Raw genomic sequence first — 72,089 nt, 5'->3', positions numbered from 1 at the left:
GTCCACCAGGAACTGCCAACACACTCTGGCCATATGAGGCCTAGCATTGTCCTTCACCAGGAGGAAACCAGGGCCCACTGCACCAGTTTAAGGTCTGACAATGGCTCTCAGGATTTCATCCAGGTATTTAACAATAGTCAGGGTACCATTACCTAGCATGTGGAGGTCTATGTGACCCTCCAAGGATATGCCTACTGAGACCATCACTGACACACCACCAAACCAGTCATGCTGGATGATGTTGCAGGCTGCATAACGTTCACCATGATGTCTCCAGACTCCTTCATGTCTCAGTGTGAACCTGCTGTTATCTGTGAAGAGAACGGGGCACCAATGGTGGAGCTGGCAATTATGGAATTCTCTGACGAATGTTACTCGAACTGCATGGTGACAGCCTGTGAGCATAGGTCCCACTAGAGGATGCCAGGTCCTCATACCTCCCTTTGGTTAGAAGCAGGCACTCCAGTAGTCAGCTGGAGGTTATTTTGTAGGGCTCTAGCAGTGCCCCTCCTTGCACAAAAGGGTAGATACTGGTCCTGCTGCTGGGTTGATGCCCTTCTATGGCCCTGTCCAGCTCTCCTTGTATAATGGCCCATCTCCTGGTATCTCCTCCATGCTCTTGTGACTATGCTGGGAGACACAGCAAACCTTTTTGGGACGGCATGTATGAATGTGCCATCCTGGAGGAGCTGGACTAGCTGCGCAACCTGAATCAGATACAGGTACTGCCTCATACTACCAGTGATGACAAGGACACTAGAAAAAATCAAAGCTAGAGAAGAATCCGTCAGGAAGGATAAGGAGAGAGCAGTTGTCTGTGGCCACTACCTGCAAAACCATTCTGTTTATGGGGATTGTCTTCTTGTCACATCTCCAGTGCACCAGTTGTCACTTTTATTTGCACCAAAGCAGGTGAAGTTGATTCACAATCTCTTATGCATCCTAACTGGACAGATTGATATCCCTGAAGTTTAACTGCCTTGGTGTTAGACTGTGATGATTAAGTATTCCCTTAATTTTATTGAGCGTTATAACTTGCAGTTGAATTAACTTGAATTAAATTGAAATAGTGAATTCAACATAAATAAAAGACTTAAGTTGATTTGAAACAACAATAGTTGCAATTGCACTGATGTATTGCTTTTTCTCACAAAATTATCTTCCATGCAATTAGCCAATAGATGGCATATATGTTAGTACATCGACAATAAACCACCTTAAAAAAGGATAAGTATCAGTCCGGTTGCTATGTCTGTGTCAGTCCAACAGCTGGGGTATCACAAACATTTGTAGTAATAAAATGCATTGCATGTGTCCCACACCAAATGGCATATAACACAGACATATGCATTGCACTTGTCATTCCAACAGATGGCACATCACAAACATTTGTAGTAATATAATGCATTCCATGCATCATTCCAACAGATGGCACATCACAAATATTTACAATGCTTTAACAAATCCCATACCAAATAACACAGAACAGAGATCTAGGCATTGCACTTGTCATTCCAACAGATGGTACATCACAAACATTTGCATTAATGCAGTTTATTACTACGTTGTTGGAATGACAAATGTAATGCATTTTATTACTGCATGCATTAAAAATATGTTCGAATAGATGGTGCACTGCAAGCACCAACACTGAGGTTTAAGTTGATTACTTAGATTTTATAATAGCTTAGACAGGTAGCACAGCTTCCAAGCCTATAAACCTCCAAACCCTGTATCTTATGTATAAAAAAAAAAATAAAAGAAAACTTTACAATATTTTCAATTACCAAAAAATAATGGGGCAGGTTATAATCAATATATTCTGTCCTACCACTGGGAAGGTACACAGTCCAATTTTAGGGCTGCTGCACTTTGAAACTTTAATAACAATAATACATGTGTCAACGGCACCCGGGCACAGACAGGCAGACATCTTGTTTTGCACAAACCACCACACGTTTATTTACACTATTTACAAATTATGGTCACAAAGACCCAGAACAATGGTCACAAAGACCCAATCCACACCGTGCACAGTACCCCAATCAGTCAATAATCCTGGCCACAATGCCTTTCTTCGGGCCGCCTCCACTCTCCACTGCTTCGTCCTCCTTCCACCCGACTCCAGCTCAGTCTGAAGGGAGACGGCCCCTTTTATAGCTGACCCGGACGAGCACCTGGTGTTCCCGGCAGTCCTTCGTTGGCCACGCCCCCAGCGTGGCGGAAGTGCCGGCTGTCCTCCCGCTGCTCTCGGGGCGTTATAAATCTCCCAAGGCATTGGGGCCTCCTGGCGGTGACCACGGGCTCCCTACAGGGAAGGCTTCCATGCCCTTGACCCGTGGTCCCCAAAGCAACCGGGGCGAACCCCGCGTGATCCAGGCAGGGCTCTGACCCTCTTCCGGTCCCTCCTGGCGTCCGGCGGGTCATGGCCCCTGGCATCCCTGACAGTGCCCCACAGCCAGCGAAGACCACTCGTGGGAAAGAGCGACCCATCCCGAGGGCAGCAGAGTCCCGAAACGGGTCCTACCTGAGGATAGCCGAGGGTCCGGCCCGCACTCCTAGCAGGGACAGGGGCGGAGACACAATCTGAGCACCAACCCATGGTGCATCCCTGTGCCTTGCACAGGTTGTGCTTCCCCCTTTACCGGCACCCGGGGCCTCTCGATCGGCACCCCCTCCGAGACCTCCAGCGCCCCTTTGTTCCGAGCCACTTTCGTTCCCCGTGAGGCTCCTCCAGCTGTGGCGCAGCTGCGCGCCCGGCAGAGAGATCATTCCGCTGACGGCCCGACATCAGAGGGCTGTTCCGCCCGCGAAGGGGCACGAGCTGGGATGCTTTGGCAGCGGTTCTGCCCCTGTGTTCTCTTTGTAGGGGCCGGACCCAGGCGGGCTGAAGGAACCCCTTCGTGGCGGAACAGCTGGGGGGAAGATTTATAACGCCGCCCGAGCGAGCCGCCGGGAGGACAGCCGGCACTTCACGCCAGCTGGGGCATAAGCGGACTGCCGGGAACACCAGGTGCTCGTCCGGGTCAGCTATAAAAGGGGCCGTCTCCCTTCAGACTGAGCTGGAGTCGGGTGGAAGGAGGGCGAAGCAGTGGAGAGTGGGCGGCCCGAAGAAGGCATTGTGGCCAGGATTATTGACTGATTGGGGTACTGTGCACGGTGTGGATTGGGTCTTTGTGACCATTGTTCTGGGTCTTTGTGACCATAATTTGTAAATAGTGTAAATAAACGTGTGGTGGTTTGTGCAAAACAAGATGTCTGCCTGTCTGTGCCCGGGTGCCGTTGACATCTGGCGTAGCCGGCAGGATGCTCCGCCTGTTGCAAGGGAGACCTGCAACAAATAAATTTGTTGTGGGCGGCGGGCGCAGCAGGGGACACCACCCACGTTCAGCGGGTGCTGCGTGCACACAGCCCCGCGGAGAGAGAAAACCCACGGACCGCCAGGTCCGTTTGATAACCATACTTCCCTGACACGGGGCGGTATGCCTAGCTGGAGAGCAGCGGTCTCCAGGGATCGTGCCGTTGCTGCAGGCCGAGACGGCATGGCGTCGGAAGAAGCCTCGCCGAGGAGGTATCCTCGGTTGGACGGGTCCGGGAAGGTGAGTCCCCTGCCTAGTGGCAGCCGGCCCGGGAGGGCGGGCGTGTTTTCTTTCTCAGGCAGGGACTTCCGGATTCACGCGTCGGTGGCGGGCGCATGCGGTCTGCAGGGCGCTGGCAGCACGCGGCAGCCGAAGGCTGCGGAGAAGGAGACGCTGCGTCTCGAAGAGTGCTGGCAACAACAGAGCTGCCGGCAGGCATATCGACGCCGAGAAAAGGGAGGCAAGATGGCCGCGGACCGGATGTCTCTACCCCTGACAGGCACGCGGTTGGGCGGGGTGTCTTGGGTGCCCGCCAATGACGAAGCGGGACCAAGGAACGTTAAATCACGGGCGGGGGAGACCGATTGGGCCAGAGGAGAGGGCCCACAGGAAGTGGCCGGCGTGGGAGGCTGGCGTACAGGTAGGCTCCGCGTCGGTTGACTTTCTGTCCTTGCCGGCTGCTCTGACGGAGCTGGGGGCGTGCCTTCAGCCTGCAGAGCAGAGTGTGTTACAGTTGCTACGTGCCCTCCGGGCTGCAGTGCGGGATCTGGAGAAGAAGGCGCGACCTTACGGAAGTTTCGACTGACAGCGGGACGGCGGGGAAACAAGTCCCCAAGGCATTGGGGCGCCTCCTGGCGGTGACCACGGGCTCCTACAGGGAAAGGCTTCCATGCCCTTGACCCGTGGTCCCCAAAGCAACCCGGAAGGCGAACCCCACGTGATCCAGGCAGGGCTCTGACCCTCTTCCGGTCCCTCCTGGCGTCCCGGCCGGGTCATGGCCCCTGGCATCCCTGACACATGTTATATAAATAGCACCTTTCCAATGCTCATAGTATTTCCTAGGCAGCAACTGGACAAAAGTATTAAATTCACAGAATTTGACTCTTTAAGAAAAAAAGTACCACTTAAGAGACAATACATAAAGGAATAAAAAAGTTACTTCCTACTAAGAAACACATTTGTATAGCATCAAAATTAATAATCGGTTCTAGTACTCAACAGATGTTTATGTCATGTTTGCCTTGCAAACTTAATTAAAGGGTATTTTAATTTAGGGAAGTCCTAGTTACTTTTCCTGTTAGGTTTGACTTTATTTGTGAAACTTTAATTTTGTTTTGGACAAGCTTAGCTCTTGGCATTTTGCTGTCCTAAGAGGGATTTCTTCACACTGTAAGAAATGGAATCTAAGCAAATGAAAAGCAGTTATATCTTGTTTTCCTTATTGTAAGATGTATTGACTCATCAAGAACATTTAAGATTATTTGGCATATTTTAAGAAATCTTATTAAGTACATTTTGTTACCACAATGGCAGATTTTTTTTTTTTGCCAAATAAAAATAAGACAATTCTTATTGCACAGTATTTTTTTTTTACAATGTAGCACACCCAAACTCCCCCTCTCTGGCTGCCATCCCCTGATCTCAGACACATCCACACTTTTGTCCATTATTGCTGAACCTCTCACATTTGATTATTATGTTTTACAATACAATAAATTTGAAAAGATTCTTTAAGTCACAGATATTCTTATTCTTTCTAAAATTTAATTACATAAACACTAATTAAAAATGGAATAATCTGTTTTATTTATCTTTTACATAATAAGCTCACCACCTATAGGAGGGGCCAAGGAGGTCGGGTGCAGTGTGAGTTGGGTGGTGGCCGAAGGCGGGGACCTTGGCGGTCTGATCCTCGGCTATAGAAACTGGCTCTTGGGATGTGGAATGTCACCTCTCTGAAGGGAAGGAGCCTGAGCTAGTGCTTGAGGTGAGAGGTTCGGCTAGATATAGTCGGACTCACCTCGACGCACAGCTTGGACTCTGGAACCAATCTCCTTGAGAGGGGCTGGACTCTCTACTACTCTGGAGTTGCCCCCGGTGAGAGGCGCCGAGCAGGTGTGGGCATACTTATTGCCCCCCGACTTGGAGACTGTGCGTTGGGGTTTACCCCGGTGGACGAGAGGATGGCTTCCCTCCGCCTTCGGGTGGTGGGAAGGGTCCTGACTGTTGTTTGTGCGTATGCCAACAGCAGTTTGGAGTATCCACCCTTTTGGAGTCTCTGGAGGGTTGCTAGAGGGCATACCTTCTGGGGATTCCCTCGTTTTGCTGGGAGACTTCAATGCTCCGTGGGCAATGACAGTGAGACCTGGAAGGGCGTGATTGGGAGGAATGGCCCCGATCTGAACCCGAGCGGTGTTTTGTTATTGGACTTCTGTGCTCGCCACGGATTGTCCATAACGAACACCATGTTCAAGCATAAGGGTGTTCATATGTGCACTTGGCACCAGGACACCCTAGGCCTCAGTTCGATGATCGACTTTGTGGTGTGTCGCCGGACTTGCGCCATATGTCTTGGACACTTTCGGGTGAAGAGAGGGGCGGAGCTGTCAACTGATCACCACCTGGTGGTGAGTTGGCTTCGATGGTGGGGAAGATGCGGTCAGACCTGGTAGGCCCAAACGCGTGTTGTGAGGGTCTGCTGGGAGCGGCTGGCAGAGTCCCCTGTCAGAAGTAGCTTCAACTCCCACCTCGGCAGAACTTCAACCACGTCCCGAGGGAGGTGGGGACATTGAGTCGAATGGGCCATGTTCCGTGCCTCTATTGTTGAGGCGGCTGACCGGAGCTGTGGCCGCAAGGTGGTGGTGCCTGTCGCGGCGGCAATCCCCAACCCGTTGGTGGACACCGCGTGAGGGATGCCGTCAAGCTGAAGAAGGAGTCCTATAGGACTTTTTTGTCCTGTGGGTCTCTGGAGGCAGCTGATAGGTACCGCAGTCCAAGCGGAATGCGGCTTCGGTTGTTGCTGAGGCAAAACTCGGGCATGGGAGGAGTTTGGAGAGGCCATGGAGAACGACTTTGGACGGCTTCGAGGAGATTCTGGTCCACCGTCCGGCGTCTCAGGAGGGGAAGCAGTGCAGTGTCAACACCGTATATGGTGGGGATGGTGCGCTGCTGACCTCACTTCGACGTTGTGGGTGGTGGGGGAGTACTTCGAAGACCTCCTCAATCCCACTAACATGCCTTCCAATGAGGAAGCAGAGCCTGGGGACTCTGAGGTGGGCTCTCCCATCTCTGGGACTGAAGTCACCGAGGTGGTCAAAAACTCCTTGGTGGCAGGGCCCGGGGTGGATGAGATACGCCGGAGTTCCTTAAGGCTCTGGATGTTGTAGGACTGTCTTGGTTGACACGTCTCTGCAACATCGCATGGACATCGGGACAGTGCCTCTGGATTGGCAGACCGGGGTGGTGGTCCCCTCTTTAAAAGGGGACGGAGGGTGTGTTCCAACTATAGAGGGATCACACTCCTCAGCCTCCCTGGAAAAGTCTATTCGGGGTTCTGGAGAGGAGGGTCCGTCGGATAGTCGAACCTCGGATTCAGGAGGAACAGTGTGGTTTTCGTCCTGGTCGCGGAACAGTGGACCAGCTCTTCACCCTTAGCAGAGTCCTGGAGGGTGCATGGGAGTTTGCCCACCAGTCTACATGTGTTTTGTGGACTTGGAAAAGGCATTCGACCGTGTCCCTCGGGAATCCTGTGGGGTGCTCGGGAGTATGGGGTACCGGACCCCTGATAAGAGCTGTTGGTCCTGTACAACCGTGTCAGAGCTTGGTCCGCATTGCCGGCAGTAAGTCGAGCCCGTTTCCAGTGAGAGTTGGACTCCGCCAGGGCTGCCCTTTGTCACCGATTCTGTTCATAACTTTTATGGACAGAATTTCTAGGCGCAGCCAGGGTGTTGAAGGGGTCGGTTTGGTGGACTCAGGATTGGGTCACTGCTTTTGCAGATGATGTTGTCCTGTTTGCTTCATCAGGCCGTGATCTTCAGCTCTCTGGATCGGTTCGCAGCTGAGTGTGAAGCGGCTGGGATGAGAATCAGCACCTCCAAATCCGAGACATGGTCCTCAGCCGGAAAAGGGTGGAGTGCCCTCTCAGGGTTGGGGAGAGATCCTGCCCCAAGTGGAGGAGTTCAAGTATCTCGGGTCTTGTTCACGAGTGAGGGAAGAATGGAGCGTGAGATGACAGGCGGATCGGTGCGGCATCCGCAGTGATGCGGGCTCTGCATCGGTCTGTCGTGGTGAAAAAGGAGCTGAGCCGTAAGGCAAAGCTCTCAATTTACCAGTCGATCTACGCTCCTACCCTCACCTATGGTCATGAGCTATGGGTAGTGACCGAAAGAACGAGATCGCGAATACAAGCGGCTGAAATGAGTTTCCTTCGCAGGGTGTCTGGGCTTTCCCTTAAGGATAGGGTGAGGAAGCTCAGTCATCCGGGAGGGGCTCAGAGTAGAGCCGCTGCTCCTCCGCATCGAGAGGAGTCAGATGAGGTGGCTCGGGCATCTGATCAGGATGCCTCCTGGACGCCTCCCTGGTGAGGTGTTCCGGGCACGTCCAACCGGGAGGAGGCCCCGGGGAAGACCCAGGACACGCTGGAGGGACTATGTCTCCGGCTGGCCTGGGAACGCCTTTGGGATTCTCCCGAAGGGTTGAAGAAGTGGCCGGGGAGAGGGAAGTCTGGGCTTCTCTGCTTAAGCTGCTTCCCCGCGACCCGACCTTGGATAAGCGGAAGAGGATGGATGAATGGATGCATAATAAGCTGTAATTATGTTCAAAACAATTCTACAAATTCTGTTTTCAAATATATTTAAATGTAGTGTAGCCAAATCAATAATGGTGTTGGCAGTGCTTTCAATGTAAACTTTTACATAGGCCATTAAAGATATTGCATTTGCAAACAAAATGATGAATGTTTATCCATCCATCCATCCTCCAACCTGCTATATCCTAACTACAGGGTTATGGGGGTCTGCTGGAGCCAATCCCAGCCAACACAGGGCACAAGACAGGAAACAAACCCCGGATAGTGCGCCTGCCCACCACAGGAATATGTTTATATTGACTAAATAAAAGTAAACTGAATTCTTTATATTTATATTGCACACAAAGTAGAAATCAAAATATTGCCCTGTAACAAAATAGAAAGAAACAAACAATAAATAATTGCACTTATTGAATATATAGCAATCACTGCCTATAAATGCATATATTTAACAAAAGCAGCCTAGCGGTTAAAGCACAATGAGACTTGGCACAAATGTTTGCCTGGTCAGCTATGCCTGATTTTTTGTGTGTAAATGGGATTGCTTGGGCTCTTCCAAATGCCAAAGATACACGTTAACTTACCTGACAGACTTAAATTGGCCTGATGTGAGTGAGGGTCTCCATTTGGGTGTCCAGTGATGGAAAGGCACCACATGTTTAGGTCCAGTTGCATTCAGTGCTTCCAGGGTGGTCTTCATTCAGCGGTTGCTTGGTATTAGAACAAGTGGGCTTTAAAATGGGTGAATATTTCAAGCCACAAGTCTAGAAATTCTCACATGCATTACATTGCATAATGTTTATTTGTTTAATATATTTTCTCTTTTGAAAACACCAGAGTAATACGCACTACACTATGGTTGGGTTGTTACAAGTCAACTCACGCATACTTATTTTTCCCCTGCCTCAGACTCTGCAGTTGCCCCCATTGTTCAAGTTTTGGGAAGGCCAGCCAGACAAAACATTATTAGCATGCAACTGAAATATGTGTGTGTGTGTGTGTTCTGTGTTCACTCTGTGATGGACCTGCATCCTGACCTGGGGTTGTTCTTGCCTTGTGATGATAGGCTCCAGCTTCCCAGCAGACCTGGTCAGGATAAGTGAGTTCGGAGAATGGATGGATGAATGAAACACGCATAAATTACTGTTTTATTTATCTTTTACATAATAAGCTGTAATCATGTTCAAAACAATTCTACAAATTCTGTTTTCAAATATATTTAAATGTAGTGTAGCCAAATGTTCCCAATCAATGCACAGATAGCTATACAAGACACCATATTAAAACTGACACAAGATAGATAGATAGATAGATAATATAAAAGACACCAATAGATAGAGTGGCCACCAGGGTGTGCACCAGCTCCCCAAACACCTGACACAAGGCACAAGTCCAACACATCACACTTTTTATTTAGGTGTGGAAAAGGCCTTCCTTTCGTTCCCACCACCTCAGCACAGATACAATAAGCACAACACAATAAAACAGCACTTTCTTTCCTTTTCTTCTCCTTCCACCTCTGGCAAGCTTCATCTCTCTCCCTCCCAACTCTGGGTCCCTGATGTGAGGCAGGCAGCTCCTTTTACCTGATCCCCTGCAAGTGCTTCTGGTGATGATGCTGCAGTTCTGAAGCACTTCCACGTGAGGTTAGAGCTCCAGTGTTAATGTTTGCAGTCCACATGAAATGCATGAGTCTCTGTTTGCTGTCATTTGAAATGCAGTGTTAATGCTGGTGATGGATCATCAATTAGAATCCTAGAGGCAATGCATTTTATTACTAAAATGCTTGTGAGGCACCATCTTTTGGAATAAAGTAGCAACTGGACGGACACTCGGACACATATCCTTTGATTAAGGTGGATTAGTATAGCTGTGCATCTTTGGGACTTGAGTTGTATGGTAGTCAATGATAGTCTTGTGCTCAATGCAACTGGGATAGGCTTTGGCTCCTGTGACCTTGAATTACATTAAGTGTGTTTAAGAATGTGATGTCATGTCCTTTATAATGTGTTTTTATAAAATAAATAAACTGCTCAAAAAAATTAAAGGAACACTTTGAAAACACATCAGATCTCAATGGAAAAAAGAAATCCTCCTGGATATCTATACTGATATAGACTGGGTAATGTGTTAGGAACGAAAGGATGCCACATCGTTTGATGGAAATAAAAATGATCAACCTACAGAGCCCTGAATTCAAAGACACCCCAAAAATCAGAGTGAAAAAATTATGTGGCAGGCTAGTCCATTTTGCCATTCATTCGTCCATTATTCTATGGCGAATGCCAATCGAGCTGCATGCTGCTGGGCAGTGAGCTCAGGGCCCATTAGAGGACATGGGGCCCTTGGGTCACCCTCATGAAGTCTTTCTGGTTGTTTGGTCCGAGACATTCACACCAGTGGCCTGCTGGAGGTCATTTTGTAGGGCTCTGGCAGTGCTCATCCTGTTCCTCCTTGCCCAAAGGAGCAGATACTGGTCCTGCTGATGGGTTATGGACCTTCTATGGCCCTCTCCAGCTCTCCTATAGTAACTGCTTGTCTCCTAGAATCTCCTCCATGCCCTTGAGACTGTGCAGGGAGACACAGCAAACCTTCTGGAAATGACACGTATTGATGTGCCATCCTGGAGAAGTTGGACTACCTGTGCAACCTCTGTAGGGTCCAGGTATCGCCTCATGCTACCAGTAGTGACACTGACTGTAGCCAAATGCAAAACTAGTGAAGAAACAGTCAGAAAAGATGAGGAGGGAAAAATGTCAGTGGCCTCCACCTGTTAAACCATTCCTGTTTTGGGGGTCATCTCATTGTTGCCCCTCTAGTGCATCTGTTGTTAATTTCATTAACACCACAGCAGCTGAAACTGATTAACAACCCCCTCTGCTACTTAACTGACCAGATTATTATCCCATAAGTTTCATTGACTTTATGCTATACTGTGATTAAAAAGTGTTCCTTTAATTCTTTTGAACAGTATATATTCTTGAGTTACAAGTGCCTTCATTACTCTATCCAATATCACCAGCCTCCGATCGCTTCCAATGCCACATTAATATTCCTCCATTCTGTTTGACACGCCATCCTCTCATTAGATGTCCTAAAACTAGACAATGCTTCCCGATTCTCACTTCGAAGACTGAACATCCTATCCCGCATCTGACCTGTTCCCAGTCTAATTTAGTTTAATCACACCTTGGGACTGTTCATGCTCTGTAACCTTCTGTTCTCCTAATGGTTATCTGTAGCAGTATTGCTAATTCTGTAGTTTCTAATAGCTTGGTTATGCATATGTTACAGTTCTTTTTGGTAAGGTGCCTAATAACAGAATCTGCTCATTGGCTTCTGCAACACCAGTTCAATGGAGTCAAGGTTTAGTGATCCTTATGTCATCATTGATATGGTCCAGCCATTGTATTTTTGAACTTCTCTTCCACCAGACGTCTGTGGCACATACCCATATCAGCATAGCTGATGTCTGTAAAGTAATGAGCACCAAAACTAGAAATACACTGACATCACTTAGGATTATGGTATTTATCACTTAGCACACCTAAGCAAACATTCCCACTGTTAGTCGTTGCTCTGAAGGTGTTGTGGACCCTATGTACCTCGACACCAGGGAAGTTGTCAACTTGTCTCTCGTTGTCCCTCTTCATATGTACTTGTAATGATCATTGGTGGCACTCTGTTACACTCTAGCAGACTTGAGACCATTTCTTCTCGCTGCTTTCTCCAGTATGTGGTTGCTAAGTTTTGCTGAGTGCTGCCACTTCTACTTCTCAGCCATATGCATCCCAGTTCCCTCCTGTTGTGCGGCTTCTCTTAGTTCTGCTGTTGAATACCTCTTCTTCTCCTTATGCAGTCTATCCTCACTCACCTCCTAAATTCTCTCCACTTTTATCTAGGTAGCCTTGTTCCTCACAAGTAACATGTCCATATTGGCAGCGACATATAATCTGAGGTAGCAGAAGTGGGACACCTTGATCAAATCCAGTTTGCTGATCATGATTTTGCCATTGGTCTGTTTTCCCTCACTCAAGATGCTTTGTCTTCCTGATGTTCATTCTGATACTGCAGTCATCAAGTCAAGTCTTTCTATTTTGTGTCTTGAAGTTTCTTTCAAGTTGCAGCCATGAAAAAGCCTGCTAATTAAAGATTATTAACAATGCATTCTGACAATCAAAACCTCTGCAGAAATCAGGTGCATTACTGAATCATTTCTCATATTGCAAAATAAGTCAATCAAACATACATTAAATAAAGTTATGCATTCCCATTAAACGTCATCCATTGTTTCATTTTACATAAAAGGCAACTTTATCGTGACAGAGTATTTGTAGGCTGAACAATCATTGCTGCAGGGAAGAAGACAGTTCAAGGTGATTGACTTGACTAAGCATACAAAACCCTTCTGTGCTACTTACTAGTGACCAAAAAGTTAGATTACATAAGCTTAAAATGAGTTATTGCAGCAGACCTGAATGATTTATATCTTGGTATCTTGTTTTAACTGTACAGGAGTGGCTGAGGATTGACTCTGGATGATGGTGGAAGTCCTTACTGGCATCAAGATGGAGACCCCTTACTCAATGCTATAGGAGAGACACAGAGACACCACACAGGATGAGTAGTTTGAGCCCTCAGACAAGTGGGTGTATTTATTTTACTGTACATACAACAGACAAATCGCTTCACCTTAGAGCGTCTAAGCAAAATTAACCACTCTTACAAGCAATGGGGACTACTTTCAAAATATCATAAACACACCCAAGCATTGGAACAAGTTACAACTTACGACTCCTTGGCCCCTTCTCATGTGCAGCCATTATAATCGCAGGTCTCACTCTGTCACGCACCTCCAGACTTATAGCCAACTCTTTGTGGTATTTACCGCTCAGGACTCCATGGCCATTGTGATGCAAAAGGTCACTTCCCAACTTTATCCAGCTATGAGACTTCTCCTAAATCCTAACAAATACTTCCACTCCGACTATTCCTCTGAGTAGTCCACCTAACACCAGGAAATCAAGGTACTCCTACTTAAGCGTTACAAGATGGGGTATCAACAAAAGATGACATAAATGGCAGATGGTGGGTGTCGACATAAGTTGACCTCAAAGAGTTAGAAAGCTAAACCGTCAAAAAGTGACCTAGATAAGAATGCATTAGCCTACTTGTTTTTATCCACTAGATGGCAGCAAAGACCACAAGATAAATCCTTACAGTGTGGCAATCGGTTTTGTCAAAAGAAGGGCTTTGAGCAAGATGCTAGGTGTATTGTTGATATCTTGGTTTCTGCACTGTCACATGAGGATTTTTAAACTGTCAGAAGAAAGTGACAAGTGACAATGAGAATGCTGCTGAAAAAGTGTCAGCCATGTAACCCATATTTCATACAGTATGACTTAGCATTGTGATCGGTTGCCTTGGCTGTATCATATGTTTCAAAATGATCATGCTAAATATATTCAGATTAATTAAAATGGGTTTTGCCATTGTTCATGAAGTTATTCTGAACTGATTCAAATGACAGCCATGGTGAAAAAAAAAATCCTCAAGAGTCGAATCACCTGCAGGGATGGATGTCCAATGACTGGGCGGTGCTCTCTAGCAAGCCATGGATAAGACAGGAAACTTCTAAAGAGTTTGCTGTCAGTCAAGTGGCTGGCTCCAGCCAATCAGTACACACCTTCATCTATTGACTGTTACAATACAACAATGGCAGCAGTGCTTGTACAATTGCCTGAACAGAGCAAGGGCATCTAAGGATGAATTTTGCCTGACAGCATAAGTCTTACATAGACATTTATATGCTTGCTTAGAATTGAATGATAAGCGTGTGGGAAATCACTTAATATTTCTGCTGTATTGATGACTTTTGAGCTTGGAATCTGTAATGGCTATTTGCATTCTTAACTCTAGAATGATCCACTTTGTTATGCATCCTGTTATTTTGAAAACTTTGTAGCGGTCCGGTGCCACTACGATTCACACCGTCAAGATGATGGCGATTTATTTATTTTTTATAGAGGATCCCGGGAGGCCCCCAGCCTTGGCCCGCCTGCACACACTCACAAAACAGAGGCAATATAAAGCACACTGGGAACTAAGGACAATTAGGAATATAATGAAATTAAATAATATGAATGAAACCAATAATACCACCCCTGTACCCCTACGGTGATATTACATATAAACATATAAACACAAACACCACACAGCAAAGTCCATGGAATACCAAACCGGATGTAATGAGAGATGACTAGAGTAAGTCCAGAGATCTGTATGTTGAAAGGGAATGAAAAAACAGTTCTATCGGTAGACACTGGAAGGGTGAAGACGGATGGATGGTTCAGGAGTGCTCCTATTACTTGCGGGAAAGCCGTGAATCCACAAACAGTCCTCAGTGCACAGGTAGACAGATGATCCAGATCCCAACAACGAGTAAAATCCAGGATTATGATTAAATCAATGATTAAATATGACTTAATTAACAGAAGGCAGACCGACAGGTAAATGACACACAAAATACAACAAAAAAACACTTTTTTTTCCCTTGGCAACCTGCCCTCCTTTTAAACTCTTCTGACCACCTTTGACCCCATAGCCCCTGCAGGGACTGCTGGGAGATGCAGTTCTAACTAATAGTGGCACTGCTACAACTTTATTTCTTTACATTCATCTTTTTTTTGTTTTTTTTTAATTGTATTTGATGGACTAAGCTGCTTTGAAGTATCTGGCTTTAATTTATATAAACTGGTTTGACATTGCTAAGGTGGTCACTTGTGCTGTATGTAACTAACTGCTTTCCTACATTGCCTGATAAATTAATGCCATAACACCAGAGGTGCAACAAAGATGGCTTCAAACAGCCAGTGTCCTTGCGGACAGTCACTTCCACTGGGGCCAGTGATGTAAGTTCAGGTTCTTCTCTTTTGTTGACACAAAAAACAACCATGTTAACCAGTCAATGTTAATTTACTAATTTTTTGACGGCGAGTGCTGGTCTTGTAACAGGCTTGTGTCAAGTGAGACATTTTACCCTAACTGGTAGCTACTTTGTTTCTGGCTCACCAACTCTAGTACAGAATTTCTCCTTTCTGATAAACTTGCATTACTGCAAACCAACAAATCTTACTGAACCAAACTTAAAAATGATCTAATCAAGAATAAACAAAGGTGCTGATCAGGACAGTTGTATGCCAACTGAAAAATCCAAGTTAATTTACCAATTTTCTGACATAAATATTCAGACCTATGGACAACAGTAAGGACGTGGGCCAGTTCCCACAACAGGAATCTCAGCACCCAGCTATTAGAAATTGCCTAATTCCAAACACTGCTCAGTTGATCAGGGCTCCACTTTTAACTATATGGGATCGTTCCATTTAATATCCCTTCTGCTGGCTTAAAAATTAGTGGAGAATAAATGAAAAGTCATCTCACACATTTCAAACTAAAATGGGAGTGGACATCAGCTTGAAAAAGAAACTCTAATTAGGATTTAAAAGTAAATAGAAATGACAAATGTATCACTTTATTGCAATAAATTTATTTTTACACAGCAGATCATTTGCATCAACCAGCCACACTGGAATGAAGTGCCCTCTTAATTCACAAATCTTATTATACATTAATCAAATACAGTTAAGTATAAATGTGCATTAATAAAAAGTACATAAATAACAAGGACTAATTTAAGTAGCATAAATAGACAAGAAGAGTACAACTCTTCAACCATTTACAAGGCTAGTCTTCAAAACTTTGCACACAAACCCTGTGGACCTGAACAGAGATCTGCAATAACAAAAACAAAAAAAACAATAAAATGTACTTATTATAGACAATATCTGACCATCTAGAAAAAGATGTGAAGCAATGGTTTAATTGGAAACAGGCCCCATAGGAAGCATTATAAATTCGACTTGCCGGGAGAAAAACGCCACCATTACCTTATTGGATGATCCACCAACACTCACAGATCATTTTAACTGTAATTTTGAAATTTGTAAATAGGTCACTTGCTCAAGAAATGTAATAAAAGCTGCAGGACTGTGAGGCCTATAAGCGAGTCTCTAATCATAGGCATGAACTGTACATTGGATGGATTTAAAAAAAAAAAAGGTGTCTCCTCAAAACGTTTAGTGACATCAGGGATAGAAAGATGAGTGACCAATAAAAAAAGGTTAACCTCCTCAGTATAGATGTGGGCTTAATTGGGTAGTGTTGTCCAGTGTACTTGGCAATTCATTCCTTTTCTCTACACTTTACAAGTGTGACGACTAAAGAATCATTCAAATTATTATGCTGTCTTTTTTGAGGGTAAAGTGTGTGAAATATAAATATACAGGCTGTACAGAAATATATAAATATACAGGCCGTACAATACCAAAACTGAATGGAAGCTAAGGGAATATGGCTTGTTTTCAGTTCATCTATTCATGTTCTAATCTTTGTGCATCTAATATACATTTGCAGGGTGCTTAAACCTATCCCAGCTTCAATGAACATAAGGCAGATACCAACCAATGCTCCCATTCCATTTGACTAAAATAACAATGTGTACAAACACTTACCCTGCAGTAATTTAATTCATATCTCTAGCTTATGGAGGAAAAGTAAAGAAATGTTTGTAACATAGTAATTTCACACAAAAAGTACCTGACCTCAACATCAAACCAAGCTTAAACCGCAATGAAGTCGCAATATTGCAATGTTAGTCCTTATTTTAGAACAGTAAAGAATATTGATTCCCTAAGCAATACAGAGTGCTCCCGTAAACATGAGCCTGGAAAACTCTGGAGGTGTTTCTGATTTCTGTATAAGTTACTTGTCAGAATATAAACAAAAATAGTAATATAACAAAATATACATATTTTTAAGATGGTTTTAAAAACTTACAGAGTAAGCACAAATGAACATTCATTAATTTGTGCTTATTATTTATACTAATGTTAGTCTTATTTATAGCATTTTACAGCAAGATATCTGAAAAGTATGCCAGAAGAACAGAGCTGAACTAATGAACACTGAAATAAGCTACATGTATAAAGGAAAGTGAAGTGCAAACTATCATTTTGAAATGGGTATTGAGACCCAAGATAGAGAATTGGGCATTCAACATATGAAGGAAGGATAGCAGTAATGCATAATTACACAACAAATTTGACAAATGAGAGGAGAACATTCAGTTTATCAAGCTTGTTTGTTTAGCTAAGAGCTAAACTGTGGCAATGTAAATGGAACTGAGGATAGCTTCTATCAATAGGGATGTCTGTTCTGGTAAACTCATCTTTTGCCACCTCCCCCAAGGACACACAGAAAATATAATCATTTTTCTTTTAGTTTCTTTGACTGTTAAAAAAATAATGGTGGACCTTTCTGCTATACAAACTTCTAAACTTTCTTTTATCAAATACATATGACACTACATGGAAAAGAAGGTAAACTGAACTGAATTAGGGGTCACCACAGCATGACAGGACTGGAAATTTGGGCTGCATAGTTCCAGATCCTTAGTGCCACTATACATTCAGATTTCATTATTGCAAACAACACTTCCACTGATTATTATATGCAGGAAGAACTTGCAAATACCTCATCAGGCCAATGCAGTAGAAATGCTCATGTTCAATAACGTTAATTCATTTTTATCTATATGACGTTCTAAACTGTGATAATTTTGCCAGTTTTAAATGCTGTGCATGAGTCATTATAACACCAGTCAATTACTCTTGCAGGTCTTGCTATTTGCTTCTCATCATGTTGAGGTGAAAAAGCAAAATGGAGCCACAAACTTAAGGAACTTCAGTGGTACTTTAGATTGAACATCATCAATCAGGTAGTATGTATCACTATAAGCACAGGGGAGTTTTATTTTCTTTTTTAATCATGCTGATACTTGATTAAAGCTTAGAGTGTATAATGAATAAAAAAACAAAATATTCTCAACTGTGCTATCTCTACTGTATTTTACTACCTTGCTAGTCTATAAACAGTCTTGGCGGCCGCCAATCAACAGAAAAGTAAAGACAAACTATTAATTAAAACATGTCTTAAAAGACATTTTTTGACAGCAAAATTAACCCCAAAATAAATTAAATAAAGATTATGATGAGTCTCTCAAGTCTAAGAATTCTAACATAAATTTTACTGATGTGGGCATGCACCACACTCTTCTTTTAAAGACACCAAACTTTAAAGCCTCACTGCTGCAGTGGACTTTCAAGGGCTAGATTTACTTACATATCACAAAAAAAAAACAAAAAAACCAAGCACCTCTTCCCTCTTATTTCCAAACGTACAGATGTGACATATTCTGAATTAATTTTGGAACTTGTCTCAAGTCGATAATTAAAAAAAAAATAAAAATGACTGCAAGTAACACTATAATTAGCCTTCTATTTCAAAACTTTGGAATTATCCAGTTACATATCTGTTCAGTCGCTTCTCATGTCTTCATAGTTCTGATCTGATCTGTTAAAAAAATAAATAATAATGGCAGTTTTACACAAACTGGTTAATGCATTTATGATCAGTAAATAGCTTGCACTACTTAACAACAGCACTAGAGTCAAAAGGATACAAAACGAGGTCTGTTGGGGCCACACACTGAACAGTGCTAGCACAGAACAACCATTATCAGTATTCTAGATGCAGTTAACACTAAATTTTCAGGGTAATCGCCACCATTCAAGCAGAAAGAAAAATGTCAAAAACTTCAATTAACTCATTCAGAAATGGGCTTTCTGTCAGTGGATTCTTTGATCTTTGACAAAGTCATTTTTCTACCCATTCCACAGAGAATCACAATTTACAATTACAGAATCACTGCAGTAATTAGTATTTGTCTCTGTATGTACTTTGTAGATTTTTAATAATTGTTGAATCAGTGGCATAACACAATTGGTGTGCTATATCCTGCTGTAATCAGTAGCTAAATACAACACATGACACATATAACCATTCAATAAAGGTTTACAACTTGGAAGTACAAAATTTAGGACATGTGTAGAAAATTTATGAAATGATGTAGCTAATAAACCAGATGTGCAATAAAACTCTTGTTCACTGAAAGCAACATATGCCAATCAGCCCATACATATTCATTTTCAGCATTTGACTACTGCATTTACAGCTTTTATTTATTTATTATCACTGGCTTCATACATCTTTTAGCACCTCAGCCAAGACAGAGAGCTTTAGCACACTCAGCACTGACTGTTGCCCATAGTATTCCAATTACTATATGCCAGTATTCACCAGATATGATCCACCAACAGCTTTCATTATATTTTTATATTACTATAGTGAGCATTATTCCAAGGCAGTTCATAAATTCAGAAAAATTGTGCAAATGTTTACTTGTTGGAAGGTAAAACAATCAAGAATACTGCATGGTAATATACATTTGATAATCCAAGGAAAAGTATCTGTAATTTTTTTTTGGCAGTTTTCCATGATATAATAAATAAATATATTCAGCATGGTAATGTTTGTGATGAGCCATCTGTTGGAATTAAAACAGCAGATGCTGGAAATGATAGCCACATTGTGGACATTGCTATTGCAAATACTTCATTCACATTTGAGATAAGTGTTTGGGTTAATCTGACAGCTGAGAAGGAATCTAACATAAAACATGCAATATGATAACACTGCCACATTATATCAAGTAGTCTGGCTGACTACAGGCTAAGACTGCATCTTCAGCTCAAACTAGCAGAAGCAGTTGATGGTTGTCTTACACTTAATTTAGAAGTCAAACAGAAGAAATCATACAAACAGCAAGGGTGGAAAAACAAAACAAAACTATTTTTTTTACACATAAGCAAGATATGTACAATTGTATAACAGCCGTTTGGTATTTCAACAACACATATTGGTAAAAAAGCAAAATATGGGAAGGAAGAAAAGCAGACTGTTTTAAGTGATAGGCTAGACCACATCTTCCTAAGTACTTCTAAAAGGGTTAAACCAGATATGAGGTAGGATTACTAAAACAGCCATTTGACTTAGAATGTGTGAACTGCAGGCAGGTACTATATTAATATTAATAACAATATTAATATTACTTTTAATAATAAAATCATACATTTTTATTTGTATTGCACCTTTTCCATGCTCAAAGTGCTTCAGAAAAATTCAGAAAGAACAACAGGGAAACAGAGACAAGCAGCCACCAGATTTTGTGGATTTCTGTTCAATACTAATGTGTACCTTGATAACCAATGCAATATAACATGCCAGTTCCTACAGTTGCACACAGACCTTGTCCCTAAATTAAGACACACAGAAGTTCACATGAGAGTTTTGCACTTGGGTAAAGAAAATAACTGAATTCTCCTGCCGATTCTTTAAGTGATAGATAAAGTGAAATCTAAAATACCCAAACTAATGCCAACTGACCTATTATTCAAAAATCAAACACTGGTGCAATGAGATATAACATGTATCCCAAATATTAACAGCTCTTCCTCAACTGGATGGGGCAGTGGAGATGTCAGGACAGTGGTCAGAATATTAATATTCACCATAGCTAAAGTCTAACTAAATAAATTAAAACCAGTCTTTCTTATTACATACATATTAAAGTATCCTATCTTAATGATGACACCCCCCATTTGTGTTTGTCAGTGACACTGATTTTATGTGTGTTGCTAAATTTTGCTGATCCATTATTATGACAGAAAAATGAAACTACAGTATATAGATAAGAGTTTTGAATATTAAATGGCATTCAGATCTTTAAGATGGAAGCCAGTTTGGTTTTAAAAGCCACATCTGGGTCAGTTTTGCTCTCTTGAAAGAATTTAGAACATGGTATATGTATCATGTCTTACAAATGTGGCCTAACAAAACAGCAATAATATAACAAAATAATCACAAGTCTTGTGCTCTGTGGAGCTTTCAAGTGTACATACTAAGGCTTTAATACTATTTGATGGCAATTTAAAATTTCTAGATGTATAAAATTATGATGACTCCATTAATGTAAAAAATATAACTTGATATTAACTAAAACATGTAATATCGAGTAAATCTGCTTTTGATTTTGGAAGATTGTAAGATGAAACAAAATTTACCTAGAAAATACATGAAATCAAACAATGTATATTGTGAAGCTCCATTTTTGAGCATGACAGGATGACTGTCAGATTAGAATAATTTAGCACATTTTCAGTATTTATCCATACACTTCAAGACTTGTGTCAATAAAAGAAGGCAAAAAGACACCTTTATAATACTTACTGAGCAATCTGTTCTAAAAATAAACAAACAAATAAAGAAGGAAAGGAAGGAAAAAAATGTTTAGGTACAGAAAAACATGAAGTATGGCTTTGGTTTTGTGCAAAATAACACACCCAGTTTCTGAAACAGTGATAACTGTTATTACTTACAGAATAATACAACCCATCAATAATCCGAATTGCAGTAAAAATGTAAACATTCCTAATTACTTCGCTTCTTTGCCTACCTTGCAGCCAGTCAACGCCTTCTTGCAGTCCTTCCCCTTTAAGAGCATCACTGGCACTAAGGGAAGAAAAAAAGCAAATGTCAACACCTAGAGATAAACAGTCACTTGTTAGGAAACAGGTACAGAACAGGGCTCTGTCTTGGTTTTTCATCCCTTGTTAGGACACCAAAATACCACTAATTGTAGTATAAGCTGAATATACTGTACACTGTCTCAAGAATATGGCCTGAGTTTGGGAGGATTAAATTAAAGGGAACACAGGAAGGAGTAGCAGGAAAAAACAGTTAAGTCACATGTCCATCTGCTTGTTAAACAGTTCAGAACTCATGAACCCAGATGAAGAATAATAAACTTGATGTGATTCTGACCACCACCTTACCTACTTCCAAACTGTTCTGACAGTCCATACAAATATGCTTAATCTTTACTCCTGATCCATACATTCATTCATCCTGTTCATCATTATTTAAGTTTACAACCATAATTGGACAGTGGGCTCGCAGACCTACTTACTAAACCTTAAGTCAGCAACTTCAGCAATAAATGTGTTCAATTCTATTTATATATTTACAACAGAACACATGAATGGTGCTGCTACTCATGCTGCCAAATTGCAGTTTATCTTTCTCACACAGAAAAGAAAACCTTTCCTTTAAATGATGTACATGTGTCTTAGTTTAAATGACCTATGCTTGTAAAATAATTTCATTTAAAATATTTCATTAAAATAAGGTAACAAAATCAGAATGCTGAAAAGTTAACACTAGAATTACCAGAGCCTACGAAAAAACTTGTAGATTCGTCCCACCTTAAATCGCTTCTTAAAATCGTTCACAGCTCTCCACCAGCATCCTTTGTCCTCTAAATGTGCTGATAACCTCAGGCTGCAAGCAGTCGGCTATTCCATCCCCCACCAACTTCTCCCAGCTCATGCCTTGATTGATTTTCTGGGAGTGAAGTGGAGTTTTAGAGTGGAAATAATAGATCCTTATTTGGAACACACGCATTTCATGTGTGTTTCGTTTCTACATTAATCTGTGTCAACACATTTTTAAAACAGAAACGTTTTTCATATTCTAGTAGTAAAAATGTAGACATAACTATATAATGTATGAAGCCTGAAGTCCAAATATCAAAGAAACACTTTCACAAAAGGTACAAATATAACAGAACAAATGCGCTTTTACTCTAAAGTGTAACTGCAGAAAAAAAGCTGCCTTAGCAGGCCATTCTGACACATCTTCACTATAACTGGCACGGTGGCGTAATGGTATTAGCTGCTGACTGAGAATCAAAAGGTCATGAGTTCAATCCCTCACAACTCCGTTTTGAGAGGTGAACTGATCTTATTCTTACTGTTTTAGAATAAAAACATACATTTGATTTCAGTCTGTAACAGCCGGTGTAATTTATAATACTTGTAAAGGTTAGCTTTGTTTTTTTTTATTTAGTTTTCATTCTCTCAGTCGCGTTCAGGATCCTTCCTTAAGACCGAAAATGAAGTGTCTGCATGCACTTTTTGTGGCATTACACGTGTACTTTTTGAGCATGTCCGTGCCAAATAAATAACATTCGAGCTATAGCGCGTCTTTATATGATCCAAATAAATAACATTCGAGCTATAGAGCGCCTTTATGTGAAAAATTGGATCACATAAAGATGCGCTACAGCTCAAATGTTATTTATCTGGAGACGCGCTACAGCTCAAATGTTATTTATCTGGAGACGCGCTATAGCTCAAATGTTATTTATTTGGAGATGCGCTATAGCTCGAATGTTATTTATTTGGCATGGACATGCTCAAAAAATAAATGTGTAATGCCACAAAAAATGCATGCAGACACTTCATTTCGCTACCATTGGTAAGAAAATGTATCGTGATACATTGCAAATCTAGCGTCAGAGCAAGAATGCACATTGCACTTTTGCCATTGCTGTACTTTGTTTATGTATATTGGAAGCTCTGCATTTTACATGTGCCTTTACGCTGTAGGAAGTGAGTAAATAAATAAAGGTAACTAAAGGTAAATAAAGAACAGAAGCTTGTTGATGCTGCATCATCTTTTCTTTTTCCATCACCTTTTCCTGTAAGAAGCGTTGTACACACTTCTCTTTATGCTGTGGTTTCTATTACACACCTGAAAGAAAGAGACAATATATGTGAAAACATCATCGCACAAATGCAATATTATTTGAAAACGAACAGCGTCAGATCGGGTTTGAATTTATGCTGGCGCTATTACTTAGAGTCAGATCAGGAGCTTATTCAGTGCGCGCAAGAACATGCAGGTGGCCAGTTGCTGTGTGCTACATACAACATGCTGGCGGTGATCAACGCACATTTTAAAAAAAGCTTGTGATAGTACAAGCAACTGGCCACCTGCGTGCTCCTGCTACACTGAATAAGCTCACGCCTTCTGGTGCATGATGTCAGCGCAGCAGCAGAATAAAAAGAAGGAGACAAATACATGTGACATTTTGAAGAAATCATTTTATGACCTGAATAGTACCAATCAGAAAACATCGTTGCACTAATGCAATATTATTTGAAAACGAACAGCGTCAGATCAGCTGTAAAAGTATGACATTTCTAAATGTTTGTTTTTTTTGTAGTCTGATTCTCTCAGTCAGACTGTATATTTGTCTCTTATTCAGTGCGCTTATTCAGTGCGCGCAAGAAGATGCACGTGGCCAGATGCTGTGTGCTACAACATGATGGTGGTGATCAACGCACATTTTAAAAAAAGAAAGAGACAAATGTATGTGACATTTTGAAGAAATCATTTTATGACACGATTTACCTTTATTTATTTACTTACTTCCTAAAGCCTAGTCACAAGTAGTGTGTAGAGGGCATGCTCAAAAATGTGTGTAATGCCACGAAAAGAGCCTGCTGACATTTTAGTATGCAAGCAATGGTATGTGCATTCTTGCTCCGATGTAGAAGGGAGCTGAGTTTACCTCTGTTATAGCGCGTCTATGTGAAAACAGCAGTGTCAGATGCGGGGGTGGGGTGTGTTTGGGCTCGTGGCTGGATAATAAAACTGACTAAAAAAAAAAAAAAAAAGCTAACCTTTACAAGTATCATAAATTATACCGGCTGTTACAGACTGAAATCAAATGTATGTTTTTATTCTAAAATAGTAAGACTAAGAGCAGTTTACTTCTCAAAACGGAGTAGTGCAGGATCAAACTCGCGACTTTTTGATTCCCAGTCAACAGCTGATTCTATTACGCTACGGAGGAAGTCATAATAAATGGCTGTCAATGTCGCATGTTAAGGCGGCTTTTTGTTTCTGCAGTTATATTTTTGAATAAAAGCGCAATTTTTGTGTTAGATTTGTACCTTTTGTGAAAGTGTTTCTTTGATATTTGGACTTCAGGCTTCATACATTATATAGTTTATGCCTACATTTTGTCATCTAGTACTAGAATATAAAAAGTTTCTGTTTTAACAATGTATTTACACAGATTACTGTAGAAACAGAACAGACATGAAATGTGTGTGTTCCAAACAACGATCTATTATTTCCACTCTAAAACACCACTTCACTCCCAGAAAATCAATCAAGGTATGAGCTGTGCATGTTCTAAGACGGTGTGGGGACCGAATAGCCTGCTGCTTGCAGCCTGAGGTTATCCGCACATTTAGAGGACAAAGAACGCTGGCACAGAGGTGTGAAGTGATTTAAGAAGCGATTTAAGCAGGGACGGATCTACGAGTTTTTTCGTAGGCCCTGGTAATTCTAGTATTAAAGATGTAAATGCCTATTAACCTGTAAATGTTATATATTCATAGAAAAACTGAGAATGTTCCACAAATTCCCATGCCATAGTGTTTGTGTAGTACTGTCAGAATGACAGGCCCTGGTAACCAGCTAGCTTAAGTATAATGGTCATGTGCTTTATATTGCAATGGTGAATTGCCCAAAAGCTTTATTTTTTTTTTACAGGAATCAAATGATGATCTTCTATGCTGCTACTGCTTGACATATAATGTGTGAATCCTATTTGTATATTTTGTATTTGACTGAATTTTTGTCTTGGTAAATCAATGTCGATTTAGATTTAACATGCCATAATAGGTTTAGAGAAAGTTTTAATTGAAAAGTGCACTTTTTAAAATTAATTATTATTCTTGCTTCTTCTTGCTTTAAATAATCTGGAAAAGTTCTCTCTGTTTGTGCCAGGCTTATCTGAAGAGCTTTGCACAACCAATACTAGGCATAAATATCTAGAGAGAACAAGGATGATCTTACCAGATATGCCAGGGCTTATCTTTGATGCTTTCCAGACATAACTGTTGAGAAACCTTCACTGAAGATAATGCATCCCTCAAGTCCATTTTATTTGCAAAAAACAGAATAGGCATTCTTCTATGTTTTATATCTGTTAGTATAAAGAAACATATCTTAATTCCAGCAAAATACCATATTGTGTAGCTCTCCTCACATTTAAAAATGCAGTTTTCATAAATAAACAAGTAGTTCTCACACCAATACCCCAGTATTCATATTCATGCAATTGAAACAAGAAAGACACTGTCTTATCATGTTCATCTACTGTTATTAGTGGAGGTACATTTAAACCAATGCTAACTATTTGCATCACTATAGTGGTAATGAACAGAGCACCAAGAGGTGAAAATATTTTAAAGGTAACACAGCTGACTTTGACTTGTTATGAGAAAAGACCAATTAATAACTCATGATCTTCAGCTTTCATTTCTCACAAGAACATTGATAAGTTCACTGCTCGATTTGGACTAAATAATAAAGAAAAAGCATAAGGACTCAATTTCTGGAAAATACATTTTTCTGTTTTACTTTCTCTTCATTCTGTGCAAAAGCAAGCAGATTACTGAAAGTACAGCATATATTTTTGTCCAACTGCTACTGCCATATAGTACCTAGCTAGATAATGTTGGTGACCTCGGTTCGCATTAATTTGTTAACTAAGAACAAAAAGCCAGCACTCTAACTGTTGTACTGTAAATTATTTGATCAGAAGTAATCTATTCTCTTTTTCTGCATAGTGAAAACACTTTTAAGTTTGACCATTTTTAATAGCTCTTATTTTAGTAAGAGGCAATAATGGTACAAATGAAACAGCATAATTTAATTTGTTACCATAAAGCTGCACATTTAGATTTCTGTGTGTCAAGAACATCAGAAGTACAAGCATTTTGAATTTAAACACGTGTAGGCATACTGCTGAATTCTTAATTGTTATTGTGTACTGTTAACAGTTATTTTTATTTATTAAAAATCTTACATGAGTGGGTACTAATTATAAAATTCAGTGCATTTACATGCACACATATAACTGAGATAAGGTAAATAACCCAGTTAAGGCAGAAACCTGGTTTCTTTATAATCCGCGTTTGCAAATACAAGTAATCTCCTGAAGTTTGACTTTTTAAAAAGTGCCAAAATAAGAGTTAAACATCATCATTGGCCACTGTGACTCTGAAAATAAGTATTACACCTGTTATATTTTTATTTTAAAAAATTGTTTAGTTGACTCTATAAGTTTCTGTTACTGTACTACACATATTACACAGTGTCCATTACTGAAAAGAGACTTCTACAGCCCCAAAAATGCAATTCAATCAAAAAGAGAACAAGTAATGAAGAAAATGCAACAGGAAGATCTTATAAATGTGTGCATTATATTTAAAAAAACACAAAGAAGAGTATAAAGACACTAACAGATGACAGACAGCATGACTTATACAATAAAGTAAATGAATGTATAAACTGTCTTGGGTGCATAAGAAGGGAACCTATGGGAATAATAAATAAATAATCTATGGCTGTCCCTCTGATGTAGTAGGCGGCATACAAGCACTCTGGAAATATGACATCTTGCTGACAGCAGAACACTCGACGGTGAGAAGGTTTACTTTATAGTTGGATTTTGGAGCATAGACATCTTGCTCTATTAAGTAACACCTCACTGGTGAAAGACACTTATTCAGATAGTTCAATGTGACTTGTCATTTTTTTCACAATGTATTTTTAATAATTATACAGTCAAATTATTTCCTTATAAGGCAGGATAAAGTGATGGTCTTTTAGGTAGTGACGAAAAATAAAACATAAGATTTGTCTGCTCTGTTAATTTACCTAACTGAAATCTGCTGTAGCTTAAATAGATTTCATCTTTAGTCCAAGCAGCAGAGCTTGTTAACTTGGAATTAAAGTCTTTCAGATAGTTATCCAGGAGAAAATTATAATTGAGCTAAAGGGGGAAAAAAGTATAGCCCCAGGTTTCAGCACTACTGTTGCCTATGGAGATGATATCATTACCATATCATAAGAGGCTCACATGTTGAACTATAGTGCAATATTATGGGCACAGACTGACATGATGCACAATGAGAACCTGTTAAAGTGGGACTGAAATAAAGCAGTCTTATACCTTTATAATGAAACAAGAAATTTGTTAGAGCACCATTATGCATCCTGAGTTCTTGTAATTTAACTACCAACTCACCACAACAGACATGGCAGGAGACTGCAATAATATAACTTCATAGAAGGATTACCTAATTATAAGTGCGAAGTTTACCTAATAATTACTAGGTGTTATCAGCTACTTATTTGTTGCATTCGGTGCAGTAACGGTAATAACGGGTAACAATGAACCAAGTATCATTTTTACAGCTTGGTTAAAGCCCACTTTATTTTAAACAAAACAAGCAGATATTTGAAATAATAAATATCTTAATAATGATATTTGGTAGCACCATAACTAATGACGAAATTTACATTAAAAACTGTACTGTAATCAGGGTTAAGAGATTGAATGACTTGCTCTGCTGTACATGCCCTTACTCATGGCCATTATTCATGAGTGATTTTTTTTACATTTTGGTATTGTGAAAACAAATCTCTTTTTTACATTAGCTCTTCCTCCCTATGAAATACACAAGTTGTTTCTAGTTGCTGTACTGTACATGCAACTGCAAATGCCCCCACAGTCCACTTCTCAAATTATATCTGCATTGATTCAATTTCCAAAGAAATACTTTTTAGCAGTCCTGTGTAATAATTCATTGCTTAGTGTCATTTTTCACTGTGTGCAATAAATGATGGGCTCTCTCCAAGTATTACGTTACACAGAATTTTTTTTTTTTTTTAACTCGGAGGAATACCTTTTAAGAAATAAAAACTCAATCCATTCAAATGCCTTTGTCAAGTCTTCCATAATTTGTTGCTTATGTTGAAACAATTTAGGGAAAACAGTTGTTACAGTAGATGTAAAGCTGCTTGAAACACACTTAAATATTTTTAAAAGGCAAGTAAACATACTTAAGAACAAGAGTACTTTACCAGGATGATTTAGCAGGGTATCCAATTCTTCTTTTGCAACTACCATCCTCAGTTTGTCACAACTGTCAATAACAAATATGATGGCCTGTCCTTCTCTGCACAGACAATAAAAAGGGATCATGAGACAGATAATCCGCTTGATATACTGGAAACATATATAAAAGCATCTTACTCTAAATAAAGTATAAAAACTTGCAAAGCTTACCATTGATAAATGCACCAAGATTATAACTTTTTATGACAGGAAAAAAAACAAAAAACACAACAACACAAGACAAAGAATCCTCCCCAGCAGTCTTACTGTACCCTTGTACACCTTTTAAATCCATACTGAGTGAAACAACTGCTTGTTGACGAAAGTGGGATTCCATGCATTGTTAGCAAGTGGTTCTTCAGGTATGCCTGTGACAAACCAGCAAATTAAGAATGCAGTAGCTGCAGAGATTGTTTATTTGAAAGCACAGTATGAAGAACAGGTTTAGCAAAGATAAGAATGTTGGCAATTTATTTGTGTTCTCTGCATGGCTGAAAAAACAGAATTCCAATGCCGATTTAACTGAGAGACAGAAACATAAATATGAATAAATCCTAAAAGAAGAGGATAGGTCCCAGAAATAGCTGGTGGACACAGTCCATTTCTATGATTTAGCTCACTACGTTAGATATGAAGTGCCTTGCTAACAAGGATGTAGTGGTGAAGGAGAACCATTCTGAAAAGAAAGCACTGGATATGCTTCTGCACCTATGCACTTGAGAGAGAAAGAGTGAAATAATACCATGAGATTAGAGGCAGAAAGGAATTATCCAATTACTAAGAGATTACACTCTTCAGACTTTCTAGGAAAGCCAATGTCAAGCCTTGTAATGAGGTGGTGCAATGGAAAGAACAATATAGTTAAGCGGCCAGCGTTTTTCTTTGTAAAGATATCCTTTCTCTACAGCCATAAATTCTTTCTTGTCAATGACTTTCATGGATAAGATAGTACTAGGGTGTTGTACCGTGTCAGTCATTAAAAAAGTAGTGAAAAGTCAAGCAAAATGACACCTTTTATTGGGTAACTTAAAAGATTACAATATGCAAGCTTTCAAGGCAACTCAGGCGCCTTCTTCAGGCAAGATATAATACAGAAACTGGAGTTCTCTGTGTTTATATACACACTAGGACAAGAAACAACATTCGTAAATCTTTAAGTGAGAAACCTTAAATGTAAAAAATGAATAGACTCCTTCAGGCTTGGGTTCATTTAACAAGAGAGAAGAAAAATGTATGGTCAAGATTTTTGGATAAGATAACTGTCCAACAAAGTCTTTTGAAGTTTCTAATGAGTTCTTCAATACAATGTGGATATGTAGTCAGGTTGTCTGTGTCAGTCTGAGAGAGGCAAACAATCCTCATACCTGACCATAAAACTCTTGTCTCTATTCAAACCATGTTGCAATGTGTTAAATTTTAGCATGCGTTAACTTCTCATTCTTTACTCTGTTGCTGTGTTCTGAAGTTGCCCTTAAGCATTGTGACTTTAAAGTCCCTCTCACAGTGTCCTTGGCTGTTGAAGTGGGCCGCTACAGGAACATCTGTGTTGCCAAGTTTAATGTAGAACCTATGTAAACTCATTCTCTGGCGGAGTGTTTGTCCAGTTTCTCCCACATAGAGTGCAGTGTCTGGACATTTCATGCAAAGAATTAGAAAGACAACATTAGATGATCCGCAGGAAAATGATCCCTTTATGTGATGTTCTAGTTGGCACTGTGGTACAACTATACAGTATGTAATATAAATGTTAGCACACGTTTTACATCTTTTCTATAGACAGGGAGATGTGCCATTTTCTATTGGTTCGCTTAGGGAGTTATTATTAGTTGCTGCAGGTTTGGTGGTTGTCTGTATGCCAGGAGGATAGGTTCATGAAATACATTTTTCAGTGTTTGGCCATTGTTTAGCATTGGCTGAAGTGCTTCAAGATGTGGGTTGTAGGTGACAAGGGGGATATGGTTCTTGTTGTCTTTGTTTTTATATTCCAGATGGTTGTCTCTGGGTATGGCAGTAGCTCTTCTTATTTGAGTGTCTGTTGTTTTGGGGGTTATAACCTTGTCTGAGCTCCTGCAGTTGTTTATCTCAGTCTGGCGGGTCTGAGCAAATATGACTGTATCGTATTACTTAGCTGAAAATACTTCTTAGGTAGGTCCGTCTGTCTGCTGGTTTGTGAAAAACAGAAGTTACAAGGGTGTTGTCTTTCAGTTGAACAATGGTGTCAAGAAAGCTGACTTCTGTTTCTGAGTATTTCAGCTTCAGCTTTATGCTGGGGTGAAAAGAATTATATTCATTATGAAAATGGAGGAGGTCCTTCTCACTGGCAGTTCAGATTATGAAGATGTCATCCATGTAACGGAGATACAAAATTGGTTTTAAGATGCACATTGACATAAAATCTTCCTTCAATTTTGCTATAAATAGGTTTGTATAGTGAGGTGCAAACCGACAGACCATTGCAATCCCCATTTGTTGCAAGTAGAATTCTTGTCCAAAAGAAAATAAATTATATGAATTTCATCATTTCTGTTACTGACTTTGTGGGTAAATCATGTGGTCTGAGGTACATTTCACATGCCAACATGCCATCATCATGAGGGATGTTTGTGTAAAGTGCCTCAACATCCATTGTGGACAGTAAGGTTCCCTCAGGTAAGGGGCCTATAGCAGACAGTTTTTTTAAGAAGTCAGTGGTGTCCTGGATGTACTCTAGCTGGTTGTATTGCGAGCGAAGGGTTTAAGGATGTGCTCCACCCATCCTGAAACATTTTCTGTAAGAGAGCCAATTCCTGAGATTATAGGCCTTCCTGAGTTCTCTTCTTTGTGGATTTTAGGAAGCATATAGAAGTGACTCATTTTGGGGTTCTCAGGAATTGAACTGTTTACATAATCCCTGATGTGAAGAGGAAAGCTACTTACTATCTTTTGTTAGTTCCTTTTTGTAGAGATCTGTGAGGTCTTCTTCTAGTTTGTAATAATGCATAGTACTGGACAATTGTCTTTTTGCTTCCTGTATATAATCTGATGTGTTCATGATAACTAAAGCACCCCCTTTGTCTGCAGGTTTGATAATGATTTCTGTATTTTCCCGTAGTGAATGTATGGATCTTCGCCCAGTAATGTTTCCTATCAGACTTTGCTGCCTGTTTAAGATCCCTGTTTTCACTCTCTGTCGGAAGCAGTCTATATAATTATCCAGGGTGGAGTTTCTGCCAGCTTCTTGTGTCCATGTGGATTTATTGGTGAGGCTGTTGTAACTGCTTGTTGTTGGTTCCTATGTGTTACCGTTTTCTTTCTTGTGGATAAATTCTTTTAGTCTGAGTTTTCTGAAGAATTCTTCCATATCACTGCAGAGTCTGATGTTGTCAATGGGCTTTGCAGGACAATATGAGAGTCCCTTTTTAAGTACTGAAATACAAATTTGAAACCAAAATTTGCTGAATATACAGTTTTAAGACCCAAGGGTTATATCTCAGTAGTTTGTAGATGAAGATGGCTTGGAGTAATGGAATAGTTTGCAGATTAATATCTCTTCAGAACTTTGTTCTTAGTTGTTCTCTTAGTTTCTTCCCTCCCAACATGATACTAGAATATTTCTATCATGAACTGGTGTTCAGGTAGGTTTTGCTACACTGCAACAACCACCTACCACAGGACTTATGGTTCTTTAAATTTTATCCAATATACAAGGGTGAATGAAGGTAGTGATTGTTGTTAAGACTATAAGACTAACATTCTTTTTCAGCTTTTCTGGTATTCTAAAAGTCTTATCATTCTTATTATAGTGCTCTGTTTAGAACTGGCTGTCAAAAACTGTTAAGGCATGTGAACTAAAAAAATATTTTGGCACAGGGAAGTGTTATTTTATCTTTTAGCATCTACAAAAATGATGATCTGCAAAATGTTGAAAACTATACATTGGAGTTGCCCCATGGGAGAGGATCCAGGTGAGTGTGGGGTTACTTACAAGTCCCTTGCTGATTGGAGTATAATTAGAATTTGTTCAGGTTTATAACAAGGAAACTTCACTGTGACAGTGAGGAAAAGTTTGAGTTTTGTTTGCATATGTGCATTAAAAACTACTAAAAGTATTTGGCTGACTGAGAATAGTGTATGCATACAATTTACAAAAAATGTAGAATGATTTATAAAGAAGTTATAATAATATATAATTAAACAGTCCTTTGAGCATAAATCTAAAAATACTTAGGATAAGACACAAAGCTAAACAAAAACATGCCTACACACAAACAAAATACATGTTACTAAAGAGTAAATATTACATACAGTGATCTCAATTTGTGCCTCCTTGTAATCATTAACTTGTCCACACTGTCATTTGCTTTGTAAATATAACTTACTTGTAGTAATGCTCCCACAGATTCCGGTATCTTCCTTGACCAGACATATCAAATACTGTGAAGGACAGGCTAAAGAAAATACATTTATAGAGATTTTGTTTAATACAGAACTATATAGAAAAATTAAACTGTATGAAATGACAGTCTAATTTTGTGCACTAAATTAGGCAGTATGTTTTACTCAAACCAAATCAAGTCACATTTTATTTGTCACATACAATTATACATAGAGTGCAATATGTTGTGAAATGCGTAACTGCTAAACTCCAAGACAGTGCATGAAAAAAAGAATGAAAAAGCCCAATAAACAATAATACACAATACACAGCTCTTCCTCTGTCTCTCATAACTGGTGTTCAGGCAGCAGTAGCGTTTTCCTGATCGCAGCACAGACAAGAAACCGTTGTTGGGATAGTTGGTATCTCTGATAATTTTCTTTGCCCTGTTCCATCATTTCTTGGATAACATGTCCTGGAAGCTGGAGAGTAAACCCCCAGTGATGCATTCAGCCGAGCATACCACTCTCTGCGGAGCCTTGCGGTTCTGTTGCATGTGGTTTCCAAACCAGGGGGTAATAGTTCCTGTTAAGATACTTTCGATGGTGGATAAGTAGAAGTTCTTTAATAACCGGGAGGGCAGCCTAAAATTTCTGAGGCATCCGACATGGTAAAAACATTTTTTTCTTTCTTCATCAAAATGTTGATGTGCTTAAACCAGGTCAGGTCCTCTGTGATGTGGACACCGAGGTATCTAAAACTTTCCGCCCTCTACACCTGAGTGCCATTAATTCTGATGCGGGTGGTTTTGTCTCTGCTGCTTTGTCTCAAATTCCAAAATCAACTAATTTGTCTTGCTTACAATAACGAGAAGACAGTTGTCCAGAAATCAGTGTGACAGACTCTCCACTTCATTTCAGGTAAGCCTGCTCATTGTTGTTAGAGATCAGGCCCATCATAGCTGTGTTATGAGCACAGTTCACAATGATATATATAGAGACTCAAGAGTAATATCTGTAAAGAAGGAGAATAACATGGCAGGGCACTATAGTTGTTAAGAACTAAACTTTTTAAATAAATTATTGATCTTTTTTGAACATCAAATTACACTGCTTACTCTGAAACATTCAGGGTTTTTTCACTAAAACATGTCATACTAACTTAGGTTATTTTCTATGTTGGATTTGCTTCACTCTGGAATTACCTGGATGTCTTAAACTTCTCTATGCTGAATCCAATAGTGGGAACAATGTCCTGTGCTTGCGCCTGTAAGTCAAAAAAATAAATTGTAAAACCTAAATTCAAGTATATCTGACTTAATGTTGGGCTTTGTATGTAATATAGTAAAGAACAGTGTTAGACACTAAGGTAATAGTAAAAATCACATATCGCTTCCTTAAAAAATGGAAAGTTGGTGTCTTTGACAAAGGACTCATTCTGGCTTATTAAATACTACAAATTATGCTATATTATGCTTTAGTAAAAGTATTAATACTTCTGTAAACTTATTTGCTCATACTAATTAAAACCATGAAAATGTAGTAAAGACTAGAGTAAGAAATTTAATAATATCAGCCCAAATAGTACAACATCATACTGGACATTTGTTTAATTTTAATTTTATATCATCAATCCCTGTGACAAAGAAAACTCTACAATATATTCAAGAGCCCGTTCTTTACATTTATGCTTTTAAATTCTATCATGTATTTTGAAGGTGATTTAGTTGTATGTAAAGATCAAGATAACGGAAAAAACAATTAGCAGAAATTAAAACAATCTGAATAAAAATGTATTAATACCTTTTATAACTGCAAGCCTAAATGTGCTCATATAAAATATACCACCTTCAGAACCACAAATTCATCTACAGGAAATTAGTGAATAAACTGCTTTAAATTTTATCTGGAAGGATAAATATGCTTTTTCTGTGTATACAGTTGAGCAGTGTAGTAAAGACTTGCAGAAGAAATCTTCAAAATGAAGACAAAAGAACATTTTAACTAAGTCAAAGATATAAACATATATATATATACATACATATATATATATACACATATATATACATATATATATACACATATATACATATATACATATATATATATACACATATATATACATATATATACATATATATATATATATATATATATATATATATATACATATATACACATATATATATATATATATATATATACACACACATATACACACACACACACACATACATATACACACACACACACACATATATATATATATACACATACAGTGGTGTGAAAACTATTTGCCCCTTCCTGATTTCTTATTCTTTTGCATGTTTGTCACACAAAAGCTTTCTGATCATCAAACACATTTAACCATTAGTCAAATATAACACAAGTAAACACAAAATGCAGTTTTTAAATAATGGTTTTAATTATTTAGGGAGAAAAAAAAATCCAAACCTACATGGCCCTGTGTAAAAAAGTAATTGCCCCCTTGTTAAAAAAAAAAACCTAACTGGAGTGTATCACACCTGAGTGTAATTTCCGTAGCCACCCCCAGGCCTGATTACTTCCACACCTGTTTCAATCAAGAAATCACTTAAATAGGAGCTGCCTGACACAGAGAAGTAGACCAAAAGCACCTCAAAAGCTAGACATCATGCCAAGATCCAAAGAAATTCAGGAACAAATGAGAACAGAAATAATTGAGATCTATCAGTCTGGTAAAGGTTATAAAGCCATTTCTAAAGCTTTGGGACTCCAGCGAACCACAGTGAGAGCCATTATCCACAAATGGCAAAAACATGGAACAGTGGTGAACCTTCCAAGGAGTGGCCGGCCGACCAAAATTACCCCAAGAGCGCAGAGACGACTCATCCGAGAGGTCACAAAAGACCCCAGGACAACGTCTAAAGAACTGCAGGCCTCACTTGCCTCAATTATGGTCAGTGTTCACGACTCCACCATAAGAAAGAGACTGGGCAAAAACGGCCTGCATGGCAGATTTCCAAGACGCAAACCACTGTTAAGCAAAAAGAACATTAGGGCTCGTCTCAATTTTGCTAAGAAACATCTCAATGATTGCCAAGACTTTTGGGAAAATACCTTGTGGACTGAAGAGACAAAAGTTGAACTTTTTGGAAGGCAAATGTCCGTTACATCTGGTGTAAAAGGAACACAGCATTTCAGAAAAAGAACATCATACCAACAGTAAAATATGGTGGTGGTAGTGTGATGGTCTGGGGTTGTTTTGCTGCTTCAGGACCTGGAAGGCTTGCTGTGATAGATGGAACCATGAATTCTACTGTCTACCAAAAAATCCTGAAGGAGAATGTCCGGCCATCTGTTCGTCAACTCAAGCTGAAGCGATCTTGGGTGCTGCAACAGGACAATGACCCAAAACACACCAGCAAATCCACCTCTGAATGGCTGAAGAAAAACAAAATGAAGACTTTGGAGTGGCCTAGTCAAAGTCCTGACCTGAATCCAATTGAGATGCTATGGCATGACCTTAAAAAGTCGGTTCATGCTAGAAAACCCTCAAATAAAGCTGAATTACAACAATTCTGCAAAGATGAGTGGGCCAAAATTCTTCCAGAGCTGTAAAAGACTCATTGCAAGTTATCAAAGCGCTTTATTGCAGTTATTGCTGCTAAGGGTGGTCCAACCAGTTATTAGGTTCAGGGGGCAATTACTTTTTCACACAGGGCCATGTACAGTAGGTTTGGATTTTTTTTTCTCCCTAAATAATAAAAACCATCATTTAAAAACTGCATTTTGTGTTTACTTGTGTTATATTTGACTAATGGTTAAATGTGTTTGATGATCCGAAACATTTAATGTGACAAACATGCAAAAGAATAAGATATCAGGAAGGGGGCAAATAGTTTTTCACACCACTGTGTGTGTGTGTGTGTATATATATATATATATATATATATATATATATATATATATATATATATATATATATATATATATATATATATATATATATATATATATATATACTGCTCAAAAAATTAAAGGAACACTTTTTAATCAGAGTATAGCATCAAGTCAATGAAATTTCTGGGATACTGATCTGGTCAGTTAAGTAGCAGAGGAGGTTGTTAATCAGTTTCAGCTGCTTTGGTGTTAATGAAATTAACAACAGATGCAGTAGAGGGGCAACAATGAGATGGACTCCCAAAACAGGAATAGTTTAACAGGTGGAGGCCACTTACATTTTTCCCTCCTCATCTTTTCTGACTGTTTCTTCACTAGTTTTGCATTTGGCTACAGTCAGTGTCAGTACTGGTACCATGAGGTGATACCAGGACCCTACAGAAGTTGCGCAGGTAGTCCAACTTCTCCAGAATGGCACATCAATAAGTACCATTGCCAGAAGGTTTGCTGTGTCTTCTAGGACAGTCTCAAGGGCATGGAGGAGATTCCAGGAGACAAGCAGTTACTCTAGAAGAGCTAGACAGGGCCATAGAAGGTTCTTAACCCATCAGCAGGACCAGTATCTGCTCCTTTAGGAAAAGCAGAACAGGATGAGCACTGTCAGAGCCCTACAAAATGACCTCCAACAGGCCACTGGTGTGAATGTCTCTGACCAAACAACCAGAAAGACTTCATGAGGGTGACCTAAGGGCCCCATGTCCTCTAATGGGCCCTGAGCTCACTGCCCAGCAGCATGCAGCTCGATTGGCATTCGCCATAGAATACCAGAATTGGCAGATGCACCACTGGTGCCCTGTGCTTTTTACAGATGAGAGCAGTTTCACCCTGAGCACGTGACAGAAGTGAAAGGGTCTGGAGAAGCCATGGAGAACATTATGCTGCCTGTAACATCATTCAGCATGAGCAGTTTGGTGGTGGGTTAATGATTGTCTGGGGAGGCATATCCATGGAGGGTCACACAGACCGCTACAGGCTTGACAAAGGCACCTTGGCTGCCATTAGGTATCAGGATGAAATCCTTGGACCCATTGTCAGACCCTATGCTGGTACAGTGGCTCCTGGTGCACGACAATTCCTGGCCTCATGTGGTGAGAGTATGCAGGCAGTTCCTGGAGGATGAAGGAATTGATACCATTGACTGGCCACCACACTTTCCTGACCTAAATCCAATAGAACACCTCTGGGACATTATGTTTTGGTCCATCCAATGCCACCAGGTTGCACCTCAGACTGTCCAGGAGCTCAGTGATGCCCTGGTCCAGATCTGGGAAGAGATCCCCCACAACACCATCTGTCATCTCATTAGAAGCATGCACCGATGTTGTCAGGCATGTATACAAGAACACAGGGGCCATACAAAGTGCTGCATACAATTTTGAGTTGCTGCAATTAAATTTTGGCAAAATGGACTAGCCTGCCACATAATTTTTTCACTCTGATTTTGGGGCGTCTTTGAATTCAGGGCTCTGTAGGTTGATCATTTTCATTTCCATCAAACGATGTGGCATCCTTTCGTTCCTAACACATTACCCAGTCTATATCAGTATAGATATCCAGGAGGATTTCTTTTTCCCATTGAGATCTGATGTGTTTGCAAAGTGTTCCTTTAATTTTTGAGCAGTTTATATATATATAAACACACACACATATACAGTATACATATATAAATGTATAAAACCACTTCACGTGTAATGATCGGTCCTAGGAGCTACAGTAAGTGCAGATTACTGTACAGAAATGGAGGAGAAATTACATTTTACCACTTCACCTGTGGGACTTGCTGCTCCTTTAAAGTTAATTATTGGACTACAAAGGGACTTTTCAGAGATGCTAAATCTGATCAAGACACTCTCATTGGCTGCCACTGAAAATGACATTTATGGATAAACATTTTCAAGTCATTAAAAAAAGAACGACTTTTATGTAAGAGAGACAAAGCAGCAGCAGTGGCAAAAAACAAACAAACAAACAAAAAAACAACAATGTAAACAAAACTCTTACCTGCAAACTGTCTGCAAAAAGTTATCTTGAAACTACAAGTGTACTTAACTAAAAATTGCTTGTGTGAATACTAAACAGCATGTGTACTGCAAACATGATGCTACATACAAAAAGGGTGCATCATCTTTACTAGAAGGATGTTTGTGTTGCAACACAACAATGTTCTGAACAGAGGAACATTGCAGGGGCTTAAAATGAACATACAGTATCCTTGAGCAGCTTAGTCAGAGACTAAATCACAATTCTTTTGAAAATCTGTGGTCAAGACATCAACACTGCTGTCAACCACTAATGAAGCCTTTCTCAAATAACAATGGGTAACTGTTGCTCTATTAACAGTAAAGTTAATAAAGGTTTATTCAAAACAATTACAGCCAAATAGGGATCATAAGGGCTGCACACTTTTTAAAAAATCATAACACTTCAGTGTTTTGTCTTTTAATTTTACCATTTTATTTCACTTAACAGTGGGTTCTGTGGACAAATATGTGACTAGCTTATCTTCCCAAATTAATGCAACAAAATCCAAGACTGAACAGTTCATAGGTGAAAAACTGCACATTTCCTGGTTTTTGACTTCTGGAGGGAGAGAATAGTCTCAGTGGAGTATGCTTTTTTTCTGGCATGTTAGAGTAATATCTTTCTTTCTTTTTTAATACACATTACATACTTGTATAAAATCTTGAATTGCTTTTAAAGTCTCTTAAACGGTGCACTAAACTTTTTCTTGTGATATGTGAAAATGGAAACAGATAGTGAATCATTTTTTTAACTAGTGTAAAAAGATATACAATCCTCAGTCAGCCCATAGGCCAAGTGTTTGAATCAATCTTTTTTCATACAATGATCGACAACTGAATCTATATAAATATTTAAGAAATAACCAAACTGAAACAATATGGCTTTTCATGTTAACTATTTTCCTTTATTAATAGCAGAAATATCCTATTTCTTCTGGATAAATTTAAAACCTAATATTTTTATGGTTCACAAGGATGTATACGGTTTGTTCTGGTTTCAACATGTAGTAAAGCATAAATACATGTAAAGAAATGCAAAGCAGAAATTAAAAACACAGAGTAATTAATTTATACTCAAATTGATAAACACATAGCCTCTTTTATTTATAAGGTGACACAATTATATAACTTCTGTTGACTAAACCTTCTTTCATTATATATTGCACCAAGTCATTGCAACATATCGTATTAATCAAGCAAAGGCTGCAACAACACAGTTCATCGCTGTACATCAACACACGCTCACTAATACCAGACCAATTTAGAGCCTGCTATTAATGTTAAAGGAATATAATTTTGACAAAGGTGAAAATGAACATTCTGAGAAAGTCCTCAGGAAGAATGCACAAGCTAGAACATATACATATACATATACAAAGGACACCAATAAACGCTGGTGTCTGATCAAGACTGAAAAACAACTTGCAAGTTATCACCATCTTTTGTATATGTGTGTATATAGATAGATAGACAAACAGATTGACAGTACATATTTAACATTTCAAAAATGTCTAAGAGGTAGAGAAAGTATTTTATAGAATAATCTTGTTTTGAAGCATTTCCAGTGAAAGAAGAAAAGAGAAAATTAATAAGCAAAACATACATACTCTGCAGTTCACATACCAGGAGAAGGTGGGAGTGGAGGATGCCATCATCTATATGCTACACCGATCCCTCTCCCACTTGGGCAGAGGCAGTGTGGTGCTCTAAGAATTATGTTTCTGGACTTCTCTAGTGCCTTCAACACCATCCAATCTCTGCTCCTTAGGGACAAGCTGACAGAGATGGGAGTAGATTCATACCTGGTGGCATGGATTGTGGACTATCTTACAGACAGACATCAGTATGTGCATCTCGGGAACTGCAGGTCTGACATTGTGGTCAACAACACAGGAGCGCCGCAGGGGACTGTACTTTCTCTGGTCCTGGTTCAGCCTATATACATCAGACTTCCAATACAACTTGGAGTCCTGCCACGTGCAAAAGTTCGCTGACGACACTGCTATCGATTGCTGCATCAGGAGTGGGCAGGAGAAAGAGTATAGGAACCTAATCAAGGACTTTGTTAAATGGTGCAACTCAAACTACTTACACCTGAACACCACCAAAACCAAGTAGCTGGTGGTGGATTTTAGGAAACCCAGGCCCCTCCTGGACCCTGAGATTATCAGAGGTGACTGTGTGCAGAGGGTGCAGACCTATAAATACCTGGGAGTGAAGCTAGATGATAAATTGGACTGGACTGCCAATACTGATGCTCTGTGCAAGAGAGTACAGAGCTGACTATACTTCCTTAAAAGACTGGCATCCTTCAACATCTGTAATAAGATGCTGCAGGTGTCCTATCAGACGGTTGTGGGGAGTGCCCTCTCCTAAGCATTGGTGTGCTGGGGAGGCAGCATAAAAAAGAAGGACACCTCATGCCTAGACAAACTGGTGAGGAAGGCAGGCTCTATTGTAGGCATGGAGCTGGACAGTTTAACATCCATGGCAGAGCGACGGGCGCTGAGTAGGCTCCTGATAATCCATGACAATCATTGAGAATTCACTGCATCCACTGAACAGTATCATCTCCAGACAGAGGAGTAGCTTCAGCTACAGAATTGCTAAGACGCATTTACTGAAACATGATACCCTTTTCTCTGAGCTGTAAACACGAAGTCAATTCACAAAACCTCTGACTGGTCTAACAAAATTGAACAATGGATGGATTCAAAAGTAATTTATCTTTGTTCAAAACCAAACACTGCCTACCGATCCCACACACAAAGTCCATATATAAACACTAGTGATAATTCATTACCCACTACATTAAAAAATCTGAAAACACTGCCAGAGAAAAGTTGTTATGGCATTAGAGAAAAATGTTTATTAGGGATGTCATCTTTCGCATGTTGAGTTACTGAATGAAAACCAACTGCAACAAAAGTCAAGAGTAAATAAAAATCTATAGCTCAGCAATAATGTTTGCAAGTCAAAAGAAAATTACTGTGTAAGCAATATACAGTGTTTGCAGTTTTCTGCACTCTAAAATGTTACTGTAAAGAGAAACACATCTAGATTATAGGCATTGTCAGAGGTGGCTGGGATGGTGACCCGGCCGGGACACCCAGGAGGACCAGAGGAGGGCTTGCGCCTTCCCCAGACCATCTGGGGGCGATCGCCCTGGTTCCTTTGGGGGCCACGGGTACAGAGCTTTGAAGCTCCACCCTGTAGGGGCCCGTGGTTGCTGCTGTCACTGTCCTGCTCCACTGACATGCTCCACTGACAGACTGAGGAGATCATTCCTCCCCCACACTATGTGACTCTTCAATTCCACTTGGGGGGATACGCGTTAACATTATACAAAGCTATTGTCTGTTTTACCTGCATTTTTATCACTCTTTAATTTAATATTGTTTTTTATCAGTATGCTGCTGCTGGAGTATGTGAATTTCCTCTTGGGATTATTATCTATTTTCATATAATAAATATTTATTTACTTTATGGCTGTTTCCTAGCTGAGGAGAAAAAGTCATAATTGGCAGGTATGCACACATTTGTTTTACAAGTGAAGATACAAACCCCTATTACACATATTAATATCCCTTTATGCCAGTAAGTGAAAGTAACATCTCTTCTTGAAAATATGTCACAATTTATACCAGGGCAGCCTTTAAAATAAAAAAATCAAACAAACAAATAAAGCATCATCAGTCACAGAGATAACAAAAGCAAGGGAAATGTCCTTCTTTTGCTCATGATGCCCAGTCAGGGCTGTATTTGTTAAGACTAGAAAAAATAGAAAAAATCATAAAAAAAAAATACATATAGGTCTTAAGTGTCGCATATTCGCATATTAATCAGATCACTCGGACAGCATTTTTTCACTTAAGAAACATAGCTAAAGTTAGACCTCTTATATCACTGAAAGATGCTGAGAAATTAGTTCACGCATTTGTTTTCAGTCGACTAGATTACTGTAACGCACTCCTCTCAGGACTACCCAAAAAAGACATAAATCATTTGCAACTAGTGCAGAATGCAGCTGCTAGAATCCTAACTAGGAAAAGAAAATCCGAACACATTTCTCCAGTTTTGATGTCACTACACTGGTTACCTGTGTCATACAGAATTGACTTTAAAATTCTGCTTATGGTTTATAAAGCCTTAAATAATCTCGCCCCATCTTATATATCAGAATGTCTGACACCTTATATACCAAATCGTAACCTCAGATCCTCAAATGAGTGTATCCTTAGAATTCCAAGAACAAAGCTTAAAATAAGTGGTGAGGCGGCCTTCTGCTGCTATGCACCTAAAATCTGGAATAGCCTGCTAATAGGAATTCGCCAGGCTAATACAGTGGAGCACTTTAAAACACTGCTGAAAACATATTACTTTAACATGGCCTTTTTATAACTTCATTTTAACTTAATCCTGATACTCTGTATGTTCAATTCATCATAATAACTATTCATGGTGGCTCTAAAATCCGTACTGACCCCTACTCTCTCTTCTGTTTCTTTTTCCGGTTTCTTTCAAAGCATCATGATGCTCCAACAATGATGGATGGATTAAAAGCCAGAAGTCTACGTGACCATCATCATCAAGTCCTTCCGTGAGAACCCTAAATACAAAAAGGACTGTTTCATTTATGTTAGGTAGAATGCCCAGAGGGGACTGGGCAGTCAAATGGTCTGAAATCCCTACAGATTTTATTTTTTTCTCCAGCCATCTGGAGTTTTTTTTTGTTTTTTCTGTCCACCCTGGCCGCTGGACCTTACTCTTATTTTATGTTAATTAATGTTGACTTATTTTATTTTCTTACTGTGTCTTATTTTTTTATCCTTCATTATCTAAAGCACTTTGAGCTACTTTTTGTATGAAAATGTGCTATATAAATAAATGTTGTTGTTGTTGTAAGTGGTAAAAAAAAATTGAAAAGTAATTTTACTAGATATTTTCTTAATGTAAGTAGTAAGTCTTAATGTAACTGACCAACTTAATAAACTATTTTCCAGTTTTAACTTTACACCTCTATTTTGGCAGCAGAATTTAGGAAAACTATAACAGAAGGAAATCAGGAATAGGCAGTGACTTTGGAAAATTATTGCATGGCCAGTAAGAGAGAAGCACAAATAATTTCTTATTACCTTCTTCTTGGTACAGCTTGTCTTACTAGAGACTGCCAACAGAAATTTAAGCTAGCACTTTTTCTTAACATATCACTGATGAAAATCAAACAGACAGGGTGTGTATTTGCATTACTTTATAGAAATGAAAATAAAACAAGAAATTAACATAGGGAATTATTCTTGTTTTTGCTTTCTTTTCTTACTGAGAATATGAAACAAATAGCAAGAGATTTAATAGTAAAAAATATATCATTTAAAGGATAAGGGTGACATCTTTCATTTTATTGTTATTTTTACAATACAGTATAGAGAAAAACGTCCTTTTGTTCCAGTCACTTACTTTGTTAACCAAACAAAGCTTTATTGAAACCAGTACGACAGTCTGTAATTTTAACTTTCTAAAATAAACAAATAAATAAATAAATGTCATTAATAATGCTCTAGTGAAAGGGACATTCTAACACACCAGGTCCCCCATTTCAAAACTGCACTGATAGCACTCTTAAAGAGGAACGGGGTGTGCCGATACAGTATATGCAAATGAAGGCCGTTGGCAGAAGGAAAGTGAAAGGAACAAAGTGTTGTGAATCTCAAATGATGATTGATGATTAATTGTCATACAAATAATTGCAATTAATGATTTATCTTTTCTGTTCATTGTATGCCATTATTATATAGTAGGTCTAATAATAGTTTAATAATAAACATACACCTTATGAAGACGAAGAGCCATTTATTGACATTGAACATTGAAACATAAATAAGAATTACATTTCTATTTGTCTTTTAGACTGTGTAAAAAAAATCTTGCATAGTGCAGATATGACATAAATAAGAACCAATAACCAAGGTACCATAATCAAAATAAACAATGTATTATGGCCAAAACAGGCCATATCCCTATCGTCCACACCCACAGCCAATTTACGCTCCTCAATGACTAGGCAGACTACGGGCAAGGAACACTAACATGCTTACCTTATCTGGGTTATAGCAAAATTTCACTGGGGTCACAATGTTGCCTGCCATACTAATCATTATCTTAGAAGTAATATTTGTTGTACATAGATTTTCTTTCTAATTTTGCCATCAAAGGGAACCTTGCTTTCTTTTTAAAGTAACAAAACAAAATACTTATCCTCCTCAAGTAAAAATACATGATTTTTTATTAAAAAAATATATATATATATGTGTTGTGGAAATATTGTCTTTTTTTCATAAAGATGTGGCTTGCTACTGTAGAAGCCTGTTTTATACTTTCCACTTGAAGCTTGTGCAAGGTCAGCAGCAAAACGATATTTGTATACAGCCTGTTCGATCAGCACATTGATCTAGTCTGCAGGTGACAGTGCTTAATTAAGATTACATACCTAAAATGTCATAGCAGAGGAAGTGAGACTCTGCTGATGGAAGAGGAGGCATGCCTGTTATTGCTGCCTTTAACAGGAAAATAAACGAAGATGGAGTGTCAGACCCATTTACCAAAAGTGGTAGATTAAGTGTGAATATAAAACTCTTGTGAGTGGGTAACCTACGTGATGAAGAGATGCACTATAAATATTTGTGTATATCTATCTTGCCCTTTGATGAAATGCTGCATCATATTCAGCCCCTTTCTTCATCATTCTGACAGCCATGTAACCAACCTCTCCTCAAAATTAAATACTCTGGGAAAACCCAGCTTGCGCCGCAACTGCTGTCATTTTGGCCTTAGAACTCTTGCGATCAATAAGGATGCATCTAGTTATTTATTTATAACAAAAGTTTTTTATAACATGTGCTTTAGCAGCCGACCTGGAAACTTGATCGCAAGTGGTGTGTCTGCGTCCCCCTCTGCTGCTCAAAGAGCTGCATTTTTTATAGCCAGCTTCTCCAGGTATTACCACACATGCAAACCCTGACAGCTCTTACCCACCTATGGGGCATGCCCCACTCAGGTCCTAACCTAGGTTAGCTACAGTATTTGCAAAACTTATGAAACTGATCATATTTGGCTGTGTTTCCAGTTAGTTTAATAAAGGTTCTCCAGTTTAGGATTTAATAACAAAAGCTGGCCAGTGAAATGTTTAGTTTTTCATACAAAAGACAAAAGAGTAACACAAAAGGAACAAACTTTTTGAAATGCATTACATTTTATAAGTAATTAAGTAGCACATTTAATTACTTTTTTTGTAATTAACAAGTAATGTAAATAGGTTATTTTTTTACCCTTCCCCAACACTGGACGTCATTAAATGAGCACCTGCCAAACTTTACCCAGTGGAAAACAACATGTAAGAAGCGACAGAAATATAATATTTCTGCTTCACCCTGCCGTTTTTATACAATTATCTTCTTATATAATACGCTACTGTGGCTGTCCATTTGTCTGTCCAGGATTTTAAATCATCTGCAGCTCGCAAACCGTTTGTGCACCTAAAATTTGGTACATATATACTACGTGACGTCTACAATCCACTTTTGGGGTGATTATTGTCCTCTAAGGTGAATCCTATTTTAAATTTGTATTTTATTTTATTGTAGAATCAACTCTCGGCAGTGGCCAGTAGGGCAGCCGTGCAGTACTTCCGGATGGGCGCTGTTCTCATTCCCTACCGCTTTTGCTGTCACTTCCCCTACCTCTTCATATCTTAAATCATTCTTGAGGCAGATTGAAGACTTAAGTGCCAGCTTAAGTGAAAAATTAAGGAAAACGTACTAAGTAATTGCAACATAAACACTGACTGACTTAATCAATTTTAACGCGAAAAATGCTGATGAAAGAAGAGAAGAAGTGGGCCGCTAGGGTGGAGAAAAGAAGAGTTGCAAGCGCATCAACTTCTGAGCAAACAAATGCTAAACGTACAGAGAAAGAGTATGAAAACTATGAAGGCTCAAGTCAAGTGTATTCACTGCACGTTATCATGCAGTGTGCCATTACTGGTGCAAAATAATCGCGATTACCTTAAATAATCACAATCAGACAATTATGTAATAATTGTGACATGCATAGCACTGCTATGTCTATTTTGTAGCCTGGAGGCCAAAACTGCACTCCATACACGTTTAACCATAATGTTGTCTGACTTTTACTCTACACGTTGTGCAAATACCCTAGCATTTGTTCATTCCTTAATGGTTTCTGAACCCTGTTTGGAGAGTGCTAGTGAAGGGTCCTCTAAGACTACCATGTCTTTCTCATAAGTAGTACTTTCACGTTTCAGACTTCCCACTGTATATTCAAGTCTAACAGCTTCCAACATGTAATACCTTACATTTACTTACATTAAACTTCTCCTCAAGCCTGTATTCTATTCAACTCCCTCTGTAATAATTCAACCAATACTAAATTATCTGCCAGTCCACCTAGCTTGCTGTCATTTGAAAACTTAGCCAGCTTACTGTTTATATTCCTAAACCGATCATGTATATATAATATATTAAAAATAGAGGTCATCCCAGCAATAAACCCTAAGGACAACACACTTAACATCATCCAATTTTATGTAAGCATCACCCAATTTTATGTAAGCATCACCCAATTCTAATTTAATTAAACAAATAAATGTTAAAAAGATGAGAATGAATGAACTTTAATGTTTACTGCTTAGAAAGCAGAAAAATATTTTAAATCGTGTTTTACAATAGCTGTCACCTGGAAGCTCCCTGATGAAACACCATATTGTACAAAATTACTTACTATAGTTTAAGTTGTTGGAGAAAACACCAGCATGCTACTTTTGTTAACACATAAACAACTTAAAACACTAAACATATCCTTTAACTACAACAGCACAAACTTTTAAGCAATAATGCAGGTACATTTTGCAAATATTATTTAGCATTCTTCATTAACTATCAATTAACTAAGAGGAACAACAGGATTTCCTACCTCAAAAAGTAAAAATTGTTTGGTAAATTAATCTATACTAGGTACTTAGTGGAGTTCTACCCTAGGGACAGCTCTAAATACAACAGCTGCAGCAGCAGCAAATACAAATCAAGGTGATTTGGTAAATGTCTACTAGTAATTGCCCACTTAGCTAGAAAAACACCATTTACCCTCCTCTATTTTTTTTTACAAAAGGGATTAGTCTATCTTGTCTGGTCAAAAAACAAGATATTATTTTGATAATATATTTTAGACCTTGCATGCAAATAATAACGCTTAAAGAAAATTCAATGATCAACATACATTTGAAGGCTTCAGTTTGTTGATGATTGTTGTTTTGCCGCTGTTGTCCAGACCAAGGCACAGAACATGTACTTCTTTCTTTTTAATTCCCAGCCATCCTGCCAGCTTGTCAAAAAGGCCCATGGCGTCTATGTAAGGAGTCTCACCTAATTATGACATCTCAGTATTAGAAGAGCTGGAAAAAGGCTTTACTATCTAGTACTCTATTACTTGGTGAAAGAAAAAAAAAACAAACTGAGCAGTCTGACAAAACACACACACAGTGATTCGGCTAATCAGATTAACAAGCAACATGTCAACACAAAAGCAGATTGGCTGGTCTCATGAGCCAAATGGATATCACGCCATGAACCTGTAACTAGGGATGGCAGCTCAGGGAAGATTTTAGGGATGCCCATCTTTTTTACAGAAGCCTTTTATTATATTTACTGCATCTTAGCTTTTACACCACATACTTTATTTGTAAAAATTTATTTTTATAATGTCACTATAAAGCTGGCATTTTATAAAGCCCTGTTTTAAAAAAAGAAATAAAAAAGCAAAAATGATCAGCAGGACAAGGTATCTACATAAAGACAAGAAGCTACTGTACAAGTAGCAACTGAAGTGTCCAAGGACCATGTGCATACTTACCTGTAGCTTTGCATAAATATTTTTCTCATGTCCACATTACTATACTCAATAACAGAAAAGGTGGAATCATTTTTCAGGATTTTGTGTTTGTATTTCAATTTTGAAACTCAACTTACTGACAGTTAGGGTCAAACTTTAGAAATGAATGACTACCAACACTTTAGCATTATTTGTCCAATTACAAATTGACCCAAGAAAAAAACAAAACAAACTAATCTAATCTTTTGTCAGGACATATTTTAACAAGAACCACATACAGCAAAAGACATTAAAAGAGAAACTAATCAAATGCACTTCCTCTGTAATTGAATGCACGAATGTTAAGAAATTTACCAAATGCTGCCAAGTCTTCCTTTAACTAAGAAAAATTGCTAAACTAATGACCATCTGACCCACAACCTTAAGCTGGTTTGGCTACAAGGCATCTATTGTGAAACAATGCAGAATCTTAATACAAAAAATAAAGAATTTTATTTTGCACACAAAATGAAAGAAAAATATAGATAGCTGGATGCGTGCGTCTATTGATGATTCCTTGACTCTATTTCAATTGTTCATATTATTGTTTACATACAGTGCATCCAGAAAGTATTCACAGTGCATCACTTTTTCCACATTTTGTTATGTTACAGCCTTATTCCAAAATGGATTAAATTCATTTTTTCCACAAAATTCTACCAAAATGACAACGTGAAAAAAGTTTACTTGACTTTTTTGCAAATTTATTAAAAATAAAAAAACTGAGAAATCACATGTACATAAGTATTCACAGCCTTTGTTCAATACTTTGTTGATGCACCTTTGGCAGCAATTACAGCCTCAAGTCTTTTTAAATATGATGCCACAAGCTTGGCACACCTATCCATGGCCAGTTTTGCCCATTCCTCTTTGCAGCACCTCTCAAGCTCCATAAGGTTGGATGGGAAGCGTCGGTGCACAGCCATTTTAAGATCTCTCCAGAGATGTTCAATCGGATTCAAGTCTGGGCTCTGGCTGGGCCACTCAAGGACATTCACAGAGTTGTCCTGAAGCCACTCCTTTGATATCTTGGCTGTGTGCTTAGGGTCGTTGTCCTGCTGAAAGATGAACTGTTGCCCCAGTCTGTGGTCAAGAGCACTCTGGAGCAGGTTTTCATCCACGATGTGTCTGTACATTGCTGCAGTCACCTTTCCCTTTATCCTGACAATTCTCCCAGTTCCTGCCACTGAAAAACATCCCCACAGCATGATGCTGCCAACACCATGCTTCACTGTAGGGATGGTATTGGCCTGGTGATGAGCGGTGCCTGGTTTTCACACCAAAGAGTTCAATCTTTGTCTCATCATACCAGAGAATTTTGTTTCTCATGGTCCGAGAGTCCTTCAGGTGCCTTTTGGCAAACTCCAGGCAGGCTGCCATGTGCCTTTTAGTAAGGAGTGGCTTCCATCTAGCCACTCTACCATACAGGCCTGATTGGTGGATTGCTGCAGAGATGGTTGTCCTTCTGGAAGCTTCTCCTCTCTCCACAGAGGACCATCGGGTTCTTGGTCACCTCCCTGATTAAGGCCCTTGTCCCCTGATCGCTCAGTTTAGATGGCCGGCCAGCTCTAGGAAGAGTCCTGGTGGTTTCGAACTTTTTCCACTTATGGATGATGGAGGCCACTGTGCTCTTTGGGACCTTCAAAGCAGCAGAAATTTTTCTGTAACATTCCCCAGATTTGTGCCTCGAGACAATCCTGTCTCGGAGGTCTACAGACAATTCCTTTGGCTTAATGCTTGGTTTGTGCTCTGACATGAACTGTCAACTGTGGGACCTTATATAGACAGGTGTGTGGCTTTCCAAATCATGTCCAATCAACTGAATTTACCACAGGTGGACTTCAATTAAGCTGCAGAAACATCAAGGATGATCAGGGGAAACAGGATGCACCTGAGATCAATTTTGAACTTCATGGCAAAGGCTGTGAATACTTATGTACATGTGATTTCTCAAATTTTTTATTTTTAATACATTTGCAAAAACCTCAAGTAAACTTTTTTCACGTTGTCATTATGGGGTGTTGTGTGTAGAATTCAGAGGGAAAAAATTAATTTAATGCATTCTGGAATAAGGCTGTAACATAACAAAATGTGGAAAAAGTGATGCACTGTGAATACTTTCCGGATGCACTGTAACTAGATATTAAGTATGAATATTGTAGAGTTCTGTAGTGTTTCAGACAGCAGTTCATTTCACCAATTAACTAAAAATGACATTTTAAAAAGTCAATTTATAATAATATTATCTCAGTAACTCAGCAATACAACAAAACTCGGAGTTGTGCCAGCACCGCTCCTTATGAGCCTTACTTACTCCTCAGAAATCCCCCGCCACTCCCTGTAAAACCTTTGTCCAAATTTAGAAAGAAAAATGGAAATTTTTCCAAAGACAATTTCTCTTGTTAGAAATAGCTGACATAACAAAATTTGAAGGGGCCGGAAGTTTACATTTTTAAAAGTCAATTGTATATTTGACACTATATGGCACATACACTCCATTCCTGTTAGCCAAGTTTTATAGATTGTAAAGTCGCATTAGAAAGATGACTTAATTGCAGCTGCAAAGCATCTACAATGATTCTATCAAAAGTGCCAAAATTATTTATTAGGTGAATCGACATTGTAATAAAAAAAATCTTGAAATGAATGTTAGAAAATGGATGGATGGATACAGTCAGTATATTGTTAACTACCTACCTACACATGTGAATTATGTGTATAAACACTGTGGAAACAAAATTATAAATAAATAACATTACCTTTCACAAATTCATGGCTGTGAGGTTACACGACCTTTCTTGGTGTGCAATACAGGAAAAAAAAATGCAATTTCTATAATGCCCAACAATTGGACAAGCAAACTTGAAGTGTGACTGTAAATTTTAACTGTAACTGAACCAAATATAAATCCTTTCCATATAGTTTTTGTGGAGTGATTTGACTTAAAAATGCTTATATTTTCCCAGCCTTCCTGCTTGGCATTGTGGCTCAAACCAACTGGAAGGCAGAGAATAAAGTAATGAAATATGTCTGTGTGATTATTTCCATAATTAATTTTTCCAGGAGAGTTGCATTAAAAAATTACAATTACATCATCTCAGTAAATCTGCTAAATTTTGATATGTTTTTCATATCTGCCTTACTACTGTTTTTAACTATTTGCTGTCTGAAAATGGAAATTTCAACACAGGATTACAGTATATAAAGACTTTCCTGGAAAGGTGAGACGTTGCATTCATGTTGGATGTATAAAGTAAAATTGTCATTGATAATAGATTATGTTATTAAAGATATCAGACACTGATGAACTAGGTAGGCAACAAAGACGGAGTTCCTGTGTACACTAGTATGTCTTGCAATTACTCCCTTTCTAAGGAAAATGCCAATGTATTGCTCATATCATTTAGGGCTTGTAGGAGCATTATGTGTACTACTTTCATCTAGAATTCATCAATTTACTTGTGATGTTTTTATATTGTTTACTAGCATGCTTTAGTAGATTAAGTGGTTAACTGAAGTTAAGTTTATTGTGATGTGTACATAGCGCAATAAAATTTTTACCTGCATGTCTCCTCAGAATAGTTAACAAAAATTAAAAAAGAAATAAATACTGCAAAATTAAACTTGAATGTTTTCATGCCCGTCAATGCGTAAAGTGCACCGAATACAACTAAGAAAAATCAAAGCCGTTAACTGGGCGGTGAGGAAACAAGGATGTAAATAACTGACCAGGCAAATTAGCATCATATGATCATTAAAAGGTAACCTTTTGGTTTACCAAAACGAAGTGCTGTTTTACAGTTGTATTGAAAATGACACGCTAAAATTCCATTTGAAACTGAAAGAAATTCAGTAGAATCAAATTTTCGTTAAAAAGACTGTCCTAATTTCTCACATCTAAACCCACCCAGTAAAAACTTTGCCTACAAAGTAAACCTCTTCTTGGCAAAACCCTAATGACTGACTGTACGTCCATGTGCTGCCTCGAACGCATTTAGACGGCTCATCTACCTGAAACTCAAGCCATAAACTTTAAGCTCGAATACGCTGGTTTTAAGCACAGAAAGCTTTCCCGTCAGTACACCCCAATACAGGGCCTGCGGTACACCGCGTTTTTCTTTTCCTATCTGGCCGTATTGTATTAATTAGCGGCCCACACACTTCCCACTGTCCACCTGAAAAAAAACTCAATTAAAATATGTTTTAAACATCTACTATAATACCAATATGCCGAACTCACCCTCTACTTCTTTTCAATATTGAAAGCACACGTTTCCAGGGCAACTGATGTGTACGCAGTCGACAACCAATGCAGAACGCGCAGCCACAGTGTTAGTCGCGAGGAAGTGACGTAATTAAGGCGCTCATTTGAGTGCACAAGTTCTGTCGTAGACTATATAGATAGACGGCGCATTCACTGTGTTGCCCAGTCGACACGATACGTCAGCGTGCCCGCCATATTGCGAGTGGCAAAAGTGCCATTTAAACTAATATAGGTAGACGTGGAAAACTGGTTTTCTGATTAAAAAACAATAACGTTTAAAACAGTATCGTTTACATATAACAGATTTTAAATGCAATTATTGATATCCATATATACTAATAATGGCAAATATTAAATAATAATAATAATACGAATAATAATAATAATTATTATTATTTTTGTTATTAAATAATTCCTCCCATATAAGTAATATTTCTTGCCTTCTTCCATCTCCGAAACATTTCTAGACTTCGTCCTGTTCTTACACAACACAGTACTGATGTATCGGTTAATGCCCTAGACACCTCACGTACTGTATAGATTAATGTAATGCTATTGTATCTGGCATCGCACAAAAACTTATCCATCACTTACAACTTCTTCAAAATGCTGCTGCCAGGATAATAACCTGTTCTAAATCCACTGAACATATTAAAACTATTCTCTCTGAACTTCACTGGCTCCTTGTTAACTACAGAATACAATCCAAAATACCGCTCTTAACATTTTAAGCTCTCCACAGACTTGCAAACCCACACCTCACTGATCTCCTCCAGACGACACTCCCTCTCGCTCACTCAGATCCTCATCTGCAGCTCAACTTTTGTGTTCCACACGTGATACTCAGTGCTCTAGGAGCTCAAGCGTTGTCTCACAGTGTCCCTCAACTCTGGAATTCTCTTCCCTCTCCTATGCATCAGCTCAATTCAATAACACATTTTAAAACTGCCCCGAAAACTTATCTTTTCAAACTGGCATACCAATTGTGAATTTTGCACTTTTACTACCAGCTATCTTTGTTTGTTTACTAATTATTGCTTTTTGATGTATCATTCTCTTGTTTTAATTTTACTAATGTTCTTTAATTTTATTGTAAGGTGACCTTGAGTGCTAAGAAAGGCACCTATTAAATAAAATGTATTATTATTATTACTAACTAATGAGATGAAAACTTGACCAATGTCTGAAAGTCAAAATAGTAAGACTGCAACTGGCAGTCTGGTTTTTCTTTTAACAGTGAAATGATACACTCAATGACAAAAATAAACAATTTTATTGTATACAAATTGGCTTAGTAATTTCTGAAAACATTTGACTCATTTCACTCATTCATCTCTCTCTCTCTCTCTCTCTCACACACACACACACACACACACAATGTGGCTACTTAAATATATACAGGATAGGATCTAAAATCCTTGAAACAGAAGTGTCTTACATAGCTTTTTCTGTGTGTTGCCACTCTGTAATTTGAGAGTATTCAGTCTGGCAATATGGTGCAGCCTTAGTTTGTGGAAGACAGACACAACTAAAGACATGAGCATAAAATGATGGTTGTCAATTTCAAACTGTGCTTCCTCAATGTGCTCCTTGAGAAAAAAACACATCATCTGAACCAATCTCAGCCCGAACAAACTGATCGATCAAAGATACACTGACAGCTTGCCCTAATGTCGACTGTTGGATAACACGCTTAGCTACTTTGACCACCTTGACTGTACCCTCAGAAGGAATCATCAAACCTCCATTGTTTTTAAATGTGAGCAAGTGGTAGCTTTGATCATATGATGCCGGTACAGCATCTGTTACCAAACTAGCACGGCACGCATCACAGAACAGCTTTCTCAAAATCCCGTCTAAGGGCTACCTCCCACTTCTTCCTGAGGTGGATTTCTTTGGGAAACCTTCAAAGTTTGAGAAATGTTAACAGCTAACAACAATCTACATAGTTAGTGACTAAATACGTTTAGCCAAAATGTTGTTTGGAGGCTCACTTGAGCACATAAATGCATAGCTTTGCTAGTTTAGCCTGCTTTAGCTAAAGTTAAGATTATAAAATGGGATTTGCTAATGACCAAATATAACCAAAATAATTGTTCAGCCTTACCTATGAAATGTAATCCCCCGGGATCTGGTTTGGAGCGTACAGCCGTTTTTTACAATCCCAAGCAGCACATGCATTAGGCATCTTTATCCATTACTTCACTCCACAGAGTGCCACTCGCAATATGGCGGCGATGTTGCCGTACGATGCTGCTGGTCAGGCGGCGTCTAGTAATTCTATGTCTATGAGTTCAGTGGCCACCGATGTTCGCACTGTGGTGGTTTGCGGTATACTTTTGTGATTTCGTCTTTTAATAGGTATTAGTTAAAGATAGTTACTATTTTGATTTCACCTTCTCGTAATGAACACAGTTGTCAACGTATTGTTACTGTAGCCGCCGAAGTGTAAGGCAAGGTCAAGCATGGGTAAAATGTGTGCCGAAAGAAATCCCTCAGTCCAAAAGTTTGTTTTAAAATTATTTAGTGAAAGTTAAAAGTAAATAATCAACACAAGAATAAAAGAAAAATAGTTACACACGTAGAATAAAAGGCAAAAAAAAAGGAAAAAAATGTATCTTCTCTAAACTTAGCTTTTCTTGAGAAACTTTAGTTATTTCTCTACTTAAAAGTTCTTTCCTTCTTCTTCTTTACTTAAAGATTCTTAACTTCTTATATACTTAAAGATTCTTAGCTTCTTCTACTGTACGCTTTAAACGTACTGCACAGCACATAAATCAAGTGCTGTTTTCTTACATATTTACTTCCCACACTCAAATGGCCCGTAGGCCGGTTGGCACGGTTTAAAACCTTATGACTTCCACACCTTACACATGGCAAGACTATTCACTAACTGAAGAATAATGTTTACTCAAAGCTGTTAGAAATGGCAAGAATATACCAATACAGTTCTACTTACGGGGGTTATAGGAACCTCCCATAGATTATGCATTGTCTTCTAGTAAAATATTCATGAATCTTATAGCTACTAGGAAAATGGCTCTTACAGTTACTGAATCAGATTATTTCTTACTTAAGGGAAAAAATTTGAAGACAAGAAGCGCCTTGTTATACCACTTTTATAAAGAAAGAATTTAAAAACGTACAGTTTAAACAATATGAAAAAATAACACATGGAGCAATGGAGCAAAACAGGACAGCATGTGATGGGAGTGCAAAATAAAATAGCCCTATATAGTCTCATCCTGCTGGTGAACCGAAACAGCCACAAACATATGTTTAGGTTTGATTAAGAGCAGGCATTACTGGCTTCAAACTAAAGCAAAATGTGTCATTCCCGGTGTTTTGTGGCCCGTTCTAGATTCTGTGAAATAGCAACGGACACTCGAGTTTCAAGTCTCACAGCACTAATCCCTTAAACACTTCTAGGAAGACTCCGCTTCTGTAATCGACTTCGCCGTTAAACCAAAGCCTTTAATTGAGAGAAAATGTGTAGCTCAACAACAGGAATGGGTTTGTTTAGCTCAGGGTTCTGCCTGTTTAGAGAAAACGCGGACATTAATGCTTAAAACAGGAAAGCATGTGACGAGAGTGCAAAACAAAATAGCCCTCTATAATCTCATCCTGTTGGTGAACCGAAACAGCCAGAAATCTATCTTTGAGTTTGATTTAAACCAGGCATTACTGGCTTTAAAATAAAATCAAATGCATCATCCACCGTGTTTTGTGGGCCATTCTAGACTCCATGAAAGAGCAACGGACACTCACGTTTCAAGTCTCACACCACTTATCCCTTAAACACATCTAGGGAGGCTCTGCTTCTGTAATCGATTTCACAGTTAAACCTAAGCCTGTAGTTCAGAGTAGACGTTTAGCTCAGCAGCAGGAATGGGTTCGTTTAGCTCTGGGTTCTGGCAGTTTAGAGACAACATGGACATTAATGCATAAAACAGGACGGCATGTGACAGGAGTGCAAAACAAAATAGCCCTATATAGTCTCATCCTGCTGGTGAACCGAAACAGCCACAAACCTATCTTTGGGTTTGATTTAAAGCAGGCATGACTGGCTTCAAAATAAAACCAAATGCATCATCCCCAATGTTTTGTTGGCCGTTCTAGACTCCGTGAATGAGCAGCAGACACTCGAGTTTGATGTCTCACAGCACTTATCCCTTAAGCAATTCTAGGAAGGCTCCGCTTCTGTAATCTGGGGAAGGTGTTTCTCATGGATAAAGGGAATAATAAACGTGTGTTGCACATGCACTTGTGTCTTTTCCTGTCTGTGTCGGTTTGGGTGGCTAGTTCGCCCAACTTAAGCTAGTTCGTCTAACTTAAAAAACCTGGACGCAGCAGTATAAATGCAAATGATTAAATTACTATTTCACTCATAGATTTGCACTGTATTAACACTATAATCATGGGCCATTATTTAATAAAAATATCCATACATGGCAGGATAAATGTGATTAACTTAATTACCACTCCAAGCTGCTGTAACACTCTGATTCATATTTATAGACTTACATATTTATACCGTATGTAAGGATGGTGCTCTTTTACTAGTTCTATATCTGTTTTATAAGATTGTATAGATTTGTTTTGTCTTTTTTACTTGTTACTTATACATTAATATTCTTGCTTCATCTTATTTGTATTTCTTTTCTTGTAACTTTCTCTTTGACATCTTGTAAAGCACTTTGAGATCCATTCTTTGTATGAAAATGTGCTACAGAAATAAATGTGTTTGTTCTTGTTGTAAGGACTGACTGCTGCAAACACCTTGTACTCAAACTATGCTATATTTTTCTAATTTGTGTGTTCATTCAGGAGTCTAATAAACCATTCTGGAGCTTTGATAGTTCACGTCTCATATCTACAATCTCATCCTGCCTGACTAGTTCACATTTAAAAGAGAAGTACAAGAAACAGTCTGAAAAATGTCACCACTCTTTGTGCTATTGAGAATCATATCGATGGCACCTACCTGTTAATGACCATAAGCGGCTGACTTGTCCATCTTATGTTTGTGTCACTTCGGACAAAACTGATAAAAACCTCATGTGTGCTTTTCTCTTCTGTGTCTGCTCCAACTCACAGTCTGCCAATTCATTCCAAATTTGTCATGAAATGAGACTTCTTGCCATTTTGATCCTATAGTAAGGGAGTAAGCAGTACAAAGTGAAATGAAAGGCTCTTGTCCACCAGACATGTACACCGTTTTAAAAATCAGGGCTTGGTAGAAATAAGCATTATCCTGTGTGAGGAACTGCTGAGCAAAATGTAACATCCTCTTCAAAACTTTCAAATGTTTAACAAATGTCAAAACTATTAAAACCAAGTCACAGGAGCAGAAAGCAACATCTGAAGATTGAGTCCCTGCAACTTTAAGCGTGAAGCTGATGGGTGTATGGTGTGTTATTGGAAAACGTGGAAAGGTTTATATGACTGTCATAAAATAGCAAAACATGTAACAGACAGTGGAGGTCTTTTCAGCAACTAATCAAAAGAGAAACCAAGAGATGTGGTGCAGAAGTCCATAGCAGACTGATGACATAGTAGATTATGGCTTCAGCTAAACATTGATTAAAATAAGACTTTTAATACACTGAATGAAAGCACAAACATCTGACAGAAAATCATTAAGACCAGTGCCTGACCAGACTTATCAGCGTTTAGGAGTGTTTCAATTTTACTAGAAGACCCTCAGAACATTTTGGATTTTTAATATCTTACTAATAATAAAAAAGAATTAATAAAGTAGAAGTCTAATAATTAATTATGGAGGTGTGCACATGTAACTGTTTAGCACACTACTCTTTATTATGATACAATACACATCCTCATATTATCAGGACATGCCCTACCTCAGAAATAAACAGCAACTTTGTTTCCATTAATTTTTTTGGCTTTTGCTTTAAAAGTTTAACAATGAACGCAAGTACAGCAGCACACCAGCGCTGATCCTAGAGGGTCTTAACATTGACATTTTCTGTTACTTTAGTGTTTGAGGTTTACTGACTTAGAATCAGGACTTTTTTTATAACTGCCAGCATTAAAATTATGGAACTCACCATCTTAACTTATTTTTACTATTAGATCTTTACCTATTGTCTCTTGCTGACTTAAAAGATCAACGAGCACAAATGGCATAATCATAAACGTGGTATATTATTAATTCTTGTCATTTTCAATATAACAGTATAGTAGTTAATAGTTTATAATTTGCAACAAACATGTCAGATATCACTTACCAGAAACATGGCAACGAATGCAATAACTTATGTCATTTATTTTCAATGGATAATTCAGATTTAAGTGCTTCACCCTTTTCTAATGGACACATACCATTAATTTAAACAAGAATTCAGCAAAATTGGACATGCCAAAATAAATAAATAAATTATTATCAATAATAATAATAATAATAAAAAGCCTTGGAACATTTTTTTCTCATTGATCACAAATTTCATGAAGCCTCAATTGACAACACTCCACTAAGCTTCATCTTTAGCTTTGTATGGACCAGACTGACCTCGGTTACCAAGCGTGATTTGCCCCAATCCTCTATAGTGGAATGGAAACTCCCTCAGATAAGCCCACGTCTCGATCTAAGCGACATTCACTCACTAAGCACACTTTGTGTTTCATCCACGAGTTCTCTGAAGCACCTAGCATATTGTCTCTTGGCAAAGTACTGTTATATTTGTCTCAGCTCATATGGTGTCTACCACACATGTTCTTCAAGTGCATTCTGCATTCTTTTAGGCTTATCATGTCCAGTACAGATAGTGGAATATTTTTATATGATTGTCCATACATCCATCCATCCTCTTCCGCTTATCCGGGGTCGGGTCGCGGGGGCAGCAGCTTAAGCAGAGAGGCCCAGGCTTCCCTCTCCCCAGCCACTTCTTCCAGCTCTCCTGGGAGAATCCCAAGGCGTTCCCAGGTCAGCCGGGAGACATAGTCCCTCCAGCGTGTCCTGGGTCTTCCCCGGGGCCTCCTCCCGGTTGGACGTGCCCAGAACACCTCACCAGGGAGGCGCCCAGGAGGCATTCTGATCAGATGCCCGAGCCACCTCATCTGATTCCTCTCAATGTGGAGGAGCAGCGGCTGTACTCTGAGCCCCTCCCAGATGACTGAGCTTCTCACCCTATCTTTAAGGGAAAGCCCAGACACCCTGCGGAGGAAACTCATTTCAGCCGCTTGTATTCGCGATCTCGTTCTTTCGGTCACTACCAATAGCTCATGACCATAGGTGAGGGTAGGAATGTAGATCGACTGGTAAATTGAGAGCTTTGCCTTACGGCTCAGCTCCTTTTTCACCACGACAGACCGATGCAGAGCCCGCATCACTGCGGATGCCGCACCAATCTGCCTGTCGATCTCACGGTCCATTCTTCCCTCACTCGTGAACAAGAACCCGAGATACTTGTACTCCTCCATTTGGGGCAGGATCTCTCCCCAACCCTGAGAGGGCACTCCACCCTTTTCCAGGTGAGGACCATGGTCTCGGATTTGGAGGTGCTGATTCATGTTATATGATTGTTATTTTTTATTTTGTTACATGTAACAGTATAGTGTAGTTTGTGAAGGAAACATTGAAAAATGTACTGAAATGAGTGCATTTAAAAAGCAAACACCCTATGATGGTAGGGACAGTCACCCTTCTACATCAACAAATTGAGTTGCTTTTAGTTGCATAGAATGCACTTCAGAGTTCAATGTTTTTTTATTTTGTGGTTTTTACACCAGAAAACATTAAACATGCCTTCTCAGTTGATTCCAATAACATATAGAAAAAAATATAGAACAAATACAGACAAGGCAGGGTAAACCTTAGACAACAATATTAAAATATTTACAAATGGTACCCATTTGATTGCAGCAAGGCCCTGAGAGTTCAGACATCTCTCTCTCATGGCCAGCATTAAGTTTGCCCAAGACATGGATCCTTGGATCCACAATAGAAGGGTCAAGCCAAAATGTTCCTGATCCCTCCCTCAGCCCTCATGTTCTTCAGTCAGCCAACTAGGAATTTGTCAACAGCAGCACAGAACTCTCTACTCAAAGGATCCCTTGACCTGAGGTAGCACCTGGATCTGGAGATGGCTGTCATTGCAGCATGGTTCCAAAGATATACATCCATGATTGACAGGCACCACGACCTTTAGCATGGGATATTTTGCATTTATACCAAATCTCACCATGTTCCATTATTGGGCTACATATTCAGCATTTTCCAGGCCTTTTCGTTGTGGTGATGGTGAAGTCTTCATTGGCCCCAATTAGAATGACACTGAACTCCATACCAATGTTCCACTTCTTCTTTCTAAGGGGATTTCTATTCCAGTAACAGGGCGTATGTTGTCTGCAGATGTCCGAGAACATAACATATGCATCATGCAAACTGCAGGATCAAAAAAGCTGTCCAGAACAACATCCACACTTAACATGCTGATTTTTAGTAAGCTTTTTAAGACTCCATTCCTACACACTTTGCGATCTATGTTATATTCTATTAAACTCTTCTGTTGGTGTTGTTATACTGTATAACCATGTTGCTTTTACATTTCTAAACTTTGTCATTATAGCTCAAGTGATTGAAGAACTAAAGTAATTATTTGGGCACCAGGGGGCTCATGTATAAACGGTGCGTATGCACAGAAACGTTGCGTAAGAACTTTTCCACGTTCAAATCGCGATGTATAAAACCTACACTTGGCGTAAATCCACGCACATTTCCACGGTACCTCATACCTTGTCGTACGCAAGTTCTCCGCTCGGTTTTGCAGACTGGCGGCACCCAGCGTCAACGCAGTGCTACTGTTCCTGTGTGGTTACACCTTATTTTCCTGACGCGGCTTTATAAATACACCGAAACTAACCACATATTGTTTATTAGTGTAATGCATCTGATTGTAATTAACTCGTAACAATATAATGGTAGAGGGAACAGCCATAGTATTCCAAATACCATAACTGCTTTAGCGTTGTTACTCTCACTTCTTCTTCTTCTTCTTCTTTCAGCTCCTCTTGTTAGGAGTTGCCACAGCGGATCATCTTTTTCAATATTTCTCTCACTGCACGACTCAGAGTATTTATATCACTGTATCTGAGTGTGAATCACAGCAGCAGCTGATCGGAAAGGGAATTATCGGTATACTGTACAGCTTCAAGGGCACGCTGTCTCAGCCACTGCAAAATATTTTAAAGCCTTTCCTGTACGGACCTCGCGGTTCAGAAACAGAAACGATATCATTTATAAGGTGAAATTCAGCAAAATATGTTTATTAAATTATACAGATAAAACTTTAACTTCATTTAAATAATCTATATTCTTCACTGGGAGCGTCATTAAGGATAGAATAATTAAACATGTACTATGAAGATATTTCAATGTTCTTTAAACGTTTTGAAGAATCGGCGCTAAGCTTACAGATGGCTTAACGTCTATTACAGAGCTGATTGTATGGCGATCGGTTACTTGGGGAAAGAAAAGCACTGACTGCAGTGACAGCTACGCCAATATATATTGAATATAAAACAGAAAGACAAAATAACAACACAGCTAAAAACACAGCGACAAATTTCGGCAAAAGTTAAATGCTTGTGTCATGAGCACGAGGCGGCTATGCAGTGTCCGCAACGGACGTAGCCATCCACTGTGCATAAACTACCTTACTGACGGGCGGGCGAAGGAGCCACCGATTCTTCCTCTGCCCAGTGCCACCACAAGCCTAGAGCCGCCCCTGATTGTACTGCTGCAATAAATTATTTCATCGAAGTGAAACACATGTTTAATAACGTGCTTTAACTCCTATCATCATGAAAATGATATCACGTATGCATCTCAGTATTTTAGTTATTCAGAGAACTGTAATATTACGAAGGTAATTGATTCTGTGTCCAGTTGGAGGAAGAGAGCGGTTTAAAAAGCAAGTAGTGATTCACACACATAGAGCACATAAAAGATCAAATACAAAACAAAGCATTTAACGTGCTACTTTAATTACGATGTGATTTGAGAAACTGGTTAATTAAACGATTTTAAGATGAAGTTTATGATGTTCTACTTTAATGACAAAATAAACTACGTGATTAAAGTGGAAATGTCGAGATTGAAGTTGACATTTCGTGCTTTTTCCTCACTGTGTGCCTTTTTCTCTGTACCCTAATAAGCTTTCATATGACACTCAGACGGTGGGCTTACAACTCGGCTTTTCACGGCGACTTTGATATGTGACTTCTTTTATATTTCCGGCACTGTGCGATTTGTGAATGTGAGCTTTCAAGTTTCTCCAACACACTATGTCACTCGATCAACTTCCTTTTGTTGATTATACCACGGTTTATTTGAACAAATAGTATGTTTTTCATTTGCCTCCACTTGGTATTCGCTGAAATTCTTATATTTTTCCCCCGTGCTTTTCCCATTGTCTTTTCACAGAAGGCTGCGCTTAAGGCCGATTTATATTGATTTGCATATTCAAATAGGCGTAATTCTGGGAGGATTTGGGGCGTTACATAATACGCGTGCACGAGCGTTAGTTTACACGCTGATCGGGATTTATGTAGCGGAAGAACGTGGAAGTTGGAGTACGCACAGATTCCTGCATCTGGATTTTTCTGTGCGTAAACACATTTCGGCTTTTGTGCTTACGCCATGTTATAGTGCAAATTCTACGCACAGCGTTATACATGAGGCCCCAGGTATGGCAGAGATTGCCATTTGTTCATCCCTGCAGGCCGAGAGGTCAGACCCCAACAGAAAGGACACGTGTATTTGAAGTGAGACATCATTGGTTGGTATGAGGCATATAAAACAAAAGTTTTAGTGCTGGAGATAGTGAGTCGCTGTGTGGTGTACCGAGGAGTGATAGGCATTGTAGTCCTTACTCATACGTACTTATGTGGACAGGACCCTATGTAGAATACTAGTGAGACAGGAGGTAGAGCGTTACTCATTCATAAGTGTGTGATAAGATCTGTGCATGTGTCTGGGTGTTAATCTTAACATGCAAGTGTTGACCAATATAACTTAACTGTTAAGTCTCACTCATCAGTCAATAACACAAATTTAAACGTACTAATACACCTTCAAGCACATATGGAACATACTAGAGCAGACAAAACCTCATCCAAAACATCAGTACAAAAACTGTAAGCACACTGGCACCAAACATGACACAATGGAAATCTGCATAAAGAAAAAAGGATATTTTAAAAGGTAAATAAATGCAAAAATGAACAACTTCTCTGTATCTGACATTCAGGATCCCTAGGCTAGTAAAAAGCAGATGAGATGTCGGCTTAAGATTCATCTATCAAGGCACTTCACTGTATCGATGATAGGGGTGCTCTGATCAAGTTTTTAAGTCCGATACCAATCACCAATTTCACGTTACTTGATCGGCTGATTTTTTTTTTATCCCTAAAAAAACTTTTTACACTAGTCTTCTGCATAACCAGACAAAAATAAGTTTTATGTCATATATTAACATTTATTTTTATAATTATATTATAGACCACAGGTGTTAAATGTTCATTTATTAAGAAAATGAAATTCTGTACACTTATTGTTCAGTCACCATAAAATACCAAAATACAATTTCCTTAAATTACAGGGAGAGACAAAAAGAAGTACCACATTTCAAACATTTATCTTACACAAACACTACAGGATAAAATAAATATCATTATGACACAAAGAGGTGTATACAAAATAAATTTTTTTCACTATGTTTTAAAAATAATGTCTTCAAGGTGGTGACCATCATTAGCGATACACTCTTAGAAAAGATTTCTGTATGCTCGCATGACTTGTTCAGCCATTTCAAGGGAAATAGCGGTGATTTTGTGGCGAATAGCGTCCTTGAGGGCTTCAAGATTTTGAGATCAGTGTGTGTATACCTTCGACTTGAGATAGTCCCACAAGAACAAAAGTGCACAGAGCAAGGTCATGCAAATGTGAAACCCACCCGACATCACCACATAGGGAGATCAGCTTCCCCGGAAACATTAATTCGCAAAACTTGCATGGATCTCCGCGCCGTATGAGCTGTTGCTCCATCCTGTTGACACCAGGCATCCACCACACCCATTTCTTCCAGTTGGGGCCTCAAAAAAACTCTAGCATTTCAATATAACGTTCTGAAGTGACAGTAACCCTTGTCCCCCCCAAATGCCAAATTCTGTAGCGGTGCACCAAACTATAACAGGCTCACTGTCCAGGGAATTCTGATGAAGTTCATGAGAGTTGGTTTCAGCCCAATAGCGAAAGTTTTGCTTATTTACACAACTATTCAAATGGTAATGTGCCTCATCACTGCTGGCATCTTGCTGAACGGTGTGTGGAATGTTTGCGCACAACTCTCTACGGCTCTCCCAGTCTCTCTCAGCAAGTTCCTGCACTATCATCAATACTATCATGGAAATTAAGGTCCTCATGCAAAATCCTCCTTTACGACATGTTGGAAACACCTAAGGCAGAAGCAAAATTGATGCCCTTACAGCTAGGATGTTTTCAGGCATTCATACAGTCTGAGGACGGCCTGGAGATTTTCTGTTCCCGTACCAGTCTGTCTAAATTTAGCCACCCGCTGAAGAATCGTTCTCTGATTTGGGACGTCACCATAGTGATGATGGATTCGTTGTGTTTGAAGAACGCTTCAACAGTGAAAGCACAGTGTGCACCAAACCAAGGCATGTTGCTGAATGAAAACTACAAGGGATCGCCTATCAAAGGACCTCCACCCCCTGCCCCTCCCCCACTCGACTACCTCTACGTCATGCAATGACCTTGAGAAATATGGTAATTTTGGCTCACCCTGTATGTTTTGGTGGACAGATGGAACCCTTGCCTATGTGTTGGAAGGAATGGGGAAGAGAGTGGCACAGGAAATTATCTCTTCTCGAACACTAGAGGGCAGGCCCCTTGGGTTGTTGTTGCTCTACAGATTCCTGAAGGGCACTCTGGGCATTGGAGTTTGCTGAAGCCCTGTTGGGTTCTGTGGATGCCACCAGGGAAGCTGTGGGATCAGCAGAGCCCTGCATGGCAGGAATGCCACTGGAAGGAGATCACTAGAGACCTGGAACACTTCTGGGTGCTCTATGAAAGAAGCCAGCTGCCACTGCTGGGGGGAAGGCATTTCCCCACGGGAAAAAAATAAAAAAAATAAAAATGTGTGTGCTGACTTGTGTCCTGCGTATGTCTGTGTAGGGTTTGGGTTGCAGGAGCACCCTCTGCAGGGCACAACATACTTTACTATGTAGAAAAATATTTATGTATAATACACATGGCAAAAAAAAAATAAAAAGCTCATAATTTATGCCTGTCATATTGTTTAGTTTTTTCCATAATGTGCCTATCTGAATCAAGGCTTAATTAGAAAAGTAGTTTTCACCATTTCTAACATATGTAGATATATTTCCTCACAAAATCTAATGATATTGGCAATGAAATGCTGCTTAAATGTAAATATACATACACTTATAGGTTTTAATCATTTTAAATCATGAATTGCACTACAGCTTTTTGCTGTTAAAATATACATTTACTATATGTATATAGGTGCTTTTTTCTTTTTAATGGACTGAAATCTTGCCATGCCCACAAGGTCCCCTTGCTCAAGAAGGCACATGTACAAGCCCCTCAACATAAGTTTGCCAACAAACATTCGATTTCAATCCATTACAGCATAGTGCATTACCAATGGGGGTCACCTTTCTCATGGTCATCCTCATCCCATCAGGCAAGATCTTGCATGGAGCTCCAGACTGAGGGTGATTAATGGTCAGTTTAAATTTCTCCCATTTTCAAATAATCACAACAACAGTTGTCACCTCACCAAGCTTCTTGCTGAAGGTCTTGTAGCCCTTTCCAGCTTTGTACAGGTCTACTATTTTGTCCCAGACATCCTTTGACAGCTCTTTGGTCTTGCCCATGGTGGTAGAGAGGTTGTAATGGATTATACACACAACTAGTTGAGATCAGGAGAATCTGTAATTGATTGATTTATTGATTGTAACCTGTGTGCCACATGGGCACATAGCCAAACTGTGGGAGCTAGATTTCTGGTTGGGTTGTAGGGGATCAAATACTTATTTCTCTCAATGACATGCAAATCAATTTATAACTTATGCAATGTGTTTTTCCTGGATTTTTGGTTGATATTCTGTCTCTCTCCATTTAAATAAAACTGTCCTAAAAATGAGAGACTGTTTATTTCTTTCTAAGTGAGCAAACTTACAAATTCAGCATGGGATCAAATACTTATTTCCCCCACTGTACATAGAGCCCCATGTTTGAAAAGTTATTCAGAGTGTGAGAGCAGCACAAGCTCAAATATGGCTACTGCAATGGCCAAGCAGTGGTGGGTTGGACCACCAGACCAAAGCTGTTATAGCTGATCCAGGGATCCCTCCAAACCCCAGACTACTAAAGCAGGCAAGATGAAGCAGCACAAGAAACAGACAAAAAGAGCTAAGGATACATATTTTATAATTCTAGAATTGGAAACAATTCATTACACAGAGAGAACATACAAATCACGGTTGAGTGACAAATTCTTCTAACACATAACCTAATGGCACAAATAAGAATCAAACAAATAAAACAGGACATTGTTGCTAACTTAGAGACACAAACAGAAACTAACCCAGAGTCATACGACTCACAGACAGATAACACACTCAATGCAAACAACAGACATCTCAGACACAGTTAGCAACAAACCCACAAAGACATCACCCATCGAGGACTTTTTTATACATTTATACAATAAGAGGGGACAGAGCCCAGCATGTGTTTCCTTATACTAAAAGCTATTGAACACAAACTTTCACTAACAAAAAACTCATTCACGAAAATTCACTTCCACAACATGGACACTCAAAACACTAACAAGTGCACAGATGCAGAAAAAGGCATCTGCAGTCTCCACCATCACCCACACTGGAATAAAAACATGAGAACATCACACCCACCCAGGAAACCTACCCGGCAACAGCGAATAGAAAACACAGATTAAGAACATCAGCCGTAACTTGCACATATTAACACAGCACAAGAACAGACAAACAAAACTTCAAAGAAACCTTCAAAATAAGAGAATAAAGACAGAGAAAACACAAAAAGCACAACGAACAAAGACAAACACACAGATACAATTAATCAAAAAACATAAGCTAAAACAGTACAAATTATGCACACTATTAAAACATCCATCCATCGTCCAACCTGCTATATCCTAACACAGGGTCATGGGGGTCTGCTAGAGCCAATCCCAGCCAGCACAGGGCACAAGACAGGAACAAACCCTGGGAAGGGCGCCTGCCCACCGTATGACACACACACACACCAAGCACACACTAGGGACAATTTAGCATCACCAATGCACCCAACCAGCATGTCTTAGGACTGTGGGATAAAACCAGAGCCCCCAGGTGAAACCCACGCCGACATGGGAAGAACATGCAAACTCCACGCAGGGAAGACCCAGAAAGCGAACCTGGGTCTTCTAACTGCGAGATAGCAGTGCTACCCTCTGCGCCACCGTGCCGCCCCACTATGAAAACACCACATCTTTATTTGAAAACCATGAAAAACTCAGACAGACACATACTGACCACCACAACAGTGGGACACCTGGGGCCTCATGTATGAACGGTGCATACACACAAAAATGCTGTGTACAAACGTTTTAATGTTCAAATTGCAATGTATAAAACCTAAACTTGGCATAAAGCCACACACATTTCTACTTCCTTTTGTTGTTTATACCACCGTTTAAACTAACAAATAGTATGTTTTTCCTTGCTTCCACTTGGTTTTCACTGAAATTCATCAATTTTTTTCTCCCTGTGCTTTTGTCTTTGTCTTTTCTCAGAAAGCTAGGCTTAAGGACTATTTATATTGATTTGCATATTCTAGGAGGTGTAATTCTGGGAGGAGTTGGGGCGGGACAGCAGGTGGGTGCACGTGTGTTACTTTTCACACTGACTGGGATTTATTTAGCAGAAGAACGTGAAAGTATGCGTTCGCACAGATTTATGCATCTGGATTTTTTTGTGTGTAAGCACATTTACGCTTTTGTCCGTATGCCATGTTATAGTGTGAATTCTACGCACGGCGTTATACATGAGGCCCCAGAATGGGACAACCTCCCACAGTCCTGGGGCCTCATGTATAATGCTGTGCATAGAATACACACTATTTATTGCAGCAGTACTGTCTCTTTCAAACGTACTAACCCCCAATTCCTGTCCTTACTTTTCTTTCTCCAAATACCCAATCGCCACACAATCAGCTCTGTAATAGACGTTAAGCCATCTGTAAACTTAGAATGCCAATTCTTCAAAACTTTTAAGGAACATTGAAATATCTTTGTAGTACAGGTTTAATTATTCTGTCCATCTGTCCTTCCAGTGATGCGCCAACCCCAGCAAGAATACAGTGCAAGGCAGGAATGATCCGTGATTATGTGCATACGCACCATTTATACATGAGGCCCCTGGTCTGACCTCTGCTCTCATGAGGTTCAGCAGCTTGAATCAAGGAGGAGCGACATAACAGCCAGTTTAGCGCCAAGGCACTTCACACAATCTATCTGAACAGATTTCACAGGAATAATGAGGAGAACGCAAAGCTGTTAGGCTCTGGTGTGGATGGAGGTTACAAGTTCTGGTTTAAGAAATGCACCACTTGCAGAGAAATGGATGGCCAGTACACACAACCCATAAGACACACCGGGTTTTAGTCTTCTTAGCATTATTTTTATCCCGGAAAAAAAAAAAAGTCAACAGCTTTGAAGTTTACAATAAACGTTTATTTCTATCGTCCATTTTCATACAAATAATGCATTCAAATTACTCTACAAGATGTTAAAAGAATTAAAGAAAAACAAATTAAAATTAGATAAGCATAACAATGCATAAATAGAAAAGAACAAATTAATAATGCACACTTACATAGACATTTAACAGAAAATGAGTCCTTAAATTTAAAATTGTTTAAAATTGTAAATGATGGCCCGAAGACAAGTTCAAATACCCAGGGTGGATAGAAAAAAAAGTTCAGAATAAAAATAAAAAGTTAAGGTGGAAGGAAGAAAAATAAAATGTGCAGGAATTCAAGTTGGTGCAAATGACCACCTAGCTCTAACTAGCCATTCTACCTAATAGAAATCTTCTCAAGTTGTTCCTTATTGGTTTTTAGGCTTCATCTTCAAGGATTCAATGCAGGGGGTCTCGTGGCAGGCTGGGGTATCTGCTTTCATTCAGTCATTAAAGGTGGCTGCATGGGACTTTGATCAGGTGATATTGGCACAAACACCACCACAGAAGAACTGAAAAAGAAAACAGAAAAGATCAATAAAGGCTGCAGATTTATTTAAGAGTATTAACTCTATGCATATTTATTGTACTTTATTAAGGGTAGAACTAAAATGTAGCTGCAGACACCCTAACTTAGAAAATTTTAGAAGGTTTTATATATATATATATATACTGTATACAGTATATATATATTTATATACTAGCCACATGTGCCCAACTACGTTGCGCATGTTAAAGTTGTCTGTGAAGAGCTCCGTTTAAACGCGGCTGCCAGTCGTGAACTGGGCCCTTCGCACAGCATTATGATTTTTATAAGGGAAACAAAATTACAAAAGAAAACCCTTGGACATTGATTCGATAGGAACGGCCTACTCGGAATCACTGTCCGAATCGTAATTATGTGGTGGTGTAGGAGCATGTCTGCTTCTGTCCGTTCACAGTCCATCTCGTTTTCACGACGCTATCGTTTCCTCTCACGATGTCTTCTCAACCTTTCTACAATCTCGCAGGTTGCTTTGTGGCAATCCAAAGAGTAAGGCAATATACACGGAGCAATGGTTATAAAATGGGGACACATAGGTGTCCAGGCTCTTTAAAGCATAAATAGAGATCACTTCACTGACATGTGAGCAAGCCACGGTACAACTGTGAGACGTGCAGCACTCGCCGGCTACTACGTAACAATCATAATTTCCGGAACGTGCTGTTACGTTGTCATTCATTTTACCCACTGTTTTTCTTTCAATCATATGTTACGTAGGCACGTACCTTTTATCTTCGGCAATCTCATTCTCTAACCAAGCCTCAGGAGCTAACCAGTGTAACACTGTCCACCACCCCTTCGCTATTTAGGCACATTGTTAACATCCGTAAGTAACAACAACATACTAAACTGGAAGGTGGTCTATGCATGCGTGAAATTCGCGGACAAACAAAGATCAAGATCTAAATAAAGATCTCTTTAGTTAATTTAAAGCACAACAATTTGTTTAGTTTGAATGTCTGTGTTTTGAGGTGTGACTGGAGTACTAAAGTCTTCAGTAGTACAAGCCTGGAGGAGATTCTTAATGCAATGCCTATGTTTTAGCTGTCTCTCTACTGCCATCTAGTGTTTCTTCTTCTAATTCATTTGCGGACAAACAAGGATCAAGATTCAAATGAAGATTATATATATATATATATATATATATATATATATATATATATATATATATATATATAT

At 39.2% G+C, this 72,089-nt stretch overlaps 1 protein-coding gene across 1 annotated transcript; it reads right to left on the bottom strand.

The window, feature by feature from the left end:
* Positions 1-15,695: 15,695 nt before the first annotated feature.
* LOC120523582 (ADP-ribosylation factor-like protein 6) lies at positions 15,696-53,614 on the bottom strand. The gene is made up of 8 exons (XM_039744995.1): positions 53,510-53,614; positions 48,619-48,764; positions 34,570-34,631; positions 33,370-33,438; positions 28,978-29,072; positions 25,900-26,029; positions 21,641-21,696; positions 15,696-18,639 (listed from the first exon to the last, which is right to left on the bottom strand). Exons 2-8 carry the CDS (start codon positions 48,739-48,741, stop codon positions 18,614-18,616), a joined length of 561 nt encoding a protein of 186 aa, XP_039600929.1. The 5' UTR covers positions 48,742-48,764; positions 53,510-53,614; the 3' UTR covers positions 15,696-18,613.
* Between the last annotated feature and the right edge of the window lie 18,475 nt (positions 53,615-72,089).

This window comes from Polypterus senegalus, chromosome 2, assembly GCF_016835505.1.
Source record: "Polypterus senegalus isolate Bchr_013 chromosome 2, ASM1683550v1, whole genome shotgun sequence".
Taxonomy (NCBI): domain Eukaryota; kingdom Metazoa; phylum Chordata; class Cladistia; order Polypteriformes; family Polypteridae; genus Polypterus; species Polypterus senegalus.
This window is presented reverse-complemented; position numbering and strand designations above follow the sequence as displayed.

Bases quoted from the DNA above. Each gene is read 5' to 3' on its own strand.
- LOC120523582 (XM_039744995.1), bottom strand. From the start codon at position 48,741: ATGGGCCTTTTTGACAAGCTGGCAGGATGGCTGGGAATTAAAAAGAAA. The intron at 34,632-48,618 runs GTATGTTGATCA...TTTGACTTACAG, and splicing joins ACAAACTGAAGCCTTCAAAT to GCGCAAGCACAGGACATTGT. The intron at 26,030-28,977 runs GTAAAGTACTCT...TTATACTAACAG, and splicing joins TACCCTGCTAAATCATCCTG to ATATAAAACATAGAAGAATG.